This window comes from Mus musculus, chromosome 5 (assembly GCF_000001635.26).
Source record: "Mus musculus strain C57BL/6J chromosome 5, GRCm38.p6 C57BL/6J".
Lineage (NCBI taxonomy): Eukaryota > Metazoa > Chordata > Mammalia > Rodentia > Muridae > Mus > Mus musculus.
In genome coordinates this window covers 55,772,770-55,844,858 of record NC_000071.6, presented here as the reverse complement: position 1 = coordinate 55,844,858, position 72,089 = coordinate 55,772,770, and the positions used below count along the sequence as shown (strand labels likewise).

General features: G+C 36.8%; 1 long non-coding RNA gene across 2 annotated transcripts; it reads left to right on the top strand.

Moving 5' to 3' along the window:
- Window positions 1-23,765: 23,765 nt before the first annotated feature.
- Window positions 23,766-41,634, top strand: Gm30778. 2 transcript variants are annotated; one of them, XR_376964.2, is made up of 4 exons: window positions 23,766-23,845; window positions 35,853-36,122; window positions 40,583-40,688; window positions 40,783-41,634. It is a non-coding gene; the product is annotated as a predicted gene, 30778 (long non-coding RNA). The 2 variants fall into 2 exon arrangements; XR_868427.1 differs by lacking the exon at window positions 40,583-40,688.
- Window positions 41,635-72,089: the final 30,455 nt, after the last annotated feature.

Below are 72,089 nucleotides of genomic sequence, written 5' to 3'. Positions count from 1 at the left end.
ACACTAGTGTCAATGATGGGTATTTCTTTTTAATAAGGAGTTAATATGAGTAAGTTGCATCTATTATTTACCTTTATGTTAGAGACAGGCAGTGTGTTACACAAGGTTTAAATATGTTTTTCCATCTCCATTTGTGAACTAACAGTCTTTCTGCAGAAAGAAAGAGAATGAGAGGAATACAGGGAATCTAAAAAAGTAAAAGGTGATGATTCCTCTTTGTCTATGTGGTTAAGTCTGCTACTTTCTGCTGTAAGGTATTTTGTTGCTATTTTGCATTTAAGAACTACTTTTTTTTCAGTTTTTCTAGACAGGGTTTCTCTGTATAGCTCTGACTGTCCTGGAACTCACTTTGTAGACCAGACTGGCCTCAAACTCAGAAATACTCCTGCCTCTGACAATATTCCAAGTTGTATGTTTGTAACTGTAGCCAAGAAAAAAATGACAATGCTATATTTTTGTGACCTTACTGATGTTTTGTTTTGGCTTTCTATCCTGTTTTTATTATTTTCCTAAAGTGGACTTAGGTGCCAAAAATATAAGCCTTTAAATGAAGATGCTACATGGCATACATAGATAATGTAAATTCATTGCCCTTCTTTTTTTGTTCAGGGGCTAAAGGACTTACGTCAATAGTGTCAGAATTGTAGGGACAAGACAGCCGGCCACCTTCCTGGTGAGAGCACTGGGGTCTGCCTGGCCTGAGAGGTTTGTGGCACAGGCGCCGGCGGGAGCCTTCTTGGCTCCGGGACTCCGCGGAGGGCAGGCTGCACGGGTGACCTTGTGGAATACAGAGTGCCAGCTGTTTCTGGGACGGGCGAGAGAGTCGCAGAGCTTCTGGGCGGCGCCATCTTCAGCTCCAGACAGCCGGCCACCTTCCTGGTGAGAGCACGGGGGTCTGCCTGGCCTGAGAGGTTTGTGGCACAGGCGCCGGCGGGAGCCTTCTTGGCTCCGGGACTCCGCGGAGGGCAGGCTGCACGGGTGACCGTGTGGAATACAGAGTGCCAGCTGTTTCTGGGACGGGCGAGAGAGTCGCAGAGCTTCTGGGCGGCGCCATCTTTAGCTCCAGACAGCCGGCCACCTTCCTGGTGAGAGCACGGGGTCTGCCTGGCCTGAGAGGTTTGTGGCACAGGCGCCGGCGGGAGCCTTCTTGGCTCCGGGACTCCGCGGAGGGCAGGCTGCACGGGTGACCGTGTGGAATACAGAGTGCCAGCTGTTTCTGGGACGGGCGAGAGAGTCGCAGAGCTTCTGGGCGGCGCCATCTTCAGCTCCAGACAGCCGGCCACCTTCCTGGTGAGAGCACGGGGGTCTGCCTGGCCTGAGAGGTTTGTGGCACAGGCGCCGGCGGGAGCCTTCTTGGCTCCGGGACTCCGCGGAGGGCAGGCTGCACGGGTGACCTTGTGGAATACAGAGTGCCAGCCGTTTCTGGGACGGGCGAGAGAGTCGCAGAGATTCTGGGGCGGCACCATCCTCAGCTCCAGACAACCAGCCACCTTCCCGGCAAGAGCCACAGAGCTTCTGAGGCTGCGACATCTTCGACTCCAGACAACTGGCCACCTTCCTGGCCAAAGCAACACAGCTTCTGGGAAAGATCCTGTTTTGGGCCTTCACCTTCAGCCAGGAGGAGGTCCAAACACCAGATAACTGTACACCTTCCCTGAGAGAGGAGAGCTTGCCTACAGAGACTGCTCTGACCACTGAAACTCAGAGAAGAGAGCTTGTCTCCCACGCCTGCTGATAGAGGGTAACAAAATCAACAGAGGAACAATCTTTTAACAAAGACAACTATAACAACTAACTCCAGAGATTGCCAGATGGCGAAAGGTAAACGTAAGAATCCTACTAACAGAAGCCAGGACCACTCACCATCATCAGAACCCAGAACGCCCACTTCGCCCAATCCAGGACACCCTAACACACCTGAAAAGGTAGACCTGGATTTAAAAGCATATCTCATGATGATGGTAGAGGACATAAAGAAGGAATTCAACAACTCACTTAAAGAAATACAGGAGAACACTGCTAAAGAGTTACAAGTCCTTAAAGAAAAACAGGAAAACACTGCTAAAGAGTTACAAGTCCTTAAAGAAAAACAGGAAAACACAACCAAACAGGTAGAAGTCCTTATAGAAAAACAGGAAAACACATCCAAACAGGTGATGGAAATGAACAAAACCATACTAGACCTAAAAAGGGAAGTAGACACAATAAAGAAAACCCAAAGTGAGGCGACGCTGGAGATAGAAACCCTAGGAAAGAAATCTGGAACCATAGATGCCAGCATCAGCAACAGAATACAAGAGATGGAAGAGAGAATCTCAGGTGCAGAAGACTCCATAGAGAACATCGGCACAACAATCAAAGAAAATGGAAAATGCAAAAAGATCCTAACTCAAAACATCCAGGAAATCCAGGACACAATGAGAAGACCAAACCTACGGATAATAGGAGTGGATGAGAATGAAGATTTTCAACTCAAAGGACCAGCAAACATCTTCAACAAAATTATTGAAGAAAACTTCCCAAATCTAAAGAAAGAGATGCCCATGAACATACAAGAAGCCTACAGAACTCCAAATAGACTGGACCAGAAAAGAAATTCCTCCCGACACATAATAATCAGAACACCAAATGCACTAAATAAAGATAGAATACTAAAAGCAGTAAGGGAAAAAGGTCAAGTAACTTATAAAGGCAAGCCTATCAGAATTACACCAGATTTTTCACCAGAGACTATGAAAGCCAGAAGAGCCTGGTCAGATGTTATACAGACACTAAGAGAACATAAATGCCAGCCCAGGCTACTATACCCAGCCAAACTCTCAATTACCATAGATGGAGAAACCAAAGTATTCCACGACAAAACTAAATTCACCCATTATCTCTCCACGAATCCAGCCCTTCAAAGGATAATAACAGAAAAAAAACAATACAAGGACGGGAACCACGCCCTAGAAAAAACAAGAAGATAATCCATCAACAAACCTAAAATAAGACAACCACAAGAACAGAATGCCAACTTTAACAACAAAAATAACAGGAAGCAACAATTACCTTTCCTTAATATCTCTTAATATCAATGGACTCAATTCCCCAATAAAAAGACATAGACTAACAGACTGGCTACACAAACAGGACCCAACATTCTGCTGCTTACAGGAAACCCATCTCAGGGAAAAAGACAGACACTACCTCAGAGTGAAAGGCTGGAAAACAATTTTCCAAGCAAATGGTCTGAAGAAACAGGCTGGAGTAGCCATTCTAATATCGGATAAAATCGACTTCCAACCCAAAGTTATCAAAAAAGACAAGGAGGGACACTTCATACTCATCAAAGGTAAAATCCTCCAAGAGGAACTCTCAATTCTGAATATCTACGCTCCAAATGCAAGGGCAGCCACATTCATTAAAGACACTTTAGTAAAGCTCAAAGCACACATTGCACCTCACACAATAATAGTGGGAGACCTCAACACACCACTTTCATCAATGGACAGATCGTGGAAACAGAAACTAAACAGGGACACAGTGAAACTAACAGAAGTTATGAAACAAATGGACCTGACCGATATCTACAGAATATTTAATCCTAAAACAAAAGGATATACCTTCTTCTCAGCACCTCACGGGACCTGCTCCAAAATTGACCATATAATTGGTCACAAAATAAGCCTCAACAGATACAAAAATATTGAAATTGTCCCATGTATCCTATCAGACCACCATGGCCTAAGACTGATCTTCAATAACAACATTAAGAATGGAAAGCCAACATTCACGTGGAAACTGAACAACACTCTTCTCAATGATACCTTGGTCAATGAAGGAATAAAGAAAGAAATTAAAGACTTTTTAGAGTTTAATGAAAATGAAGCCACAACGTACCCAAACCTTTGGGACACAATGAAAGCATTTCTAAGAGGGAAACTCATAGCTCTGAGTACCTCCAAGAAGAAACGGGAGAGAGCACATACTAGCAGCTTGACAACACATCTAAAAGCTCTAGAAAAAAAGGAAGCAAATTCACCCAAGAGGAGTAGACGGCAGGAAATAATCAAACTCAGGGGTGAAATTAACCAAGTGGAAACAAGAAGAACTATTCAAAGAATTAACCAAACGAGGAGTTGGTTCTTTGAGAAAATCAACAAGATAGATAAACCCTTAGCTAGACTCACTAGAGGGCAAAGGGACAAAATCCTAATCAACAAAATCAGAAATGAAAAGGGAGACATAACAACAGATCCTGAAGAAATCCAAAACACCATCAGATCCTTCTACAAAAGCTTATACTCAACAAAACTGGAAAACCTGGACGAAATGGACAAATTTCTGGACAGATACCAGGTACCAAAGTTGAATCAGGATCAAGTTGACCTTCTAAACAGTCCCATATCCCCTAAAGAAATAGAAGCAGTTATTAATAGTCTCCCAACCAAAAAAAGCCCAGGACCAGATGGGTTTAGTGCAGAGTTCTATCAGACCTTCAAAGAAGATCTAATTCCAGTTCTGCACAAACTATTTCACAAGATAGAAGTAGAAGGTACTCTACCCAACTCATTTTATGAAGCCACTATTACTCTGATACCTAAACCACAGAAAGATCCAACAAAGATAGAGAACTTCAGACCAATTTCTCTTATGAATATCGATGCAAAAATCCTTAATAAAATTCTCGCTAACCGAATCCAAGAACACATTAAAGAAATCATCCATCCTGACCAAGTAGGTTTTATTCCAGGGATGCAGGGATGGTTTAATATACGAAAATCCATCAATGTAATCCATTATATAAACAAACTCAAAGACAAAAACCACATGATCATCTCGTTAGATGCAGAAAAAGCATTTGACAAGATCCAACACCCATTCATGATAAAAGTTTTGGAAAGATCAGGAATTCAAGGCCCATACCTAAACATAATAAAAGCAATCTACAGCAAACCAGTAGCCAACATCAAAGTAAATGGAGAGAAGCTGGAAGCAATCCCACTAAAATCAGGGACTAGACAAGGCTGCCCACTTTCTCCCTACCTTTTCAACATAGTACTTGAAGTATTAGCCAGAGCAATTCGACAACAAAAGGAGATCAAGGGGATACAAATTGGAAAAGAGGAAGTCAAAATATCACTTTTTGCAGATGATATGATAGTATATATAAGTGACCCTAAAAATTCCACCAGAGAACTCCTAAACCTGATAAACAGCTTTGGTGAAGTAGCTGGATATAAAATTAACTCAAACAAGTCAATGGCCTTTCTCTACACAAAGAATAAACAGGCTGAGAAAGAAATTAGGGAAACAACACCGTTCTCAATAGTCACAAATAATATAAAATATCTCGGCGTGACTCTAACTAAGGAAGTAAAAGATCTGTATGATAAAAACTTCAAGTCTCTGAAGAAAGAAATTAAAGAAGATCTCAGAAGATGGAAAGATCTCCCATGCTCATGGATTGGCAGGATCAACATTGTAAAAATGGCTATCTTGCCAAAAGCAATCTACAGATTCAATGCAATCCCCATCAAAATTCCAACTCAATTCTTCAACGAATTAGAAGGAGCAATTTGCAAATTCATCTGGAATAACAAAAAACCTAGGATAGCAAAAACTCTTCTCAAGGATAAAAGAACCTCTGGTGGAATCACCATGCCTGACCTAAAGCTTTACTACAGGGCAATTGTGATAAAAACTGCATGGTACTGGTATAGAGACAGACAAGTAGACCAATGGAATAGAATTGAAGACCCAGAAATGAACCCACACACCTATGGTCACTTGATCTTCGACAAGGGAGCTAAAACCATCCAGTGGAAGAAAGACAGCATTTTCAACAATTGGTGCTGGCACAACTGGTTGTTATCATGTAGAAGAATGCGAATCGATCCATACTTATCTCCTTGTACTAAGGTCAAATCTAAGTGGATCAAGGAACTTCACATAAAACCAGAGACACTGAAACTTATAGAGGAGAAAGTGGGGAAAAGCCTTGAAGATATGGGTACAGGGGAAAGATTCCTGAACAGAACAGCAATGGCTTGCTCTGTAAGATCGAGAATTGACAAATGGGACCTAATGAAACTCCAAAGTTTCTGCAAGGCAAAAGACACCGTCAATAGGACAAAAAGACCACCAACAGATTGGGAAAGGATCTTTACCTATCCTAAATCAGATAGGGGACTAATATCCAACATATATAAAGAACTCAAGAAGGTGGACTTCAGAAAATCAAATAACCCCATTAAAAAATGGGGCTCAGAACTGAACAAAGAATTCTCACCTGAGGAATACCGAATGGCAGAGAAGCACCTGAAAAAATGCTCAACATCCTTAATCATCAGGGAAATGCAAATCAAAACAACCCTGAGATTCCACCTCACACCAGTCAGAATGGCTAAGATCAAAAATTCAGGTGACAGCAGATGCTGGCGTGGATGTGGAGAAAGAGGAACACTCCTCCATTGTTGGTGGGATTGCAGGCTTGTACAACCACTCTGGAGATCAGTCTGGCGGTTCCTCAGAAAACTGGATATAGTACTACCGGAGGATCCAGCAATACCTCTCCTGGGCATATATCCAGAAGATGCCCCAACTGGTAAGAAGGACACATGCTCCACTATGTTCATAGCAGCCTTATTTATAATAGCCAGAAGCTGGAAGGAACCCAGATGCCCCTCAACAGAGGAATGGATACAGAAGATGTGGTACATCTACACAATGGAGTACTACTCAGCTATTAAAAAGAATGAATTTATGAAATTCCTGGCCAAATGGATGGACCTGGAGGGCATCATCCTGAGTGAGGTAACACATTCACAAAGGAACCCACACAATATGTACTCACTGATAAGTGGATATTAGCCCAAAACCTAAGATACCCAAGATATAAGATACAATTTCCTAAACACATGAAACTCAAGAAAAATGAAGACTGAAGTGTGAACACTATGCCCCTCCTTAGAAGTGGGAGCAAAACACCCTTGGAAGGAGTTACAGAGACAAAGTTTGGAGTTGAGATAAAAGTATGGACCATGTAGACACTACCATATCCGGGGATCCATCCCATAATCAGCTTCCAAATGCTGACACCATTGCATACACTAGCAAGATTATGCTGAAAGGACCCTGATATAGCTGTCTCTTGTCAGAGTATGCCTGGGCCTAGCAAACATAGAAGTGGATGCTCACAGTCGGCTATTGGATGGATCACATGGCCCCCAATGAAGGAGCTAGAGAAAGTACCAAAGAAGCTAAAGGGATCTGCAACCCTATAGGTGGAACAACATTATGAACTAACCAGTACCCCGGAGCTCTTGACTCTAGCTGCATATGCATCAAAAGATGGCCTAGTCGGCCATCACTGGAAAGAGAGGCCCATTGGACACGCAAACTTTATATGCCCCAGTACAGGGGAACGCCAGGGCCATAAAAGGGGAGTGGGTGGGTAGGGGAGAGGGGGTGGGTGGCTATGGGGGACTTTTGGTATAGCATTGCAAATGTAAATGAGCGAAATACCTAATAAAAAATGGAAAAAAAAAAAAAAAAAAAAAAAAAAAAAAAAAAAAAAAAAAAAAAAGAATTGTAGGGACAAATTTTAAATTGTTAATATTTTTCTAGGCTTTCTTTGTTTCCTTCTTTAAGATTTCTTTCTTTATTTTATGTATATGAATTCTCTATCTGCATGTGCACTGGCATTCCAGAAGAGGACCTCACAACTCTTTATAGATTATTGTAAGCCAATGTGTGGTCGCTGAGAACTCAAGATCTTTGGAAGAGCCGTGAGTGTTTTCAACCACAGGACCATCTCTCCTGACCCTGTCCAGACATTCTTTAAAGTAAAACCCCGTAATAAAAATTACTGAATAGAAATCCCCTTTGTCAGGTACTTTTTATTTTACCTGATCTGACAGACATTAATGACAAAGTTGAATTAGAAATGATATCTTGGGCTCCATTAGTCCATGAGGAGTAAGGTTTTACAAAATGCCAATATGTCATTAACAATCTAACAAAAATCTACTTAGTAGATTTATCATTCACATACCCTCCACTTTTTAACACCCATGTGCCAAGAATTAAATAATATATTATCTCCCACTTACTTAAAAACCTTAATGATCTTTCTAAAGGTTAGAAATCATTGGGAGGGACTGAAATGTATAAGTGCTTACTCAGCATATAGTAAACCCATATTAAATGTTATTTGCCTAGAATTACTCTGTTAATACAATAGATATTGTATAATATATAAATATTTATGATGTATTGTATTAGCATTAAAAATGCAAGTAGACTTGTTAATCCTCCCTGGCCAGTTTTATTTGGGGATCTTTTTATTCACGATGTGCCTTAATGCAACGAGGCATCTGAAATGTGATAATTAATTTCATCTCCCATCTCACCAATGGCCAGAGCACTTGTTCAAGGTTATAGATAGTTCTAAAAGGTGTTTAGAAAGAAATTGATATTTAATCTGATAGAATGACACAGATTAACTGCATTAATGTTGTGGACTTCATCAGTTAAATTCACGGACTAAATATAAAATTTTGATCCTTGACTGATTATAAAACATCTGACTGGGATATATGATTTTGCATACATATAAACACATATACAATATATGTACACACATATATGTATATACATGTACATGTGTGTGTGTGATTCCTGACCTCAAATTCAACCTTATTTTAGATAGAATGAACTTACCTGAATCTCCAGTTTTTTACTAGAGTCACAGATAGGAGAACATAACTTTTTGTGCTTTCACCTGAGCAGATTCTTTAGAATAACTTTACACACACAAACACACACACACACACACACACACACACACACACACACACACATCATTCCTTATTTCTCAGGAAAATTATATTACATATCTTTTATGGAATATAACACAAAGAGCTAAACAATGCATCTAGAAATGTGGAAGACACAGAGGCTTGCCACTGTCACATCGAAATCAGATTGAGTTATTTGCAACTGGAGTAGCCACCCAAGTTGGAGAAAGGCTACACAATAATTTCAAAAGCATGAAAGGCACCGCTCATCCTCAAAGTGTTCCATTCCTGTGTAGGTCCATTTCGGTGGGAAGCCTTAGAGCCAGGAAGGCAGTTGTGAGTCAGACTGAGTTAAAAGTGTCAAGGAAAGAAATCCACCATTCAGAGTTACAGAAACCACTAGCTAGGGAGGAAAGAAGGTATTTCTATTCAATTACTTGCTTTAAGAAACCAACTTGAAATCTGAAGCATAAAATAGAAAATAAAACCTCCCTCAGTCTAGGTGTCCGCCCATCCACCCACTCCCTCCATACAAAAGCTTATCTATCTTTGCAGGAAACGTTTGATGTTCCCTCCAAGCTGACCTTCGTTTATAGACCAGTATCTTTTAGCGATGAATCATTCCTGCAAGATCCCCTAGGGTTGTTTTCAAGAAGATATCAGCTTATTTTGTGAGAAGCAGAGAGCTTTACTTTCTAATGCCGCACTGGATTAAATGTATTCAAATACATTATCTGCTCTGAATTGTGTTTGTGAAATGCTTTGCAGCCATCCTGTGTTTATCTGTCCTGAAGTGGAAAGGATGTATGTTCCCTGTGCTTTCAGAATATCCCTCTCATAACTTCTTTGTATTAATATTATTTCAAAGACCATATCAGAGTTGCGTCACTGAGATATGCTAAAAGTGATTATTATTCTGTTGTGTTATTCAACCAGATGCCACTTTGTTACGAACTTTATATTACAGTTTTAAATGAACTTTATTTAAAAAAAAATGCTTTCCTTTATTTAAGATAATCCCTACTTATAATAGAAACCAGATAGCGGAAATGCCTTATTTCAAAATTCAGCTCCTTGCAAATAGATACGTTTTGTGCAGTTCTGTAGAAATTGTTGAACTTATTCATAAATCGACAATTTAATAAACATCCATTGAATATCCGTGTTGTGCCTGCACTAGAGTATTCTAATACTATACAATGCTTCTATTCTTGACTATCAGGTATATTCATCTCTGAGTCACACGTAAATAAATATATTATAATAGTTTCATTTATTATGAAATATTGAATTTTTCAAAATTACAATTTTACTTATTTCACTTCACTTTAATTCCATTTTTGAAGAGTTCTCTCTAATATGATCTAATACTCTTCCATGTAGTATTTAAAAATATGATTTTTCATTTTATTTTCTGTAAAGTTCAAACTTTAACCATGCCTAAAATTCACCTCATGATCTCATTATATGGGTAGATAATACCTCAAACTTTACTTTTATCTTGGTTGTGGAACAAAACATTTTTTAAAGCATCAAAAGTTCTATGTTGTGCTTGCAGATGGGAACCTAGAATGGCTGTGCTTTGAGAGGCACTACCAGCACCCGACAGAGACAGTTGATTACAGCCAAGCATTCAACAGAGATCGGTGGCCCATATAGAAGAGTTAGGAGGAGGATTGAAAGAAATCAAGCGGATGGGAATTTCATCAGAAGACCAACAGTGTCAACTAACCTGGGCCCCTGCGAGCTCCCAGAGACTAAGTCACCAAGCAATGGGCATATAGGAGCTGGTCCCAGGGCCCTGACACATATGTATCAGAAAAATGCCATCTCTAGCGTCAGTGAAAGAAGATGAGACTAATCCTGTAGAGACTTGCTCCCCCAAGGAGGGAGGCTGCCCAGGGATGACACCCTCTCAGAAGCAAAGGGAAGGAGGGAGAGGGGGAAGAACTCTGGAAGGGGGGACCAGGACGAGGGAACATTTGGGATATAAACACATAAAATAATTAATTAACCATTAAAAAGGAAACCAAACCAAACCAACAACAACAACAACAACAACAAGAAAACAATGAAAAAGTTCTTGCTGCATTTTGAATGGGACACAGTCTGCGAGGCCACCTCACCCTCTTGTCAGCATGTTTTTCCTGACAAGGTAAGATTATACTTTTCAACTATGAGCCATGGTAGGTAAGCCCTTCCTTCCATAAGGTGCCTTTGCTCTGCATTTTGTCACCCCAGTGTGAGAAATGATTGACATAAACAGCCAAAACAATATCATCGCACAAGCAGATATTGAGTATAACGTAGCCTACAGGGAAAGCAGAGTGAGGCAAATGGATAGAGTCTGGAGCTTCTTATGTTGTTTCCCGTCTCAGGCTAGATGAACTCTTGACATTCCTTGTATTAATTTCATGTCAACTGCGAGCATATGCTTTGGTATAGTTCGAAGGAAGCACTAAAGAAGAGTTTTGATTTCTGGCTGAGGACAGCATTTAAGGAAAGAATTCAAAATAACCGAGAACTGTTATAAGGAAGTTTGTGGTTGTCATAGATGTAATATGAGATCACATCTTACTTCTAAAAGTGAATCTTTGAAAGAAATCTGTTTCAGAAATTCTATCATCATGGCAAGTGATATGTTCTATCAATATCAAAGTGAAAGCTACCTTTAAATTTCAACTCAACTTTGCTAGCAGAATGGGAAAAAAAAAACTGTAACATAAAGAGGGAGCAAAACAGATACCACATATAAATTTATGCAGGTGAATTTAAATTATTTTGACTTCTGTAATCTCAAACTATATAACTGATAGGAATATTGGTGATGAAATAACTATCTTACAAATACCTATTGTGATAAGTTCAAATATTTAGCAATTTTATGAACTATTTACATGAAAATTTATCTGTGAGTTTTATTATATGGCCAAATAGAGTTTTCATTTCCATAAAACATTAAACTCAAGAGCTGAGGCTGCTAATTTTCTGACCTTGCAAAAAAAAAATGAGAGTAATGTTCTTAGTCAAATAAGCTCTTAGATAGTATTTTAAAAGTAAATAAAGGATTACTAAAGATCAGATATACACTTCGTTTTTAAGTCACATATTTATCCAAGGCAAGCTCCCAGTGATTTCGGAAGTTATTTTTGGACACGTAACTGCCATTTTTTCTGGGGTACCTATAATTTTTGCTATAAATATGTACCATGAGTCTGACTTTGAATTGTCTGTAATTCAGGACTTTTCTGCTGCCCTCCTCTCACTGTAGATACAAGGGCTGATGGAGCTTTAAATGTCATATGGCTTTGGTACTATCATACAGAAATTTTGTTAACTACTCCCTTTTCTCAAAGCAACTTATATAGTCTGAATTGTATATTAAGAACCACAAACTAGGCAAAATTACATTTAATAGGCAACATCATCATAGCTTTAAACTAAACCTAGGGGAAAATATGATATCTGTTTGTTACTACCCTAAATAAACAAGTTTATGTTTTAAATGTCTCTATCCATTAAGATTCAGATATTTATTAAATTTGAAATTATTCTGGTTGTTTTAGTAAGATCCTATTTTGCACCCTCAAGGCTGTAACTCCAGCCAATTCCACTTTCATGGAGCAAACTTTCAAAAATGCATTCAAGAACATCATCATGACTTGCATTATTTATATCTCTGAAAAGCATTTGCAAAGCCCCATTCTCTAATGTCCCAATTAGCACATATGCACTTTTACTAACTTCTTTAGAGTACATTTTGATAATGAATCAAGGAAACTCTTCCAAAACTGTGAAAGTTATTTAAATTTGTTATTTTCCCCTAAATCTATATGGCTTTGAAGAAGCTAATTAAATCAATTAAATATTAAAGTTTCAAGGACTAAAACATAACAAAAGTATTCTTTTAGAGTTTTTAATAAAATTGTGTGCTTTTTACAAATCTCAGGGGAAGTAATAATTAACACCTCCCACAGGAAGGACTCACTAAAATGTTTCTGCAAAGAATTATAATTTATTTTGGAAAAAATATGACTTTTTTACCATCCAATTATTAGTGTACATTTTTATGCATTACATCTTTCTCTCTTTTCATAATGCCCATTTTAGCAATGTATTTTGAGCTGGGCGTAATTGTGCACACCTTTAATCCCAACACTCGAGAGGCAGAGGCAAGCAGATTTCTGAGTTCGAGGCCATCCTGGTCTACAAAGTGAGTTCCAGGACAGCCAGGGCTATTTACAGAGAAACCCTGTCTTGAAAAACCAAAAAAAAAAAAAAAAATGCATCTGATTTTTTCCTGATTCCATAATACTTGGTGCTTCACTCCATATCCAGTATATTGGGTAGATTTTTATATTATTTTTATCACTTTTGAGTAATCACACCTGGTTACCATATTCATATTTTACTCTATCCTTCTTACCATGCAAATATTTCCAATCTGTCTTCTTAATTCAATCTCCCATCCTTATCCAGTGTATGTATGACCTCATTAATTATCATTGAATGTATATATATATATATATATATATATATATATATATATATATATACACACACACACATACATACATCTGCACACATGTACACTTACATATATAAGAGTAAATATAGTCTTCTGAGTCTTTTTAAAATTGGTCATATATCTGTTAGTTTAGGGCTGACCATTTTGGGTTATATGACTTGTCAGAAGATTGCTTTATGTAGCAGATTTATTTTCCCTGTCTCAAAAGCCATGAACTTCATGCAACACTTTACTTAGGGGTACCTAGGGATGGAGCTTTGTAAGATTTCTGTGATGAGATAGGCAATATCAACCTGTGTTTTCATTTTTTTATGCCATGTTTAGGATAGATAATATTTCATGGGTCCATCTGCTCTGTCATTGGGATTTTATGAGTTTTGTAAAATGAAACTTAAGAAAATGTACAGAATGCTACGAAAAATTGCCTGGGGTCTTTTCAAGTTTTGTGAATATCATTTCATTAAGGTTAGGCATCAAAGAATTCCAAATTATATTCTTAGGCTTCAACTCAATTAATTCTAAAGCTATTTCATTATGAAAAAAATATAAGTAAGTTTCTGGAGAAGGTTGTATTAATGCTACTTAATATTGTGGGTTACATGCTCCAGTGGGCTTATAATGATATACTTCTCATAAATATGTATGTGCTATTTTCTATACCAGTTGTATTTTATCATGGGAAATCACTGTGTTTGTTGTCTTTTTACAGAGTAGCTTTTAAATTTATTTTTAACAAAGGAGTTCTATTCAAATAACTGTAATTCAATGTAAGTATAACATGATAAAGAATTGTATCTAGAACCATGCATGCTAGGCCTCAGGAAAGAGATTTTCAAGCCAGATCAAGTTTGAATCATCTAAATATTTTTGCCCTAAGAATACGATGTCCTCAGCAGTAGGGGTTCATCCTTGATCCTTGAGAGACACTAAGGGCTATACCAATACTACATATTGTTTTGTGACTCAATTGTACTACCCTGTTAAATAATTTGAAAGGAAGTTTCTCATGCCTGATAGTGGCATTTTTTGTTAATCTATGATTTTTGTCAGCCCAAGCAGTTTTATTTCTTTTAAAGATAAATATATGTATATTCCTTCTTCTGTATCAACTGTCCTCTCTGCTTCTCAGTTGGAGACCTCTTCGAGTTATTATATTCCCACTTCATATTTCTCTTGCCCACTATTCCCATCCCAATAACTCCCACACGGTGCGTTTATACTTTCTGCCTTTTTAATGGTTACTCTGTGTTGTATACTAACATCTGAAGGTTTGGAGCTAGGAACTGCAAATGACACAGAACACGCAGTTTGCTTTTCTGGGTCTGAGGTTCCTCACTCATTGTGTTCTTTTTTAAGTCCATCCATTTCCTTGGTAATTTCATTTTTTACAAGTGAATATAGAAGCTCATTGTGTACATGAATTAAATTTTCACTAGCTTTTGTGGATAGAGTGGTAATAAATAAATTATTTAAAAAGTAAAACGAAAAGAAAAGAGACTTTTAAAAAGTATTTTCTAGCCAGTCATGGTGGCGCACACCTTTAATCCCAGCACTTGGGAGGCAGAAGCAGGTGGATTTCTGAGTTTGAGGCCAGCCTGGTCTACAAAGTGAGTTCCAGGACAGCCAGGGCTATACAGAGCAACCCTGTCTCAAAAAACCGAAAAAAAAATATTTTCTCGTTGTTTTTACAAAAGGAAAAATATATACTAACTAAACAAGCTGGCAAGGTTGAGTTTTGATTTATTTATTTCCTCCTCAAGACTGCTTATTTGATAAATAAGGAATATTGAATAATTGAAAGGAACATAACCACATTGTTTTACTCCACAAAATGAGACACTGATTCATCTTATCTCCCCAACTTCAGTGAGAGGCAAAAAGTATATAAGCAAAAATAACAACATAAGAATTAATAAAATCAATAAATAATGCCTAAAACATCATGAATTGTGACACTGATTTTCTGGGAAATGTTTAACTCTTAAAAGATATGGTTTATTCATGGTTATTATGTTTACTGTTAGTCCTTTTTTATAGCTTTTCTTTAGTTCATTTTTGTGAAAAAAAGTTTACATAGGGAAATAATGAAAATGGGGGAAATGTGCAACAGTTTGTGCTAAATACATATATAAAATATGAATAATATCTCGGAAACATTGGTTTGATATGAAGTTCAAATTGAAAGTCTCACAGAAGTCAAAAAAAAAAAAAACTAGCAGGAGACATCAAGGATCTATTAAAAGGGAAAAGGGATACAATACATATAGGCAATATGAAGTTAGAAAAAGAGACAAAATGAACAGGAGAGGATAACGTAGTCAGGGATGACAAGGCATCACAGATGATGGAACAAGTAATACTAAAGACCACTGAACATGTCCTATGGAAACATGCTACTATAGAAATTTCCTAAAATACAAACATACACATGCTTAAGTATTGTTTAAATGGGAATGTGTCATAATGGTTGTATATACATTTTCCAGACACTATCAAATAAAAATCTTCGTATCACATATTGGTTAACTCTTTTCAAATTGTTGATTGGCAGGATGCCATAAAACACTCCCACAAAGACTACAAGCTACTAGAATCATAAGTGGATATTGTCTAGAATGTGATAATAAAACTCTGAAGATGAAGACACACATACATGATTCAAAACACCTGGCGAAATCAATCTGCTACCAATATCAGTGTCATTTTTGCTGTTTTGCTTTCATGTAGAGGAAGGTGTTGCACACTCTAGCATGGGCTAAAAATAAAGCTGCAGTCTTATCCAACAGGAATCCTATGAGCCAAAAATTGACCAGCTTTGCTAGATATGCCTACTGTGCAATAGTATGATGAATATTTTGAAAATAATGAGTCACCTTTGGATTCAATTGAAAATCCACTCTACAAGACAGAATTTATGTGCAGAACCATTAGATGGGTCAAAACTTTATGATTTACAATTTATAGACCCCAAAGAAAAGTATTATCATGTAAAATTTCCATAGTAACAAACTTCTCCTAAGTTCTTATCTTTATCCCTACAGGCTAGTGCAACTTTCAAACATTATCATAGAAGTTTCTTTTCCAATAAATAATGATTAGTACAAAGAACCACTTCCTGCTCAAGGCAGGAAGTGGACTCAATAGGTTTCAAATAATAATCAATATAAATTTGATAGGAGAAAATAATGGGTGGTAAGAGATGAACTAAAGTGGTAAGAATTAGAAATTTATAGGCAATAGTATAAAACTAAAAAATAATTTAAAAAGTACAAAAATAGTACAACTAAAGTGGTAAGAATTAGAAATTTATAAGCAATAATATAAAATTGAAAAATAATAGTCTAAGCTAAAAGTATGTAAGATATGCCTAAAATACATATTATTTTAGTTCACTCTCTGTGTTACATAGTGATATGTATATATCACCAAAGGTTATCTGCATTTTCCTTCTCTCAGGAACATAGTGATGAATTTTAGAAAAGATAGCTTGAGTGTGAATTTCAGTGTATGGTATACAATTCTATACAGTCCTTAAAAGTACAAAGAAGGGCATAGGCTTTGTGCATTTGGTAAACAGTCATAGGTACTTGGCTCTAGCTTTCCTCATTGTGAGGTTGACCTGGCCTACTTACTTTTCTGGCTCTCTAAAACACTGGAGACCATCTCTTATGTAAAATCTTTGTTTCTTTTTATTATTATTAAGGCACTTTCTTATTAGATATTTTCTTCATTTACACTTCAAATGCTATCCCCAAAGCCCCCTATACCCTCTCTCTGCCCTGCTCCCTGACCCACACACTCCCACTTCCTGGCCCTGGCATTCCCCTGTACTGGGACATATGATCTTCGCAAGACCAAAGGCCTGTCCTCCCATTGATGGTTGACTAGGCCTTCCTCTGCTACATATGCAGCTAGAGACACAGCTCTGGGGGGATACTGGTTAGTTCATATTGTTGTTCCTCCTAAAGGGTTGCAGACCCGTTTAGCTTCTTGGGTACTTTTTCTAGCTCCTTCATTAGGGGTCCTGTGATCCATCCAATAGATGACTGTGAACATCCACTTCTGTATTTGCCAGGCATTGGCATAGCCTCACAAGAGACAGCTATGTCAGGGTCCTGTCAGCAAAATCTTGCTGGCATATGCAATTGTGTCTGCATTTGGAGGTTGATTATAGTATGGATCCGCGGAAGGAGCAGTCTCTGCATAGCTGTTCCTTCTGTCTCAGCTCCAAACTTTGTCTCTGTAACTCCTACATGGGTAATTTGTTCCCCATTCTAAGGACGGACGAAGTATCGACACCTTAGTATTCCTTCTTCTTGACTTTCATAGTTTGTTTGTTTGCTGTTTGTTTGTTTGTTTTTTGGTTTTTTGAGACAGGGTTTCTCTGTTAGCCCTGGCTGTCCTGGAACTCACTTTGTAGACCAGGCTGGCCTTGAACTCAGAAATCTGCCTGCCTCTGCCTCCCGAGTGTTGGGATTAAAGGTGTGTGCCATCATGCCCGGCTAGAGTTTCATGTGTTTTGCAAATTGTATCTTAGATATTCCTAAAGTTAGGCCTGAGAAACTTTTGTTAGAAAGTTAGACATTTAATTACTTGCAATACACATATTTTTTTATTTCTACCCAGGAAATTAGAGGTAAAAGTTAAGCACATTTGAACTACCATGCATTAAAAAGCAGCCTTCTAACTACTGTCCTTCCAGATGCAGAACACTATATAAAACCTTTATTTCTAATTGAAACGTATGGAATTAATGAATGAAAATAGTATTTTTTAGGTCACTCTTTCTTTTGATAGAGTGTCTTTATATTCAATAGATATTACTTTCTAAATGCTCTTACACATGTATTTATTTGAGTACATTTTTATCTATCATTTCAGGGCTATTATAATAGGCTAAAAGCTGGAGACACTCTCTTAAACAATATGTAAACTGTTCCTACTCTACATTTAAGTATATGTATATATTTCTATTTGTGAAAATAAGTTTAGATATCTGGTATGGAATAACAATGCATAGAATATGAATTTTAGCATGAAGTAGGAGAATACACAATACCTTGTTCATGTTATGATAATAAATAAACAAATAAAAATTAATGTCTGTCTAAATTAAAGTATCAACATTTTTTAGGTTAAAGGAATTGGTATGGGATTAGTTAGATAAGTCAAATGTTTGTTCATAATAAAACAGTTTAAATATGTGTAACATGTCATGCCTAACTTTATTCTTATTTCTTCAAATCAGTTCTAATGTTTATTATGAATGGAGATGTCTTTGGGAAATATGATGCTTTAAACATGCTAGTTTCGTTTACTCCAGAGGTTGTCTCCACACTCCATTTTTTTCCTTCTGTCACACATACACAACTAGCCAATGGAAGAAAATCATGGAAAAGACTAGTTGATGTCTCAAAGTGTTGATCCAGAAACTATCCCATTATGAGATGTGGTCTTATGGTTAACATTATTTGAACAAAAAAAAGTACCATGGTTTGTTTGCACGGGTGTGTTTGAATAGAAGGTCTGCATTAAAGCAAAGAGAGTGAGAGAGAGAGAGAGAGAGAGAGAGAGAGAGAGAGAGAAGTATAAGTGGACAATGTAGCATTCAGAGATATGATATGAAGACATAGTTTACCTGATAGAGTAAGAAAGCTTACATTTTATTCAAAATAAATCAATGAATATTGTACATGTATCATTTTTAGAGGAAGCATGGTGAAGAGAGAAGCAACATAAAATTAAAAATCGCATAAAACTTCTGTGACCTTGAGAGAGAAATATGGAAGAGTTAAAGGGAGAGTTAGTTCCCAGAGATATTTATGGAAATAAGCCATCAAGAATGCTTAACATATACTGAGTCTTCTACGACTTAAAACGACTTTGATTATTTGGACTTGAACAGGAACAACAGCAGAACACTGAAGCATTAGTAGATGAAGCATACGGTCATGTCAGAGTTTAGTTTTCAAATGCCAATTGCAATATTAATATTGATTATAATCAAGTGAGAATGCAACCTGGAATGAATAACTTAAAAGGCTCCATGGAATGTCTATGCTACAAGGTAATAGGAAATCAGATTTGAAAGAAGGTTGGTGATGATTAGGTGACTTACAAGTTCTAGAGATACAGTTAAGGTCCATACATCCAACTGAACACAGAGAAGACAGGAGTCAATTACAGTGAGTAGATTCAACAAAAAGCACAAAATTTAGCATAGCTAATGATTATGAATATATTAACAAACATTTGGATTCATTGGTATACATTATTGAATATTTGGATTTTTAATTTGGTAAAAATCTATTCAAACACTGAATCAAATAAAATTTAGGGAGTAGAAACCAATGACTTATTCAAGAACTTCAAAACTGAGATGAAGTAAAATTGAAAGCACAGATCATGTGACTTCTTGTGGATCACGTATATTTTTTTCTGGAAGACAAGGTAATCCTTTGTTCCATACTTTCTCCATAACAACGGCCATAATGTGGGGTGTTGCTCATGGGGAAGTAAAGGTGGTGGGAGAGATGACCCACGTCCTGCCAGAGTTCTGGGGCTATAGATGGGCAGACATGGGGGACTGCCCTGCGCTCTCCATGCCACACTAGTGGGTGTATGGCTGTGGGAAGCCACAGAACCCCAGTCAGCAGGGGAAGAGAGGGAGCAGGCAGGGGTCTCTGGGCATCATGGAGGCCAGAGCAACAGGTTCTGAGTCTCGGACATCTCAGAGGTTGTAGGTCGAGGAAGAGCTGAGAACAAAGTGAGGGCCCCAGGGACAGCTCAGTCAGCCAAAGCGAGAAGGGGACAAGGGGAGAAAGGGTGCTGGGCAGTTCCGATGTGGGAGAGAGTCTTTGGTCCTGCCAGGTGGCTGGAAATGATGAGAGGCCTTTCTTCAGGAGATTAGAGGAGTCTCTTTAGGGAAAGGCCTATTCCATTGTTCTAGCATAGAGGGTCTTGATGAGAAGAGACGATCCATGATTCAGAACTTTATTGTAGAAAGTTAGAGAGAGGTATTGCGGGATCCTCCGGTAGTACTATGTCCAATTTTCTGAGGAACCACCAGACTGATTTCCAGAGTGGTTGTACAAGCTTGCAATCCCACCAACAATGGAGGAGTGTTCCCCTTTCTCCACATCCTCACCAGCATCTGCTGTCACCTGAGTTTTTGATCTTAGCCATTCTGACTGGAGTGAAGTGGAATCTCAGGGTTATTTTGATTTGCATTTCCCTGATGATTAAGGATGTTGAACATTTTTTCAGGTGCTTCTCAGCCATTCGGTATTCCTCAGGTGAGAATTCTTTTTTCAGCTCTGAGCCCCATTTTTAATGGGGTTATTTGATTTTCTGGAGTCCACCTTCTTGAGTTCTTTATATATATATTGGATATTAGTCCCCTATCCGATTTGGGATGAGGTAACCCAATCACAAAGGAACTCGCACAATATGTACTCACTGATAAGTGGATATTAGCCCAGAAACTTAGGATACCCAAGATATAAGATACAACTTGCTAAACGCATGAAATTCAAGAAGAAGGAAGACCAAAGTGTGGGCACATTACCCCTTCCTAGAAATGGGAACAAAACACCCATGGAAGGAGTTACAGAGACAAAATTTGGAGCTGTGACAAAAAGATGGACCATCTAGTGATTGCCATATGCAGGGATCCATCCCATAATCAGCTTCCAAACACTGACACCATTACACACTCTAGCAAAATTTTGCTGAAAGGACCCAGATATAGCTCTCTCTTGTTAGACTATGCCGGGGCCTAGCAAATGCAGAAGTGGATGATCACAGTCAGCTATTGGATGGGTCACAAGGCCCCCAATGCAGGAGCTAGAGATATTACCCAAGGAGCTAAAGGGAACTGCAACCCTATAGGTGGAACAACAATATGAACTAACCAGTACCCTGGAGCTCTTGTCTCTAGCTGCATATGCATCAAAAGATGGCCTACTAGGCCATCACTGCAAAGAGAGGCCCATTGGACTTGCCAACTTTAGATGCCCCAGTACAGGGGAATGCCAGGGCCAAAAAGGGGGAGCGTGTGGGTAGGGGATTGGGGGGGTGGGTATGGGGGACCTTTGGGATAGCATTGAAAATGTAAACGAGGAAAATACCTAATTAAAAAAAAATTAAAAAAAAAAAAGAAAGTTAGAGAGAGAGAATGTAGAGGAGAGGCTAGCCATGGCCATGTGGAGAGAGAGGAGAAGGTAGGGGAGAAAGGGAGCAAGAGGGCTACAGAGGGAGAGGGGGGTGTGAGAGGAGACAAGAGAGACAAGAGCTTAAGAGAGGGGAGAAGTGCCTTTTACAGTGGGCTGGGCTACCTTACTGTTGCCAAGTAACTGTGGGGAGGAGCTTACCTGACTATAGCCAGAATACATGGTATTCTTTTCCATCTTCTTACCACTTTATTTGTGTGTTCCCTGGGCCTTCTTGGGGACAAAGTTAATAACATCTCCTTTTTGGGTCTGAGTATTCAGAGTCACTAATCCACAGCCTCTTGACCCAGGTCTTAGTACTTGATAAATCTTTTAATATGATAAGCTTTGGCTGTGTAGAGACTTACTTATGAGAAATTATGCTGACTAACTTTCATTAACATGACATAAACTAGAGTCATCTAAGAAGAGGTAACCTCAGCTGAGAAAATGTTTCCCCATCAAATTGGTGAGCTTGTTATTGTGGGACACATAACAGATGTGGAAATGTTTCTGATGCTTTTGCTTTGTCTTGGGACCCTTTGCCTACTACTAAGATCGCATCAGCAAGCCCTCACATAAGGATTTGTTCCTAGTCCTGTTATAGCGTGTTATGCTGTGTTCAGTTGATATCCCTGGAAGATTTGCTCTTTTCTGAATGAAAATTAAAAATTCCAATAGATCTGTGGGAGATTGGAGGTGAAGGAGAACTGGGAGGAGTAGAGGCAGGGGATGTTGTGGTTTAGATACATTACATAAGAGAAGAAAGAAAATGAAGTTAATTTGTAGGCAGACTTGTGGGCCATTTTCTTGACTGCAGACTGATGTGGACATACCTAGCTTGCTGTGTATGGTGGCATTCCTGGGAAGGTTGGACCTGGAATATATACAAATGCAAACTGTGCAAGCCAAAAACAATAAGTCAGTAAATAACGTTCTTCCATGACTTTAGTTTTAGTCTCCTGCTTTGTGATCACACCATGACTTTACTCAGTAAGTGTGGCCTGAGAACTGTAAGCTGAAAAAAATAAAATCTTTTCCCCTACAACTTGTTTTTATTCATGGTGTTTAATCACAGGAATCAAAATTCAAAGACAAGAAGTAAAACAATAGTTACCAAAATTCATGATGTCTTTATTAGAAAAATAGGTGGGAACAAATGAAAAACAAAAGAAGTGCAATATACATATTATATTAATTAATACATCATCAACTATTTTAGAAGTAAATCATAAAATTAGCTATATGGGAATTATTATATACTAATCACTGTTTCTTCAATTTCCAGGTTTCCTATACATGTTGACTGAATGAAGCCTTAAGCATACAAATATCTTGTTGTATATGAATTATCAGCAATTTTTAAAGTTAAGGCTAATATTCAAAATGCCTATCTAACATTGCTGCAACTCTCTCCATTATTCATTATTAATTATTCACTTATAACAGTTCAATATTAGCTCTTAGCATAAAGTCAGAGCCTTGCAAGTTCTAGGTTAGCTTCTGACCACTGTGTCCCTGAATGGTTTTTCAGCCTATGAAACTCAGACAGCATCAATTTAAAGGAGACACGTTGAACACATACTAGGTTTTCTTACCTGTCATAACAATATTATATCTGGCAATTGATGTTTTTATGGGATTGATGCTATGAAGACTATACTAGCAGAATAAAAAAAACAAAACAGAAAAGGTGAAAATATTGTAAAACAAACTTCTCTCTACATAAGAAAGGGGCCAAAGTGAATGATTTAGAACCATTATCATAATCATATTAATATTAGGCATCCTACATAAAATTATTATAGACCACTATTCTTCCTACCCATGAAATCTTAGCTGACTAATTCAAACACAAAATGTTTGTTGACATTTTTATTATGTTCATAACATTGTACTGATCTCGAAACTCTTAGGTGAGATAATCTTTCTCAAATTTATTCTTGAAATTTCTCTTTATCAATACAACCTAAAACTTTATTTTAGTCTTCTTTTGTGCAAAGATGATTTTTAGACAAAGACAGAGGGGAAAAAAGCTAGAGTTGAAATATTGCATACCTTATCTCTTCAGAAATTTAAGAGGAATAAAGAAACATTTAGTTGCGTCAATTTTGTTTAAGGTTTTCATGGAACCTGAGCATAAGAAATAAACAATACATAATCACAAAATTCAAGAGGTGCCCTTTAAGGGAGAAGTAGGACAGTGACTATAAAAATAATCACACTCTAGCCTGTTGAGGCTGGATTCCCCAGTATAGGGGGACGCTAGAGCAGTGAGGCAGGAGTGGGTGAGTGGTTGGGACAGCACCCTCATACTGGTAAAGGTGAGTGGGGAAATAGGGATGGCATGGGGGATTTGTGGAGTGGCAATTGGGAAGAGGGATATCATTTGAAATGTAAATGAATAAAATGATTGATAAGAAAGATACAAAAAAGCAATATTTTTGAGCACATCTAATCAGATAACAGGTGAAATTTGTTATTTCAATAATAGAATGAAATGGTATTATTGTTCACTGTATACATATAGATTATTTCTTGGCATATATATACCACAAAACAATATTAGTATCATTTTAATGATATTTTATTGATTACAGTTTCTTAATACACACAGAATTATAAATATTCTATTGTCATAAAATCTATATTTTCTAATAAAATATAGGCAGATAATATATAGTTATCATATGTATAGTAGAAATGTTCAAAAGAGATTTGAAGCCATAATGAAAATATTCAGAATGAATTTTCTTCCTTTATTGAAGTTTAACTTTCTGTGAAGAAAGGAATAATAATCTAGGCTTGATAAAAGACAGTTTGGTAAGCCTCCTTGTTCTCTCAGTTCTGAGTTCTGACCCTTGTTAATTACAGAGAGTTCTTCGAATAAAATAGCCTCTGGAAGTTTATTTTAGATACCATTTTTATCTAAAATTTCTCTCTCTCTCTCTCTCTCTCTCTCTCTCTCTCTCTCTCTCTCTCTCTCCTTCTCTCTCCCTCTCTCTCTCTCCTTCTCTCTCCCTCTCTCTCTCTCTCCTTCTCTCTCCCTCTCTCTCTCTCTCCTTCTCTCTCCCTCTCTCTCTCTCTCTCTCCTTCTCTCTCCCTCTCTCTCTCTCTCTCTCTCTCTCTCTCTCTCTCTCTCTGTGTCAGTGTGTGTCCGTGTGTATGTGCATGTATGTGTATGTTTTCCTTTTTGACATGATCTCTGAGAGCTTTTTCTCTAATGTCCAATACATTAACTTTCTAATTATGCTATAAAGATTCTTTTTCAAATATTCTAACTCCTCTTGTAGGTCCCAAAGCCAAGTTTTAATTATAAATGGATTTGCAAATTGCCTCCTATCTCTAAATTTCCTATTTGTATTTTATTTAAAAAGTTATAATTCATTTTCCTCATTGTTCACCTCCCTCCAACTTCTCTCTTTATGAGCTCCTTCACTCTCAAATTCATGACTATTTTCTTAAAAAATATTATTGTTACACATGTACATGCACATATACACTTGCAGACAGAAAGAGATAGAGAGACAGAGAGAGAGATAGACAGAGAGGGTGCAGAGAGAGGGACACAGAGAGAGAGAGAGACAGACATGGGGTCAGAAAGAGAGAGACAGACAGAGAGAGAGAGAGAGAGAGAGAGAGAGAGAGAGAGAGAACCTTCTAGGCCCATTTGGTCATAACTCCTATCCAGTGGTCTCATACATATGGTATTGTTATTGTGGTATTATTGTTTGGGAAGCTTTCTTAACATACATAGAGGATACTATTTTACAGCGTACATTGTAGTTCTCTGACACTGAACCACCATTTTTCCCATTTTTTTTTTTTTTTGTGATTTTCTTTGAGCCTCGATGTGGCCAGTGTGTTGTAGATGAATCGGATGCTGATCAGCTTCCCACAGGCAGTTGTGCTATTCTCTTGGACATTTGTAGATTACTGTAATGCTTTGAAACTGTAGCTGCTTTGATGAGGGGTGATAAATACTTAAAATTCAGTTAGAACTTGTACTCATTTAGAAATGTAGCAGTTAGTAGTTTCTTCTCTATGGTCCATGACATCTCCAGCCCCACTTAATTAGTTAGGTTTATAGTCCTAGACATTAACTTATTCCTATTGTTTGGACAGTAAGTCCAATTAGACAACGGCTGTTTTCCTCAAAAAGGAATGCCACTAGTGTATCGTTGTGGTTATCTTGCCAAAATGATCATTATTTTAATTATTTTAATTGATAGGCATTGCTGATTGGTAGGACTATTGATTGCTTTCATTTCTTGGAGAATGTCCAAGGGATTTCATGAGAGAAAATTCTTTTTATATCATGGCCAACAATTGCCTTGAACAAAAAGGTATATTAAGCTTTCATTTTCATGTACTTGTTATAATTTTTCTACTAGCAGAAACTACGAAATAATTTAATCAGTTATTTTTCTTCTCTGACCAACCTCTCTATTAACACTTTCTATAACAAAGTATTTGTCTTCTCAATATTATCTGCTAATTTCAGATACACAACTTTCATATACACAAAGTCTGTTTTGATTATTTTTATTTATTATTATGATGATGATGATGAATGTTGTTGTTTTTATCAGACATGATTACAAAATCAGCTATCATTAAACCATTTTAGTAGATCTCACTTGATGGTATTTAAGTATGCCAAAAGATAGTATCAAAAGAATGTAGGAGCTGTCTTTTCCTTTCTTTTCTTTTCTTTTCTTTTCTTTTCTTTTCTTTTCTTTTCTTTTCTTTTCTTTTCTTTTCTTTTCTTTTCTCTTCTCTTCTCTCTTCTCCTCTCCTCTCCTCTCCTCTCCTCTCCTCTCCTCTCCTCTCCTCTCCTCTCCTCTCCTCTCCTCTCCTCTCCTCTCCTCTCCTCTCCTCTCCTTTCTTTCTTTCTTTCTTTCTTTCTTTCTTTCTTTCTTTCTTTTTTCGAGACAGGGTTTCTCTGTATAGACCTGGCACAGGTATCATTGCCCAAACTTTTGTAGCTATGAAGAATTATGCTCCAATTTTAATGATTTCTATTGCTTAAGATTTTTTTCATTCTACACTATATTCTCAATGTACTGTGATTCTTCACGGATCTTCATTGTTTTTGGAGCCCCTCTGAACTAGTAAGTATAATAACTGGAAGATTACATTTCTAGTCCCTTTTGGTTTAAATGAGGTGACAGCAGTAGTCCCTATATTCCTGGGAACAAATAAAAACTACATTTTTGAAGTATTTGATTATCCCAAAAAAGTTTGTCTGGCTTTGCTTCATAAGTACAGTTTTCTTGTGGGGGGAAAAAAAAAAGGTTGGACAAAAAATGTTTGAAACCATCTCAATGTTCAACAGCCACAAAAGAAAGAAGGCCTGATTTGGAAGAATGAAAAGGAAGAGGAGGAAGAAGAAGAGGAAGAGGAGGAGGAGCAGGAGGGGGAGGCATGAATAGGTAGGGGGAGGGGAAAAAGAAGGTGTGAGGAGGAAGAGAAGAAAAGAAAGAGGGAGAAGAAGAGGAGGAGAAGGAGAATAAGGAGGAGGACAACATGAAATTGGGTGGGGATATGTTGCATCAAGTATGGAATAGAGAAGAGGGAGATGGCAGAGGGATACAACCAGATTTTATTGAATCAATGGATGAAATTCTCAAGAATGAAGAAGCACTATAAAAAAGCAAACTTGAGAAATTTATCAGAAACATTTCCATATGAGTTTTTATATAATTATTTTTTATTAAAAAAGACTTGATTTGCTAGGGTGGGAAGATACCTGGGCGGGCTCCAACACCTTAGAGGAGAAGGGGATGGGGTATGTGTGGAGGGTCCCTTTGAGTGGAGGAGCATGATGCAAATGAATTCATTGATTAAAAAATACACTTGAAAAACTCAGTGTTTAATAATCCTTGTGACATCATGAGGAAACTAAAGAAACACAATCTAATTGATGGCAGGCTAACTTTTCTGATTTGCTGCAAAGCCTTCGTCCATATTTATGTCACTCTCATCTCTGTGCCTGGTTTATTTATTTAGCATTGATATATGTGAGATATAAATCAATATTAAAAGTGTTATGGCTGTGCATATCTGCTTTCACTATGATTAATTTTTCGAAGGGAAAAAAAATTAGCAGAAGCTAAAATACTTCAAAAAGTGCAGTCAGAATGCAAAACTAGCTTTTACATGATTAACCAACTACAGGGAAATAGCATTTTTGAACTATAGATATTTTTGCTTAATGTGACACCTAACTAAGCTTTCTTTAAGTAAAATTTTCTAAAAGATGGAACAGGTATTCCAATTCATTTGTAAATTGGAGAGCTTTGTACATTCAAAGGAAAGATGATACCTACTTCATTACAGCTTCAATTTTAGATGCTTTTGCTCTTAAATAAAATAGATTTTATTCAGGTTAATGGCCTTTAGCCAGAAATATGAACACTTTCTTAACTGCTCTTGCTCCAGAGCTTAATCTGCTCTTTAGATGTCTCCTTTCATAATTAAAATATAACCTTGCCTTAATATCTCCTGCTAAATGAGGGCTGGCTTTTGTCAAGTTACTACGACTTTAGAATGTAACCTAATTAATATCACTATACTTTTAATTTTACTGGAAATGTAAGATAACTTATGTTCATCTGAGTGTCCTTACCAATTACAAATTGAAAACTCCTGTAGGGCTTACTAGGTTTGCTCTTTCCTTAGGACTCTTACTTCAGATTTCCCATATACAAGCTTATTCTCTATCCAATCAATTTAAATTCATCAAGAACTGGCCACTAATTCTTTTGAGCTTCATATTGTTGACATGTTTATAAGAGGAAAGGACATTGGATGTATTTATGCATGTGAATCTTCTCAGTTAATTTATTTGCTTTGGCAACAAATTAAAGGGTTTGAGGATTGTACTGTTTCATACAGGCACAGAATACTAATGAACAATTTTAAGTTATGATTTTCATAACAAAATATTTATCCCTTGCATTTGTGCTTGTACACATGTACTAGAAATTATCCTATTACCAATTATAATGTCCTTGATTCATAATGAGTTGTACACTGAGTTCTAAAAGATTATCTATGGCTTCAGATCATTAATTTTGATTCATAGAGGTATATACATATGAAGTTATTTTAAAACGGAATTCAGCATAGCCTTTATGATACTATTTGTTACTACTCTAGATTATCTAAAAGTTGTAGAGAATTATGCAATTTTGACACTACATAAGTATAATTATGAGTGAAGTAAGTATGTAATTCCAAAAATAAACAAACTAAATGAAGTAAAAAATGAAATAAAAGAATGTAATGCTTCTGGCTATCCTCTAAGCTGACTTTGTCACGATTCAGAGTTTTGATTATTTTGGTAACATTTTACATTTTTCTTTAGTTTATTCTGATTGGATCATTATAGTGTGCCTTTAGAAAGTGTACATGTGTATTTAAGTGAATTTTCAATAAAGAAGTAATACTACAAGCCTGTTTAAGGTACAGAGCACAACTCTGTGCCATCACGTTGAGAAGGTACCTCAGCAAACTGCCTTTCCTTTTTTTACTCACTGTTATAAGTTATGAGAAAATAACTCACAAACCAATGCTGGAGTTGTTATTATTACTTATTTTGAATATATTGCAGCTCCTTTTGTTTTTTCTCTAAGGAGTTGCATAATACTGGTTGTGAAGATCAAATCTAACAAGGAAACTGCTCATACAACAATAATTAAAACAGTCTCATGGAGCCAAATACAGCAGAAACCACTGTTACAGCCGAGCTCTTGGAAAGCTGAAAGAATCAAAGACAGAAAATACTTAGACACAGTTGACTGATGGACACTCCTGGGTCAGTGCCTCATGCTAGAGTGATGACGTCGTAGCCTACAACCTAGTTACAATAAGGAGTCATTTGCCAATAAGGAGAAACTGAAATTAAGACAACTTTTGAGAAACCTCTCAAATTAAGTTAAAATGTTGATGCTGTGCACAGCTGGGTCCACATTCACTCTTTCCAAGGCACTAAGGCTATGCCAGGGAGAGGAACACAGCTCCAGTCGAAAGACTGCGGATATGAACTCCACAGAAAGGGAAAGGGTCAGAATAGAAACAGCTCAGAGAATGAACCACTTATTCTAGAAAGGAGACTCTCCAGAGCACAGTGTCTACATGGCAGTGTGTATAACATGATTATCTTAAAGTAAATATAAAGTACATTTTTTGAACACAGCACGTAATTGACTTCTAGAAAAATTTACAGCTATACAAATCCCAAACTGGGATGGAATTGTGTAGTCATTTTCAATTTGTTTATATTTCCCATGGTTTGGGTCTCTCCTTAGTGATATTTATGTTTTGGGTTTTTTTTTTTTTCCTGAGAGAAGCCCATAATTCTCATAGTCTGTTTCTGAAATAATAATCTCTAGTAGTTCATATCTTTAAATATATTATCCTCACTGTTTTCTCAGTGTACTGTTTACAACCTTCAGCCTTAAAGAAAAAAAACAACATTGTTCTCAAATAATGTGTACAATATTAAGTGTACTATGGGTAGTTCAATATTCTAAACAATACCAATTGCAAAAATAATCCAAACTATTTTACTGCAAAATACAGGCGATTGAGGTGTTGTTCCTTGTCACTGATACCCTTAAGATAGCTGGCCATGGTGCAGTTGATACATAGATTATTAAAAAAGAAAGAAAGAAAGAAAGAAAGAAAGAAAGAAAGAAAGAAAGAAACCACCAAATATTTAATTTTTCTAAATGCATTCATCTGATAACCTCTTGTACAGATAAATGAGATAAATCAATTTTAGTCGTTTCCCCAAGACAACAGACCTAGTTAATATACGTTTCCATGTGCTTAAGCTAGCTAGTATCTCTATAGTCATGACAGTCCCTGAACCCCAGGAAAGTTTTGAGAAATATTTATTGTTACAAGTTAGTTATACAGAGAGACAAAATCAAGAATGAAAATAGCATTGATAAGAGACTGAGGAAGTTAAACCATAACTAAAAATATAAGTAATTTTATGCTTAAAACGTTGAAATACATATTTTATCTAATATTCTATGTGTAAAAAATATACATAAAGAGTTATTAAAAGGGCAGATACTTAGGGTTACAGATTATGTTTCCACTGTGAAATTGCAAGTAAGTTAACTAGACTCTTGATCTTTACTAAATGAAGAATACATTAAATTCAACACAAAACAATAATGGCAAAATCAGAGAGGAAGTCTGAACTATGTAATAATCTTTCCTTTCCCTTTGCAGGTGTTTATCAAAAAGTAAGACAGAGAGCATGCCCCTGATCTTGTAAGCAAGACTGAGTGATTTAAATGGTGACTCTAGTGAACGCAACTGTATGAGAGCAGTTCTGCAATAATCCTGAGTTATTTTCTTCCAGCTAAAAATAATCAAGTGTGAGTGCTGTGGTCTGAAAGCTGCTACCATTCTCTAAATTCATAAATGACCTTTGCTCATTTCACTCCACCTCATTTCTTCTCAACTCCCTATCCTAAGTCTTCAGCTTTCATGATGCCTTTTTTTTAGCCATATAGGCAATGACATTATCGTATTGCAACTTTACACACAAATACATCCTATTGCCTTCCTGTAATCAAAACATGAAGCTAAACATTCCTAGCTCTTTAACACCTCCAGCTCTAAGGAGTGCATGTCAGTAAAGTGGCCCTAAATGTCTTTTTTTTTTACAGAGTGTATAAAGAGATTACAGCCCTCATGCCATAGATATGGTCCTTTAATTTGAGCGGCTTTTACTGCTTTCCCCAGGCTTGCCAGTCCACGGCTTTCAATGAAGAAGGATTTTATTGCTTCATTGATGGAAGCATTACTTTTATAATCTCCCGTTATTTATTGTCCCAATGCTTTTCCAGTTAATCAGATGCCCCAGTCTCTCCCTCGTCATCTCCATAGTGTTAAACAATATTTATCTTCCACATGCACTGTATAGGATGTACTGATTTCTTGATTTTAAAGGTAAGCACAAGGATGGATAGAGTTGGTTAAGTTTTTCTACTATCTCCAGTCAGCTAACAGGCTCTTAGTTTGTGGATCATTCCCTTGTTCAAATGCTTCAGAAATATTTCCAAGGCCAGGTCCAGTGAATATCCTAATCTGAGTGTTGGCATTAATTTTCTGAGCCCATCTCCTCTGAGTTTGGAACAATCAGTTAATACTGAAAACAATGACTTATACTATGGAAACATTGCCATCCATACATTTTTTTTTCCTGGCTGGAAACCTCCATCTTATAGAAAACATAAACTGACATAATTTGTTGTATTAATTCTGTTGTATTTTTTCTGACTATCCTGTGGCAATTTTTTTTGTTTTTTGAGACAGGGTTTCTCTGTATAGCCCTGGCTGTCCTGGAACTCACTTTGTAGACCAGGCTGGCCTCAAACTCAGAAATCGACCTGCCTCTGCCTCCCGAGTGCTGGAATCAAAGGTGTGTGCCACCACCACCCGGCTGGTAAATATTTTAAAATTATCTTCTCCAAAAGTAGCCCATGGAGAGAAACATAGCATACACCTAGATGTTCTGCCAAGGGTGATTTAAAATATTTGGAATGTAGTTGAAAATCGAGTTTCATTGGGAGAGTCTTGGTTAATTGTGCAGATTGTTGCTATAATTATTCCGTCTCCCTCACTTTATCCAAAGTCAAACCTATAAAATAGTACAATGTAGCCTAAGACGGTTTTGCTTTTGGAAGCTCCAAATATTTCTTATATATATTTCTTATATTTTGGTATACGGTGGCAGGGAATGCCTTGGTTCCCATTGGTTTCCACAAACTTAAATTTTTCAAAAACTGCATTATATTAAAATAAATATCACTTTCTCCCTGGACAACTGAAAAGAATATAGTTTTTTAATGAAGCTTGGTATTTCTTACCATATGTTGACTTCTTCTCTTAATTTTCTGACTTTCTTTTCATGAATTCTTAGAGAAAATAATAACATATTGTGTGAATATTAGCATCAGATGTTTTCTCATGTGTATAGAAGAGGATAATATAGAAATTTCTTGGGAGACTACAGGTCAGAGAGTACTAGGTATCCATTTCGACACCCAGACTGGTATTTCATTGGCCCAGTATAACTAATGTAACTATTTGAAACTCTGGAGATCTTTTAGAATCCTCTAACTTCCACAGCAATGACTAGACAGCAAATGGCTGCTCATCTTAGCCAATTCAAGATGTTAGCAGAGCCACTAGGCCTAGCTCTGTGGCTCTGTGGCTCAGTGGCTCAGTGGCACAGAGGCACAGTGGCCCAAGGGCAGGGAAATTTGTGAATATTCCCATCTCAGACCACAAAGAGCTTTTATAAAACAGAGTGAGTAAAAAGACATGAGTTTTCAAAGTGAATGACTTCTGTGCTTTGATCCTTATATGTAGCATGTTTTGTTTGTTTTATCTCAGTGATGCAGAGAGAGACAGAGAGAATGTGGTCCTTTCTATTGTTTTCCCTTAGGAACCCTTTTCCTCTGACTAAAATAAGCTTTAAAGAACTAACACAGTTTTTTTTTCACTGCTTCCATTTTCTTTCACATCTTTCTGTTTAGGATCTGAACACTCAACACTGGAACAGTCTATGGCAATTGCACATATATGGAGAATTGCTGAGAGAACTCATTAATTTTGTATCTCAGATTATGCAATCAGATATAGGTCACCTAGATATATATATAACGAGTAAATTAAATTAATGGCTAAAATCAGGGAAAGGAAGAAGTCAGAATTCCAAAGTTGCATAGTAACACTAAATTCATATATCCAATATTCTACCAAAATTTAAAGAATGTACAGTGACTAGAACTACATAAGATGTTTAATGGAAAAAGATCCAAATCATCACTAATAAAGTCTTCAAGAATCTACTAGACACACATCTTAAACTACTCTCACAAAGAAGTAAAATAAGCTAAAAGATACTGTGAAAATTTTTCAAAAATAGATGAACAAATTGATGATATGTTCAAAATAGAGACGGGAGACTTTAGAGTGCTGAATGCCAAAGGAAAATATTTGATTAAAAAAAGAACATTTGAAGAAATCAAAAAGAATTTATAGAACTAAAAAAGATGATTGAAATAAAAAATTTACTACTGAGGTGCTGTAGAAGCTTTAAGAAAGCATGAGAAAGAATCAACACACTTTAAAAAAAAGAACAAAGGAAACTTTTGAGAAGGTAATACAGAAAGGGAAGATAAAGATAGAACACTAGACACTAGAGCCTAAGGGTCAGACAGAGCCCAGTTAAATCAACCAGCCCTAACATTTTGAGAATATCATAAGAAGAGAGAAAGGGTTGAAAGAATGTTTAAAATTACAGTGCTTGGAGAGTTTCGTGATTTGTTAAACATTAAAACTAGATGCACTCACAATGACCTCAATAGGGTTCAGTGAAACAAATTCCAGTTGAGTTTTGGATGGAGGAAAAATTATTGAAAATTTCAAAATAGAAATGACTCACTATTAATAAAGAAGTCACAGTATGATTTTAGATATATTCCGTGAATAGACACTTTGTATGTAAGCCAAGACAGTGAAAGTGTTAAGTGAGAAAGAATTAATAAGGACCCCTTATCTGAAAATATTAACTATTGAAAACTTCAAAAGGAATTAAAATGTTCACAACAAAATCAGTAATGTTTGTTACTCTGCCTGCTCCATAAGTGTCCAAGCTTTGACGTCTGGTGGGCTGAAGCCAAAGGGCACTACATAGAAAGTGGAAGTCGTAGGAGAAATAAAAAATATTAAAATTAAATACAGTCTAATTGTAAATTGTATCAATGAAACAATATTTTGCAAACTTACTTGGCTTTTCCCCACATGATTTAAAATACTAATACATTTAAAAGTATATATCTAAAACTAAATATTAATTTGATTTTAGTTTTTAACTTTGTACTTTCTGCTATAGATAATAAGTATGCCCAAATAATTTTATAGTTCATTTATTTGGGGAAAGTAATGTATATAGATGTAATTTTATCATATCAGCAATCCAATGGGATTAAAATGAAGACAAAAACAAGCAGGTATTTGAGTATTACTCAGTACATAGTCTTTGCTTTGTGGCACACCTGGGATAATCACAAAATGTAGCTATGCAAGGTCTATGATCAGGAACTTTAAAAGAAGCTAATCAATTTGTTACAGAAAAGTTAAATATTTAAAAAATTAGGAGAGTGTGGAACAGGCAAAAAAAGTTCTAAAATTGTAAAAAGCAAATAAAATAATAGTGTAAAATATAGCTAAATAGTATAAAATCATACAAAAATAGTATAAAAAATCATAGGTGGTACCTCCTTATGAGTTATTAGAAGAAATGCAAGCAGCCTAAATGCTTTAATAGAGAAGAGAGTTTGGACAGAAACATAGGATGTAATTCCATGAAACCTATATTCATTTTTTATTCAAAGATACAAGTATATTTAAAAAGAAAGCATGGAAAAGATTACCCATGCAAATAATATTAAAAATTAATGTGCTATTAACTTTATACTGCTATATACTATTAAGTTGACTATATTAATATCAGACAGAATCTAAATGTAAAAAGAAATTATTAAATTCAAAAAGTATAATACACTTTATGTTAATTTTATTAAATATGTGGTTATGATAAATAGCATAATTTAATAAATTGACATCAAAATAGGTAAAAGAAGACAGAATTAAGAGAGACAAATGTTGTAATTTTGTAGTTGGAGTTTAACATCTTAATTTCAGTATTTACACCAGTAACAATGTAACAATGATTGATTTTCATTTCAAGACACAAATGGGACACAGGACCATTTTATTGAGGGGAGTCGGTATCCGATTAAATTTCAGACTCTCACAAAGACAGACCTTTATATTGGAGAGCTTTTTAGTCAGGCTTTCATTACTCTGTCTTTTTTTTTTTTTTTTTTTTTTTTTTTTTTAGTCTTTATGTTGTCAAAGAATAACAACTCGTTAGAATGGAATTTTTATTTTTTATTTTTTATTTTTGGTAGTTACATCGTCTTTGGTCTTTGTCCATTAGCAACAGTGGCTTAGAACTGACAGCAAGCCAGAATATCAAGGAAGCCAATCAACTTATAATAGAAGAAAGTAAAGAGGGAACTGGAAAGATTTGATCCCAACTAGTACAAAGCCAATGTATTCAGTGACTTAACTTTCTTTCTCTTGTTTCCAAATCCCAAAAGTTTCACAACCTCTTACTAATTTCATAGGTAGGTGGAAATGTTTTGAGTACATGGCATTTGGATAAGGATTTAAAATTCAAGCCATATGCTAATCTTGTCAACTTGATGAGTCTCTGTGTTATCTTAGACAGCAACATCCACGCAAGTGCTTAACACTCTACAGTTTGGATCCTGGTTTGAATATAACGGACAAAGGAACTAAGTGGCAGCACTCATCTCTCTACTTCCTGACTCTGGACACAATACGATGAGCCTCAACATCTCCAGTTGTCATGACTTCCCTGCCCTGATGGACTGAGCTCTCGAATTATACTCAAAATAAACCCTTCTTCACACATGTATTCAATATAAAGAAGTTAATGCATAATACACTTACCGACAGTAAAAATCTGCCAAGGTCAGTACAGACTGCTACTTAAAAATATAAACACTTCAGAACTTCTTTAAAATATTGTTATATATTGATTTATTGTGATCTAACATTAATAGAAATGACACATTTGCTTGGTGAACTATAGAAAACATTTTTGTAACTTTCACTAACATGATAATAAATAGAAATAATAGTTAAGATATGTTTTTAAATTGTTTAACAGTAGTAGTAAACATTTATTGAATATTTGCTACACTCCCAGTGGTAACAAGTCAGAGAAAATAAAATATTTTTCAAGTATGTTAAGGCTTATTAGGAAAGTTATCTTAAACAAACAAGTTCCTATGAGTTTTAATGTACTAACTAAATTCAATATATTAAAGTCAATATTACCTTGTAGGATCATAGCCTCACACTGTAGATTTATTAATATTGATATGTATCTTGAAAATCCTCATATCAAACAATATGAGATACTACCTCCTGGTAATTACATTTTTCCATTTTTACTCATATTGATCACAAATATTCAGATTTACTATAAACAATCAATAGCTATATCCCAATTGACCAAAAGAACAAAGATTTTATATATATATAAACATATATATGTATATATTATTCACTCTTATAATATTTTTTCTTTGAAATTTAAACTCTACTGTATCAATTAAGATGCAAGTTTGAAAATCCATATTATCAACTTAATCTTTTCCTATGAACAGCATAATCCATTTACTTCAATTGCTACATTTTCTTTAACTACTGATTAAAATATTCATGATTCCATTTCTTGATGTGTTATTCTAGGCTAGTGTGTATTTCATTCTCTGCTTATTTTACTTTAAAATATGAATTAAATAAGTTATAGTAGTATCCCCTTCTTCCTTCCAAAATAAAAATAACCCCAATTTCACTTATAAATTATATTATCAGTGGTCTTTCTCAGCTCATGTCTGTGTTGATGCCTTTGTTCTGTGATACCACTGAAGACCATAAAAATATTCATAATCTACGCTGCAGCCCAATTCCGTGTTGATGACCTGAGGCCATGCTGCTACTGCGAGCCATACTAATGTCCTTGGCCAATGCTGACAATGAGGACTGTGATGTTGTCCATGGCTTGTGCAGCAGCAGCAGCAGCAGCAGAAAGCCATGCTGATGCCCATGGTCTGTATTACCACCGGTCACCATGATGGTGTTAGTGGTACATGCTGATGCCACAGACCATGTGGATGTCCCTGGTCTGCACTATCACAAGAAACCTTTTGTAATTCCATAACCTGTGCTTTCACTGACTTTAAAAGGCAAGGAAGCTACTTTTTGCCATGGTATTGATGACTGCAGACTCTCAGTTGAGAAAGCCCCAGGACTTCAATAATGTTCCAGTGAATATGTGGCAACACAAATTAGACCTTTCCTCCTCCTCCTTCTCCTCTAGCTTCTTCTTATACATGCTCAGTGGTCCCTAAGGAATGAGGGACAGACTGGGGAAGAATGGAAAGTGAGGGGGCTTGGGTTGATGGTGTGAAATTCCAAAATTATCAATAAATACATTCTATAAAGTATGTTATGTTATATAATTTTTAAAGATTATTTTATTTAGATGCATATATGTTTGCCTAAATGTGTTGATGTATACTATGTGTGCGCATGTACCCTTGAGGTCTAAAGAGGGATATATCTCCTATGGCTGCAGTTACTAAGTATTGTGAGCTACCTGATGTGGTTCTTGTGAATGAAACCTGGGTCCTCTAAAAGTGCCTTAAACATCTAAGCTATCTCGCAAGCACACCATCGTACATAGTTTTGATCATTAGCTTTAAGTGGATATCTTGGTGGTTATTTTTAAATACAATGATGGATATAAAAATACTTGTATTTGTAGAATCAAAAATTCCTCTTTAATGTCCACTTAATATCAAAGTAATTATTTTTTTGTGTCAGTCCAAAATACATTTATTTCAGTGACTCTGTTCATTTCTTGTGGCCTTCTTTTTTTCTTTCCAAAGTAATTATTTATTACTTATGTCATCTGCCAATATTTAATTTCCAATTCTATCCAGTTATTTACATTTTCCTTTTGTTCTGCTGTTTTTTTTCACTTTTGTTATCTGTTATTCTCATATTTTAATATCAACTGATTCTTTGCTGAGTTTATTGCCAAATTCACACCTGAATATCTCCTTCCTTGTTCCTAAAGTAGAAATTAAGCCTTTTTTCTAGATCCTTTTGTTTGATTGGTTGTTTTGTTTTTGTTGTTGTTGTTTGGTTGGTTTTTTTGTTCTTTTGGTTTTTTTTTTCTTTTTTTTTTTTTTTTTTTTTTTTTTTTTTGAGACAGGGTTTCCCTTTATAGCCCTGGCTGTCCTGGAACTCACTCTGTAGACCAGGCTGGCCTCAAACTCAGAAATCTGCCTGCGTCTGCCTCCCAAGTGCTGGGATTAAAGGCGTGCGCCACCACGCCTGGCTCTTTTTTCTAGATCTTGTTTCCAAGTTTTGTTTTATGAAAGTACATGCACTTAAACTATTTGATTTAAATATTAAATTTAAATATTTAAAACTGCTTACTTCCAAGCGGGGCGTGGTGGCGCATGCCTTTAATCCCAGCACTTGAGCGGCAGACGCAGGAAGCTTTCTGAGTTCCAGGCCAGCCTGGTCTACAGAGTGAGTTCCAGGAGAGCCAGGGCTATACAGAGAAACCCTGTCTCGAAAACAAAAAACAAAAGACAAAAGACAAAAAACAAAAAACAAAAAACAAACAAACAAACAGAAAACCCACAAAACTGCTTACCTCCTTTCTAACTCAAAGTGTAGCTTGATGTAAATTGTGTGCTTGCTTTTTTAAAAAGTGTCTAATCGCATCCAGATTCATTGTTGCTGTTAAATCCTTCCCACATTTGCTCTCTAAGTCTTTAAGTATGACTCATCCTTTTATCTTTTCAAAGGTGTTTCTCAACTTCTATTTATAACCTGTCATAAAATTTTACAATCAAAGAAATAGATTTTGCTTTGATAGTCTGTCATTTTCTCTAATTCCATGAAAGAGAAAATTATATTAGTTAACTAACATTAGATTCTCTGGTGATAAGTAAATTGTCTTTGTGAACAATTTAAGATAAATTTCAAGTTCAGAACTTTGCTCAAGTAATAGCATTTTCTATACTTGGTCTTATTGGGTACTCCTTTGAAAGTTTTGTGTACCATCTTCCCTAGCTATAATTTTATGTATAAAACTTTGCAGTTTTTAAAATATCAGTCATATAAATGCTGCACAAAAATATATAGTGTGAAGAACTAGTTGGAAGTAGATATGTAGAAAATAACAATATTGTACATAGACTTGGCAAAATGTACAAATAACTATGGAACTTATTCAAAGTGAAGAAAGAGGGAAGCATTCCACAGGGCTGCCCTTATTTTGTTAACAGAGCCAATGTTAGAGTGTTAAAGGTTATAGGATTTACAAACACTCTTTTCCTGCTTTGTATAATAGTTGCACAATGACTGAGAGTCCATATTTCCATCCTTTAGCTTCATACCTGATGAATGTATGAAAAATTGAGGCAACATTGTTTTCCTGCAATGACACTAGACTGGAGAATGACCTTCTCCTCCTTCTCCTCTTCCTCCTCCACCACCTTTTTTTTTCTGATTTGTATCAATTACCTTGCTAAATGGGCCCCAAATAGTGACTTCTATTTTAAGTCAGTTGATCAAATATTTATAAAGTAGTTATAAAGAACCAAGTGTTGCACTATTATGTGCCTTATAATCCTGTTCTCAGGGTATACATTTTTGACATTATCATTTAATCAAGACATTATGCTTTGTAGAAAACAGAGAAAGTGAGAGAAAGAGAGAGAGTGTGTGTGAGCGAGAGACAGAGAGAGAGAGAGACAGAGACAGAGAAAGAACATAATAAATTATCTCTCATCTAGCTTTTGATGGGATTCTCAATTACTTCTCTATTCAGGTCCAAGATTAATCTTATCTGAGGGCAAGTGTTCTTGCAAAGCATTATATTTTCCATGCCTGTGAAGTTTTAAGAGAAAAATTGTGGCAGACATTTACATACCAATTTTTTATCTTGTAGAATGTCCTCCAGAGTCTAACAAATCAATGAAATGATTAACAAATTGATACATTCCTAAGATAAAGTCAAGCATAGAACTTTCTCTCACTGATATATATAACCTGTAGTATGAATCTGGTCTATAAAGACCAAAATTTTTTAAGCTCTCAATGAATGATATAATAAAAACTGATATACGCAATGCAAAACTTAATGTGTTAAGACATAATAATTTTTTTTAAATATGCAGTTTTCTTTTTCTTTATTTTTATTATGGTAAACAATTTTGAATGCTGCCATTTCCTGTACATCTTCATTCTATGTTTTTGTTGTTATAATTTCTATCACAATTCAGGATTTTAGAGTTAGATATATCTATAACTCCTATTGAAATATCTTTATTCTGATTTAGAAGAAAGGTATCAAGTAACGCCCTGCGTGACTGGTCTGATTAATTGTACTCAAGTCTAGCGTACATACAAATGACATGTAGAATGTGATAAAGCAAAGCTTGCAAGGTAAATCTCCAGGGTTGTTTCGTTTTTAATGTTTTTGCCTTAAATATTTGTATATGTATCAATTTCACATGTGATATCAATGCTTGTCTTCTAGGAACTTCACTTTTGGTGTCTGAATCTATATGTTCTAACCACTGGTTACATCAGTACCACATCTGACCCCAACCCTTTATCAACAACCAAAATTCAACTGAGACGTCACCTCCCATTGGACCATTCCTTTGGAAGTCTCAGCTTATATTTGGTTTCTGTAACTCTAAGACAGCTTGAAAGACAGAATGTACATGATAGGTTGGACAGAGAAGTTAAATAAAAACATATTTTTGACTAGAGATTGGAAGAATGAGGGTGTAAAGGTTAGAGTTAAACAGCGATCTATGGAAAGCATCAACTAACACAAAGTCTAACACAGCTGTGGATCCAGAACTGTTACCAGACATTGGCTGACATGATGTGAATCTCAGCAGGCATCAGAGACGTTCCTCTAGTACTGTACTGTTGTCCTTCCGCGGGACGGAGAGCATACTTCACCAGAGACAGTTTCCCTACCCACCACTCCCCCTTTTTGGCCCTGGCGTTCCCCTGTACTGGGGCATATAATGGACACAGAGTGTGTATCTGAATGTAATTTTGTCAAAGTGAGCATAAGACTTTTATATTACAGAAACAAAGAAATTAAGTGATAATATATTAAGGCCATTCAAGGTACATTGAAGTTATCTGATGCAAAATTACTTTTACACACAACAGAGGAATGCGTACTTAAAAGCTAACAGTAACCAACTGGTATAAAATCAATGTTAACAATTGGGGTCAAAAACAGCCCCACCTAAGGTCAGCTTAATCTTAGAAGTCAGGGGCCAGGGCTTCATGCCATTTCCATAGTTCCAATTCTAGCCTATTGTATAGTCCACCTTCCCCCTAGGCCATTGTAAATTCCTGTATATAAGTGTAACTCAGCTATTTATAGTTCTAAGTATTTACTCTAGTTCCTTCTTTTTTTTTCCATTTTTTATTAGATATTTAGCTCATTTACATTTCCAATGCTATACCAAATGTCCCCCATACCCACCCACCCCCACTCCCCTACCCACCCACTCCCCCTTTTTGGCCCTGGCGTTCCCCTGTACTGGGGCATATAAAGTTTGCATGTCCAATGGGCCTCTCTTTGCAGTGATGGCCAACTAGGCCATCTTTTGATACATATGCAGCTTGAGTCAAGAGCTCCGGGGTACTGGTTAGTTCATAATGTTGTTCCACCTATAGGGTTGCAGATCCCTTTAGCTCCTTGGGTACTTTCTCTAGCTCCTCCATTGGGAGCCCTGTGATCCATCTAATAGCTGAATTGTGAACATCCACTTCTGTGTTTGCTAGGCCCCGGCATAGTCTCACAAGAGACAGCTACATCTGGGTCCTTTCGATAAAATCTTGCTAGTATATGCAATGGTGTCAGCGTTTGGAAGCTGATTATGGGGTGGATCCCTGGATATGGCAGTCTCTACATGGTCCATCCTTTCGTCTCAGCTCCAAACTTTGTCTCTGTAACTCCTTCCATGGGTGTTTTGTTCCCACTTCTAAGGAGGGGCATAGTGTCCACACTTCAGTCTTCATTTTTCTTGAGTTTCATGTGTTTAGGAAATTGTATCTTATATCTTGGGTATCCTAGGTTTGGGGCTAATATCCACTTATCAGTGAGTACATATTATATTGTGTGAGTTCCTTTGTGAATGTGTTACCTCACTCAGGATGATGCCCTCCAGATCCATCCATTTGTTCCTTCTTAAACCACAACCTTCCTTCTTCTTAGGTCATTGTAAATTTCTGTGTAGGGCAGTGACTCAGCTATCCATGCCCAGGGTCAGCTCAAGGACTGCCTAGGACTGGTGAAGAGTCTGACTTAGCTATATGTCAAAATCAATCCTTAAAGAATCTTATAAAAAAGCAATATTAAGGGAAAGCACACAGATCCGTTTACCAACTAAAGCAAGGACAGATTTGGAGCATTCGTTTTACAGGATGCCATGCTTCCAGGAGACTAAGTTTCCATGAACTTTTCACCTAGGGACTACGCCCAGGTTTCTAGGCCTGTCACTCAAGTCATTCCTGGAGTGGATGTAGCAATTAATAAAAAGGAAAATTAGAGGAAAAGGAACCTATTTTAACCATTTCATAAATAGACAAAAAAAAATAGTTTTGGGTGACAAGCCCTTGCTAATGGTAGATAACTGCTACGTTGTTCCTTGTTATATGTTGTATGCTCTAAAGGGACGAAGATCTGAATTACCAAGGTACTTGTAAATATTTTCTTGAGACATTTAACGATAAGTTTGATAGGTATCACTTAATATAAAATGTTACTTTAAAAATTGTATTCTTATTTTATCGCCTGTACTCACTAAATACCTTAGAAGATTTTAAATGCCAAAAAGTTATTTATATAACTTCTTACCATCACAATATAGCATTCAAAATGTCAAGGCAAGATTTGCAAAATATTTATTGTCATTGATATTTGCAGTTTGAATCTGCAAACAAGTACTGCATAAAAATGCAATATATGCTTATACATATGTAACTCGTAGTTGTTCTCAAGATTTCTTGGCTAAATATTGCAATGCTTTGTTTAAAGTAACTTACATAATGTAAAACTCAATTCTTCAATTTACTTATACATCAGTCCCCAAATGGTTTCAGAAGGCTGCATGTTAACTATTGTCGACTGTGTATGGTATGGATTCATTTTCAGTAATACAGCCATTCCTCCGGTTGAATGAGATCCTACACTAAAACTTACAAACTGTGTGGTTTCCCATATTAACATCTGACTAGTCACAGTTTTGTTTTCTGCCTCATAAAGGCAAACCAAACTCGCTGCTTAACAGGAAGATATAGACTTTTTTTTTTAATCTTTTAATTTTTTGTTAGCCAGTTGAATAGATTTGTTTACTTTTTAGGTTTTGCTAATTTATTCTTTGATATATTCCATCCTGACCAGTTCCCTCCCTCCTCCCAGTACCTAACCCTCTACCTCTGCATCCACTCCTCTTTTGTTTCCCTTCAGAAACGGACAGGTTTCCCAGGGATATTTACCAAACAGCATATCAAGTTACAATAAGACTAGACATCTCCCTGCTTAGGGCTGACCAGGCAACCCAGTAAAAGGGGTCCCAAAAGCCAAAAAAAAAAAAAAAAAAAAAACTTATATTTTTAATAAAATTAACTTTATTGTAAAGAACTTTCAAGTTAAAACAAAAAAGAAAAACACTACTTAGCTAGATTAATCAAGCAATGGTTTTCTTGGTGTAAATTAATGTATAAATATAATTGATAAAAAATGTATAAAAATCAAAGTAAAAATTGTTGGCTTCAGAATAGCTATGCTAACTATGTACAAAGTTATTGTTGTATAGTATCTTGGAGTGTGGAAAAAGTGTTTGTTGGAGGACTTAGTTTCCTTATTCACTACTGTTCTACTTTGATAAATGTAGCCAGGACTTCGAAGTGGATTGTATCTCTTAGCCCTGAGATAAGTGCCTTTAAATTGTACCTATAAGACTTGTTCTGGGGACACTCTAACTCAAGAGAGCAGTATTCATAAGTTGAAACATGTATAGTTCAATCTGAATAATAGCAAAAACTGTACTATGAGATGGTATGAAAAGATATTCTTTTAACTTTTTAAGTATTGCTTCTGAGTCTTGTGTGCCTGTGGCCCATGTGACTCATATGTTCCCCTGCATATGTTCTAATATGCACTCCTCTGAAGAGGCTTTTGGAGATGACAATGACAAAGCCCCTCACTACTTAATGTGGACCTATGCTTGTAATGAGCTTGCTTGTGGAGACAACTCTCCCATCTCTTCCTCTCAAAGAGTTGTGGACAGTGTTGAAAGACCGGTCCCCAACTGAGATCCTGTTCTGCTAGGTTTTATAGATAATATTCATAACAATGAGAAACCTTCCAAATAAAATGTTAGCGATAAAAAGATAACATTTTCTCTTTTTGGGTGTGTTCGTGTTACAGGTAAAATAAGAGATGTAATATTGTGAAGCTTGTAGCAAAACCCTTCAAAAGAATAAAATAACTGAAGAGGCAAAGTAATAACATTTGTAGTATACGTCTATCACTGTCAGCATGCTACAGAGAGAACAAATGAGAAAGAACAAGATTAACCACTAGTATTTCTTTTGCTTGGAAACTATAATGCTTGAAACATAAATAAAAACAGAGGCCATTTAAATTCAGAGTCTATTATATTAACATGTCACATTCATGTAGCAGAAAACACAAAATAAAAATGGTAAAACCCTTTCTGAGTAAAGATTATCTCCACTAAAACAGACATGAATTTAGAGCATCAGTGGACTGTGTATACTATAGAGACCCATAGATTATATTGTCTCCTAATGTTTAGCTGTTATACTTTAAATACTCTCTATGATTATTATGTAATGTAGGAATCGCCTAATGATATATTTCTCACAACATTTCTCGGTTGTTATGAGACTAATAGTCAACTCATGCCTTTCACTCTTCTCTCCATAAACATCACTAAACTCTATACTATATCTTTACTGCAGAAAGTGTGTGTCTCCTTTCTTAGTGTATTATTGATGTTAGACCTTTATGTAAACTGTTTTTCTCCAAACTATATCTCTCAACATTCATCTTCTCTCTCAGCACATAGTCACCTCTAATTAGCTTGAAAATATAAAACAAATATACTAGAGCCAGTCAATATTGTCTTATAAGTGACTAATAGATTAATTTTAAATTAATTAATAATTTAAAATTATAAATGCAAATTATTAGAAATGTTCCTATCATTATCACTCACAACATCCACCCCAATAATTCACATATATACTCACTCATATACTGTATACATATACTCATATACTGTATACAAAAATCTTCCTCCACACTTTCCTGGCCAGAGGATAGGGGTCCGCTCGGCCCGGGAGCCCATTGCCTGAGCATCAGCAGCAGACATCTTGGTTCCGGGAACCCGCTGAGTGTATTCTGCACAGGTGAGAGTGCAGAATACAGAAGCTAACAGCTTCTGGGACAGGAGGGAGACACAGAACTTCTAAAGCAGCCCCCTTTTCAGGCCCCAGACATCTGGCCACTATCCTGGCCAGAGGATAGGGGTCCGCCCGGGCCAGGAGCACTTGGCCTGAGCATCAGCTGCAGACATCTTGGTTCCAGGACTCCTCCGAGAGTATTCTGCACAGGTGAGAGTGTAGAATACAGAAGCTAACAGCTTCTGGGACAGGCCAAAGCAACTCGACCTCAGGACAGGTCCTGTTTTGGGCCTTCATCTTCGGCCAGGAGGGAGGTCCTAATGCCAGATATCTGTGCACCTTCCTTGTAAGAGGAGAGTTTGCCTGCAGAGAGTGCTCTGACCACTGAAACTCAGAGGAGAGAACTAGTCACGGAGTAGCCAGGAATGCCAGGGCCAAAAAGTGGGAGTGGGTGGGTAGGGGGGTGGTGGGGAGGGTATGGGGGACTTTTGGGATAGCATTGGAAATGTAAATGAGAAAATACCTAATTAAACAAAAAAGAAAATGTTGAAACACTATATCTTTCTCTCTTTATTTGACTTCCCAATGTAAAGGAAATATTCTTATCTACCATCTTTTCCTGTCTCATCACGGGACTAATAGTTATAGGGTCAATACATTATGGAACCAAACCTTAAAATCTTTAATCATGGACAAACAATACCTGACCCAATTTGAGACCTATCCCCTGGCCAGACACCAATCCCTGACACTATTAATTATGCTCTGTTTTGCTATCAGAATGGAGTCTAGCAAGGTTTTCCTCTTAGAGACTTCACCCAGCAGCTAACTCAAACTAATGCAGACCCCCACAGCAAAACAGTGGTTGGAACTTGGGGACTCTCCTGGAATAATAGGGGAATGGATTGCAGGTCCCAAAGAGGATATGAAGACAAGTGTCAACTAACCTGGACCCTTGGGGCTCTCAAATACTGAACCATCAACCAAAGACCATACACAGGCTAGACCTAGGCCTTTCCCGAACATATGAAGCAAATTTGCAGATTGGTGTTCATGTGGGTCCCAAACAGAAAGTGGGGGCTATCCTAAAATCTCTCTCTACTAGCTGGGCTGCTTTGTCTGGTCTGATTGGGAGAGGATATGCCTAGCCTAGCAGAGAATTGATGTTCCAGAGTGAGGTGATACCTAGGGGGATCTCCACCCTCTAAGAGGAGAAGGGGAGGAGGAAGGGAGAAATAATTGTGAGTGAGGGTGACCAGGAGTGTGCAGTTAAGTGGGATGTAAAGAGAATAATTAAAGTCACATTTCAAACAAACAAAGAACAAAATAAAACCTTGAGTCACAAGAAACCATTTTTAGTAAAGGAAATATGTGCATGAATAAATTTATTCACTATTGAACTGTCACAAATGGAGTTCTATCACATTTAAAGTGAGAAACATGGAGTAATAAGAACTGCACTTGCCAAAGTTACATCACTAGTAAGTAAGAAAAAATGGCTACACCTGAAATGCTGATTATAGGATTTAATTCTTAATACTCATCTTGCATCTGAAAACAGAGGAGAGAGTTCATAATTCAGTACATTAAAGTTACTTGTACAAATTCTGAAGGCATCCTTTGGAGAATGGATTGGTTTGATCTGAACAATATTTATACAATAGATGTTTTATGTTCCTCACTTCTCTTTTTGTCTCTCTTATCCATTCTAGTGATAAGGTGAAAGAGATTTCTGTTTGTTTTGATTGGATTTCCATGGAAATTTTTCTAAAATTTTATGTGAAATTTATTATTTAATTTTACTAAGAAGTCATATGACATGAGTGATCAAAAGGAAACAAACAAACAAGCAAAACAAAACAAAACAGAAGTAGTCAATATCCATTCATTAGGGACTTCAGTCAATGTAGACTTGGGCAGATGGTAATATTACTTTCCTCAGTGGACTTGAGCACAATTCTTTCTAACTGAAAATGCATTTCAAAATTTTGTCACTTAACTTACAGAAATTACTTTCATACTATTTGATCCTCTTATGGAATATTTTTGGAAAAATTGAAATGGAAATGAGGATCTATTTTCCTTACTTCTGCTAAGGGCACAATGATGACTTTTAAACTAGGTCAACAAAGAAACTACTATACATAAGAATTAAAAATTCTCTCAACCACTTAACCCGTTGTTTGAAGAATAGAGAGAGCTGAGGGATACTTCTTTATATGATGTTTACGCTTAAAATGTTTCATCTCATTTGATATTTATATAGTATATAACCATCAAAACCAATCTGAACTGTTGTACAAAATGGGTTGTCTATAATACAATTAATTAATTTAACTTATAAATAAAATAACTCTGAAGAAAGTTTCAGTAACACTACAAGAAACTTGCAAATTCATCTTTAATCCATCCTAAAGAGGTTTAGTTTTGATTATTTATGTCGTTAAAGAATATTTTAGCCCACTCTTGCTACCAGAAATCAAAACAAAGTAAGTTTTCAGATATGAAAGAAATCAATGACATTTAACTAAGTCATACTATTTAAGTTTGTTCATCAATCTAACAAATTAAAACTAAAAACAAGCTTCATGGCTGACTAAAATTTTACATAAGATAATTAAAAATGCTATTTAACATTATTGATCTTCTATTGCTTCCACTTTTCTTTCTAGATTAAGTAAAAACATTCAGTCTAAATAAACCACAGAGACATAAGTCAATCATTTCAAAAATTCCAATAAAACTTTCTTTTTCTCTTTAACATGAGACAGGACCTCATGAAAAAGATCACCTCTGAAGCAATACTATAAGACTTCAATCATGTGTTATTTACATTGGTTATTTCCTGTAAGAGTAACCCATTTTCATCCTGGTGTCTTTATGTTCATAGTACCTTATCCAATGTCTTACAAAACATGAGTTACGAAATATTATAATTACAAATGACATACAGATTAGTGCCTAGTAAGACAATAAAGAGTCTAATTTTAATTCATAGAACTTAGTGTCTACTACAGTCTGTGCAAATACTTAGTTGTATAGTTTATTTATTTTGCTGGATAATTGGTGATAAAACATCAAGTAAAACAAAAACAGATGAGACATTTTCAGGAGGTCTTTGGTTTGGAAGTGGTCAAAGGCACATTTTGGTGAGTAGTAGAAAAATGTTAAGCACTTAACAAAGGAAATAAAGTTGTGTGAAGAGAAAGAAAGCATTGATTTTTCCTAATGAATGTTGTTCAGCTTTCTGTAATCGAGAGTCTTAATAGTGGAGATGTTTTCTTTGTAACAACAAATGGATCTAGTGTCGCCTTGATGCTGTCTTCGCATTCTATTCTGTTGCCCGCATTTGTTAATATGGCCTGGTGTCTGCTCTTGCCAATGTGTGTTCTATACTTCAAATTAGAATCCATGCCCCAGAGTGGTGTAGTCGAAGCATGACTGACAGTGAGCGGCTGAAGAGGTGGGCTGGTAGAGGTGATGAGATTAATACCAATCTCATAGATCAATACTGGGTGAGGGCTGAATTTCAGATTCTTTTCCTTAACCTATTTTGGTAAAAGAGCTACTAAGCAGTGAAGGAGGGAAAACAACAACAACAACAACAAAAACAAACAAACAAACAAACAAAAAACCCATGGTCTAAAGTAGGAAGAAAAAGCATTGCTTGTTGCCCTATTTGTTTCTGAGTTCCAAAGTAGCCAAGAAGCCTAGTTCTTACAAAATGCTTTTATGGTATTTGTTGTTACAACTACATGAATAAAGATAAATGGGATATGAGTATACCTTTCTCACTAAACTAATCTTATGATAACTGCTTTATATTCATACCACATTCTCTACTTTTAAACAGTATGATAATGTCCTGATAATTCTTTTATCTGGCTGTTGTAGATGATTAGAAAATATATGATGTCTATTGCTTGTAGTTCCTAAATCTTTGACAAAAAATTTACTTATTCATTTGCATATACTTTTATCTCTAAAATATATAATTGTATATTCATTATTTCCTTACAATATTTGAAACAGTGACTTTTCTGTATAATTTTAATATACTGATAAAAACAGAAAATATTACTATGATAGCTTTTCTAGGCTAGTGACTCATAACTGGAACTTCAAATTTTTAACACAGAACAGAAAGTGATTCCTCAATTTGATAGTCCAAAATGATTCAGACATGGCATTTATTTTTTAGAGAGTTGATTGTCTTGAGCAGGTGCCACCTATGCTTCCAATGTTTTTTCACATAACCAAATGAACACACACACACAAACACACACACAGAAAGAGAGAGAGAGAGAGAGAGAGAGAGAGAGAGAGAGAGAGAGAGAGAGAGAGAGAACACAAGACCATTTCCAGAAAAAAAGTAGCAATTGGTGTGGAAAATGATTAAGCAAGGAGGGTTGGAAAGAGGTGACCCGTCCAGCAGGTCCAGTTATTGGAGGGTCTCCAGGGGACCTTCTCCTAAGAACCAAATGGGGAAAGGGAGAGACGAGAACCAAGTGCAATGAACAACACATGGAAGCAGTCTGATTAGCATCAAGGTCTCACTGTATTCAGCAAGGCTCAAGGCTTAAATGCACAAGCAAAGGAGGAAGTACTTCTCAGCAGGAGGGATAGGGCAGTGGAAATTTTTCTTTTGGCAACTACACGGGGAAGCAGGAACTTGGTGGTATCAGGGTACATCTTGAGGTCAGGACAATTGGCACTGACTTAGGGCTGGAATAATCTGTTGTTGTTCTCAGAGCAGTGCGTCGGTGGCCCACTTTTGACCCCCTTTTCTTCTTGCGGAAGAAGCCCAATTCAGAGATCAGGACAATTGTGTTGTCTTAATAGCTCCCAACAAAGAGGTAACTTGAATTCTACTCAATTTTAGGAACTGCATTGTGTTTACATCTAAGAAACACATAAAAGGAAAATTGTCATCTACCTCTTTGTCCAGAAAGAAATTAAGGGAAATTGGAATGTTTGTTCCATTTCTGGCCCTAATGATAAATAATGGGATAGAGAGTGGAATGCTATGGAAGGCAGCCTGTTTCAATGTTACAGTTCACCAGGCTATATTTTATGATAGACTTAGCCATTTTGTTATTACGGTTAATGGAATGTCTCTCATGCAAAAGGGCCTAGTTCTGCTTGTCTCTCTTATAAAGAATTTTGTAAAGTTGAATAATTAGGTACAAATTAGGAAGTACAGTTGTACGTGCAAACATCGTAGTGGTTGAATGTAAGTTAAATTGCACAATGTGTTTTTAATTGTATATTCTTTACCAATTCAATTTATCACAATTTAAAAATATTATATCAATAAACCAAGTTTTCTTGTATTACCAGTGACTTTGGAAATCTAGAAAGCAGCCATTAGTAGTTTGGCCAATTAAAATACAGTTTCTTGGTTTCTCTGGCATTGCTTTTTGTCCATTGGTACCTCAGAGATATAGAAACTACTTTTTTGCATGTAATTGCAATTTTATGAAAAATGTACCAAGGAAAGTTGTTATAGACAGAAAAGTACTTGAGAGACTATTTACAAATCTAGCAGGAAGCATGTAGATTTCATGCATGAAAAAGCATGAATGAATTTCACTTTAATCATGTAATCATACTGTCGCTGGCTTTCATATAATTGGTGAGGAATTACAGTCCTTCTCATAGACTAGGTCCATTTTAGGAATGAGACAAATGAAGTGTGAAAAAGTCACTTATTTGTTTAGAACTAGTACTTCTTAGTTCTTGGAACTTTTTTATTTGATCATAAAAAGGAATAGCTGATAGAAAAATATTGATGCGCAATTGGTAAGGCAAGGCTCATAACACAAAAATACCAACGTGTTATAAATTTACTTCAGTGAAGTCCTGATTTTTGAACTCTGGTATTTTCATTCTATTTTGCTTGCTTCACTTTTTCCCATTGTGAGCATAAAGGCTTGTGTTTATGCATGTGAGGAAAGCTGGGAGAAGAGTCAATGTGTGATGAAGAAGTCAATGTGTGATGTGTGAGGGTTTTTTATTGGAGAGGTTAGAGAATTCATCTAGGCTGGCAAGACTTCTAATTTATATCCCAATTAGGGGACTCTTTTGTAGCTACAAATTCCCTAATGCTCAAGAGATGAGAGATAGAATATATAGGTCACAAGTTTGAGAGTGATCCAGTTATGAGAAGGAAGATAAGGACAGCAGGAAGCCAGCTGCTAACATATGCAGCATCCTGCCCTTTTCTTGCCACACAGGTCAGACCCAGTAGAGACTGAGCCAGGTTTTATACATGGATGGGTTAATAGCTGGATTGCAATAATTTTGTTTGCTGGCAAACAGATGTAATTTGTAGAATATCAAAACAAATTGGTATGTTGGATTCCAGAGTTTCTTTGATGTGACCCTTTCCAAAACGAAATCCTGCAACTGCTACCAAAAACTAAAGTGAAAGAAATGAAAATCAAGCAACAACTGTGCAAACAAACAGAGCCAAATGAGAAAAATCAAAAAAAGAAAAAGAAAGAAAAAAATGAGGGATGGCTGTAAAAACATTGTTTTCCTGTCAAAAGGAAAGGAGCAACATTCCACACATAATAAAAATAATCTCTGTGTTGCTTAAAAGGGCATCAATGCAGGGCTTGGCATTTGCAAGGAAAGTGTCTCATTTCCATCAACAAGGCAAGCTCCTAATTCACAAATGTACACAGTGGGTGACGCGAGTTAATAGCACTCTTAGCATCCGATAATGTGGTGCAGTTAATGTATCTCAGCTTGAATTAACTTTACCACAAGCCATTGTTTCCTTTTTATACAGCACAAGGTCCTGTGGAAAAATCTCTTCCAATCTCACACGGGGAATTCAATTAACATTACTTGCTACTGTACTGCAATACAGAAATGGAGGCGATTTTAACCTTTCTTGAGTTTCCCGCTGATCAATTCAATGCTTTCCATTAGTTTAACTCCGGTTACCATAAACTCAGATTCATTGTTCAGAAAACACTTCTTTTCTCTTGCACAGCAGAATGTCCCCACCATTGAGAAGCTCTGCAGAGTAGACTGAACTGGTTAATGGGTATTTGAATCCAGGACTGACTTTTGTCCTTTGTAGCCTCCTCCAGCCTGAAGCAAGTTGAGCCAGACCTTGACTTTGCTGCCTTTAAGGAGATTACCTAGGGTGGAGCCTTTCTCCCTAGATCACTCTATTGTTCAGCCATTGCTGCTGTTCCCCTTCAAGACACTGCTACCTGCTGGGAGGCCGCTGATCTATTCTGGAGATTACACACTATCCTGCACATCATCACCTGCAGCTGGGCTCTAAGAATGAATTGGCAGTAATGCCCCCCTCCCACTTTATAAGCACATTTGCCATTAAACATTTGAGCTTTGATCAGGAAACTTGACTTAGCTCCATTTTTCTCTCGACTGCCTAATTTCCCCATCTTTTTTCAGCCCTGGCTTGCCTCCCAGGTGTACCCCATTTCTTGTGAGCCGCAGGCCGGCTTCCAATAATCCTTGTCCTAATACTTCCTAGTATGCAAATTTAAAAAGGTGCAGCTTCTAGTCCACTGGCTTTCCTAGCTTCACAACCATCTCTCTGCATAGTTACTATCATTGGAGCACTTGTCACTTATTCAAATCTTAAGTTTTGTCATAAAAACATATTAAGATCTTTAGTCAGCAGAAATTTCTTATAGATTCCACAAACCTAAATATTACAGAAATTTTACAAGTGAAAATATTCAATAGTGTCATTGTTTTGAACTTACTGTTTACCTCGGTGCCCAGACCAATGGTTTGCTATTACTTTTATGTTTCTAAGTAGTGTTTTCCTGTGCTTTGTCGCTTTCTAATAGCAGAAGAACAGACCTCCAAACAGCCTCCCAGCATCCACTGCAGGCCTTTCCAGATCTTTGTGACTGTATATAAGAGTTTCCATTGAGACCTGAATGTCTTCTGCTAGCCATAGCTTACACACTTGTTTACAGAAGTGAATACCTGGATACAAAAAAATCTTTACATATTAATTATTCTTTCACAGTGAGTTAGATCCAAGCAAATGATAGAGCTCTAGCACATTTTGAAAGTCAAGTACAGCTTATTTTGAAGAGCTACATTCTATAGGAATTGGAATTAGTAGGCACTACCTGGAGGAAATAGTGATTAGTCGAGCTGAATTGTTAGGAAACACCTTTTAGAGGTTTCTAACCACTCCTTAAGACAAGCTTTTACAGAGTGTTACTGATTATATTAATCTCCCCAAACAATCAATCTCATTGTTCACACAGTATTGACTGGGAAAAGGACTATTTATGCTTGATTGTGGGCCTGAAACATAACTGTCCACGGCCACCATAGCAGAATGCAAGATGAATGGCTACAACAGGTGCCGCAGGGTTTCTTGCAAATTATAACTTTTCTTTTTTTATTGGATATTTTCTTTATTTACATTTCAAATGTCATCCCCTTTCCTGGTTTCCCCTCTGAAAACCCCCTATCACATCTCCCCCCACACATTGCTTTTATGAGGGTGCTCCGCCACCCACCCACCCACTCCCACCTCACTGCTCTGAAATTCCCCTACACTGGGACATCAAACCTCCACAGGACCAAGTGCCTCTCCTCCCATTGATGCCAAATAAGTCTATCCTCTGTTACATATCCTGCTGGAGCCATGGGTCTCTCTATGTGTACTTTTTGGTTTAGTCCCTGCGAGTTCGCGAGGTTGATATTGTTGCTCTCCCTATGGTGTTGCAGCTCCTTTAGTTCTTTCTATAACTCCTCCATTGGGAACCCCATGCTCAGTCCAATGGTTGGCTGAGAGCATCCACCCTGTATTTGTCAAGCTCTGGCAGAGCCTCTGAGGAGACAACTACATCAGGCTCCTGTCAGCAAGCACTTTCTTGCCATCTGCAATAGTGTCTGAGTTTGGCGTCTGTATATGGGATGGATCCCCAGGTGGAACAGTCTCTGGATGGCCTTTCTTTCAGTCTCGGCTCTACACTTTGTCCCTGTATTTCCTTAGACAGAAGCAGTTCTGGGTTAAACATTTGGAGATGAGTGGGTGGCCACATCCCGAAACTGGAGGGCTTGCTTAACCTCTGGATATGCTCTCTACAGGTTCTCCCTCCTCGTGGTTGTGCATTTCAGCGAATCTTACTTGTTTCATTTTTTGACTCTTTAAGAGCTGTAATTCTTCAACGTTCTCTGTGTTCTTCCTATGTCTGTTTTCACTATATCAAACTGCCTCAGGAACGCAAGAACACAGCATTGATAAGTAATTATCTGTAAGTTGTTTGACAGTAATAAGCTGGTATTATGATAATCAAGCTACTGTAATGGCATGGCATACAGATTGACAGATTACAATCCCCTTTTATTTTACATTTTATTTTTATTTTATTTTTGCGTAATTATTTACTTTCCCCTTTGAAGAAAAATCTACCAGTATCTCTTTTTCCAAGTAGGAGGCAAATATAGCATGCCTTTCTTCAGTGCAATGTGAGAGAGCATTCCAGGCAAAAGAGAAGAGAGAAATAAATAAATAAATAAGCAATAAATAAATAAATAAATAAATAAATAAACAAACAAATAAGCAAGCAAGAGGACACATAGGTCAGAAAGCGCTTCAGGGATAAGCATTCAAACCAAAAATATTCCCAAGATTAGCAGCAAGTGAAGCAGATAATCGGCACTTTGCTGAGTGCTAGGCGGAGAACAGTACAAGCCCCGGTGGTAAAAAGACATGTTTCCTCGGCAAGCAAAATCTCTCCAGTCCTGGCATTCTACTTGCTGGTCTTTGACCTTGCATAAATTATTTAACCACTATGAATTCTTTTCAAAAATGTGTGGGAGGAAAGGAAAAAATTAAGAAAACTGTATTGCCTCATAGGATTAAAGTAAGAATCAAACGAAGTTGCCCATATATAATCTTGAAAGCCATGGCATTGATTACAAAGGGCTCAGTAAGTATTTTCTTGTACTACCATCATTATAAAAAAAATAGAATTAGACACTTTTTTAAAACAATGTATTGCTTGTTTTCTCTACCTTTGTCTGTACCTCTCCCTTCCTCTTCCCTTCCTGCCTCTCTCCCTCTGTTCCTACTTCCTTCCATCTCCCTCATGTGTGTGAGTGAGTGTGTGTGTGTGTATGTGTGTGTGTGAGTGAGTGTGTGTGTATGTGTGTGTGTGTGCATGAGAGAGAGAGAGAGAGAGAGAGAGAGAGAGAGAGAGAGAGAGAGAGAGAGAGAGAGAAAGAAAGAGAAAATAGACAAGGATCACTGGTGACCCTCTCTCCCAGAAACTTGCATAGTAGTTCCTTCTACCACTCTGAAAACTGTCACTGGGGAGGAAGCTTTGATTTCAGAGACACGTTGCATTTCCAATGTCTTGCAACTCAAATCTCAAATATGTTTTAATTTCAGCGATAGGATTTTATTATTTACTTCTGGTAGGTAACCAGATATATTATCAATCACCTCTAATGTTTGGCTAGGTATCCCACATCTGGAACTGAGATTTTTTTACTTAATAAAATTAAAACTACACATCTGGAGAATATATATATATATAGTTTACTGTTTTTTGATTGATTTTGATCAGGCTTTCTAACTTGCCCAGTGATAATGCCCTTATTTAAACTTGATCCCTTGTGTTCTTCCTTGGAGATTAGGAACTGCTAGCCCACAGAGGAACAAAAGATATAGATCTGACACTAAATCTCATACCTAGGATTCAGAGAAGTAGCGTGGTCTGTGTAAAAATGTGAAAATATATATTTAGTGGAAAAAGTGTAAAGCTAATCATTTGCTGAGGTTTACAGACCAACATCTAAACTTCTATCTTTATTTTTGTCACCAGACAGAAAATGTAAACTCCAAATAGGAAATGAATCATAAGTTTTTGATAGACCTACACAATAGGTTATCTTAGGGCTTTTTTTTTCCTATATCTGTAAGTTGCACTGACCTTTTCTTCCACTCTCTTCTCCTTTAACCTCTTCCACTATCTTTGGTTAAAAATATCCACCTCTAAATTCCCTATCTCCTCATCAAAATTTTTAAAAGAAATCACTTTTATTTCTAGTAGTCCCAAACTTATCATGGTTCAAATAAATTTCTACACGTAAACTAATGAGAACACATGGCAACCTAGTAGGGGGAGGAGAAATTCAAGAGCAGGCAAAAGTCAGACTGTTGAACTTCAAGGTTAACTGAGGCAGGAGGACATAGAGTTGGTGAAAAGGGCTGAGCACTGATGGCATACCATGTTGGCTTCCAGTGATAGCAACAGGTGATTAAAAGGACAAAAGGAAGAGGGAGAAACCAATGCTAATGGCACTTGGTATAGGCTGCCACTGATGGTGGTCAGATGGTAGAGAAAGACACACACACGTACACATACACACACACACACACACACACACACACACACACACACACACACACACACACAGGGTTGTTGACAGAATAGTAGACCTGAATCCTCTTCATTTTTTATTTGCCCTTTTAAACCTCCTAGGGGAAATCTCTCTACATGAGAAGAAGAATTACCTCATTAAAAAACAGGTAAGATTAAAAAAAAAAAGGATTACTATAACATGTTTTTCTATTAAAACTTGTACCTAATTAGACATTTCTTATCTACCTTTCATTTCTCTAGATCATTATATGTTTACAGCAATAGTTTTTATGCCATAGTTTACCAAGGTTTACCAAGAAACAGTCAACACTTTGATGTTTTATTGTTAAAGTCTTGTATAGTCAAACTAGCTAATCATCTATTCTTCTTTCTCTCTCTCATACTGGAATTACTCACTTCTTATTCTTGTCTTTAAATCTCATAGTGCACATTGAGTCCTGTGTCCTCCTCTGTGGACCTAGAATGAATGTTTTTCTTGATCATTAATTTGTTCCAAGACTAGTTTTCTTTCTAGTGCAATTGATGTAATTGTATCACAAGAAAGTTCATTGAACTCCTTCTCCAAACTAAATAGCTTTATTATTTTTCAGGAAAAGGCACATTCTACTTTTGATCCTAACTTTAAATTTCTAACAAATATTTTAATGTTTTAATTTCTTAAAATTACTTGAATCAAGTCAAGAATTCTATAGAATAATTATGAGAAATAAGAAAAGCATCAATTCAACTAAACAGCATTATTCCATGAAAGTATATCTTCATGTTGATCTGCAGGAAATTTGCCCAACAAAGTGGGTTAGTACCCCGGAAGCAATCACACCAGACTATAGGCAGTAAGGGTCTCCCCATGCACAATACTGTCCCTGTAGATATATGATGAATGCAGAAATGGTAAACATTAGAAGGCACAGCAGCAGCAAGAACAAATCCTGGTATGAAGCATCTGAGCCCATGTCTCTCCAATGTACACCCATGGCAGCCATGCAATAATGGTGGTCTCCAAGAAGCTAACTGGCCACTGAAACTCTGCCAACATGGCCACCTCCATTAGAGAATCTCCTAATTCCAATTTTAGGAGTCCCATAAGAACTTCAAGCTACACAACCACTACATATATGAAAAGGATCTATGTCAGACCCACAAGGCCATATAGGCTCTCTCTGAGCCTCAATGAGCCCTGCTTTATTAATTCTAAGAGCCACGATTAGGTGGTGTCTTCAACATGTCTGGTTCCTACAATCTCCCCTCCCCCTTTTCTGTGGGGTTCCTGAGCTCCTTTCAATATATGAGTGTAGGTCTCTTCATCAGCTCCCATCAGTTGATGGTTGAAGCCTCTCTGATAACAGTTGGGCTGTTCACTAATCTATGAGTATTACAGAATATCATTATAAATCATTTTTCCCTTTTTCTTTTCTTTTGTCCCTCTTGCCCCTCTCTTTCTTTTCTTTTTTCTTTTTTTCTTCTCTTTGAATGGTCAGTCATTTTGGTTCTATCCCAGGCCTCTAAGCTATCTGATAAGTCACTGGTTCCTGGCTAGGGAGGCAATGTCTGACATGGGCTCTATTGTCTCGTATAAGCCTCAAGTTGGAGCAATCATTGGTTGGCCACTCCTATTAGTTCTTCCCCTCCATTACCCCTCACACCTTGTAGGCAGGAAAAATTGTTGCTCAAAGGTTTGGGGGCTGGTTCACTGTCCGACAACTGGAAGCCTCACCTGGATATAGAAGATGGCCAGTTCAGGTTCCATATCCTGCCTTATTAGTTTTTCCTAGGATCACCTTTGTAGATTCTTGGCCATTTCACTGCACAAGCTTTCCACATTGCCAATCAAATGCCTCCCAGTTCCAGTTAGCTCTCCCAGAACACACACTACCTCCATCATTTCTGCTCCCTGAGTTTGATACATCCCATTCCTATCCCGGATTACCAGCAACATCTATTTCCATTTCCCTGGTAGATCCATGCATTATCTACCCCCATCAATTTTCCTTGTTCCTTAGACTTTCTGAGTCTGTGCATTATAGCTTGATTGTCTTTTACTTTACAGGCAATATCTATACATGCCATGTTTGTTTTTATGCATCTGTGTTTGACTCAGTCAGGATGATCTTTTTTCTATTTCCTTCTATTGGCCTGCATATTTCATGATGTCATTTTTTTCTAACGTCTGAGTGATACTCTTTTTTGGGAAATATACCACATTTTTTATCCATTATTTGGATGTTCTCATTAGGGACATTTAGCTTCTTTCCACTTTATGCCTATTATGAATGAATCTACTAGGACATAGCTGATCACGTGTCTTGTGGTAGGATAGAGAGCATCCTTTGGGTATATGTCCAGTAGTGGTATAGCTGGATCTTGAAGTAAGTCAATTCCCAATTTTCTGAGGAACTGCCATAATGATTTCCATTGTGGCTGTAAAAGTTTACACTCCCACAAGCAATGGAGAAGTGTTGCCCCTGCTTAATATCCTTGTTAGCATAAACTATAACTTGTCTTTTTATCTTAGCCATTCCTATATGTGTAAAATAGAATCTGAATGTAGTTTTGATTAGCATTTCTCTGATGGCTAAGGGTGTTGAATATTTCCTTAAGTGTTTTTCAGCCAATTGGGATTCTCTGTTTAATTCTTTATCTCACATTTCTATTGTATTATTTGGTTTTAAATGTCTAGTTTTTTGGTGTTCTTTATGTATTTTAGATATCAGCCCTCTGTTGAAAGTGGGGTTGGTGAAAATCTTTTAACATTGTGCAAGCTGACAATTTTTTTCTACTCTCAGTGTTCTTTTCCTCACAGAAGCATTTTAGTTTCATGAGATCCCATTTATTGATTGTGTCTGAGCTGTTGCTCTTCAGAAAGTTTTCTCCAGTGCCAATGCATTCAAGGCCGTTTCCCACTTTCTCTTCTATCAGCTTCAGTGTGTCTTGTTTCATGTTGAGGTCTTTAATCCACTTGGATTTGAGGTTTTTTTGCAGTGTGATAGATATGCTCTCTTTAAAATGTTCTACATTTAGACCCTCACTATTTTCATGTCACATTTTTTCTGATATATTCATCTTTTAGGCTCTCCCATCAGTTCCCCTCTAATGGCCCCTTTTCATTTTCTTAGTTTTTATGTTATACCCCCATTATGGGAATTTGAGCAGTAAATGAATGCTAGGAGACAGAATGCCATTTTGTCAGTTGTGTAGCCATTAATAAGTTGACTGTGTCTTGAAAATAATTTCCTACCCATGCTTATGAAAGCAACCATGAAAAATAAAATAAAATAAAAACATGAAAGAAGGAGAGACATGTTCTGAAAAGATATTTGAGCAGGAGACAGAGGCTAATATTTTATATAAATAAGCCAGAAAACAAAGTCAGAACATACAATATTGAGATTTTCAAAGATTAAAATAAATACATATCAGCCATTAAGTAAATAAATAGAATGCACTGTAGGGAAGTGAAAAATATCTTTTGACCAATCTCATTCTCTTTGCTTACTCTGTTTGCTTTTCTCCTTAGGAGAGCAGCATTCTCTAGTACAATTTCTGTCATAATATCCAGTCTCAAGACTATGCATAGCAATGAGACCAAATACACTTATATTGAAACTGGTGAGATTATGAATCAAAATAAAGATTTTTCTCTACATGTTTATTTTTCCCAGACATTTTTTGCAGCAATGAGAGTATGATGATACATCATTATTATCAGTGACTTCCAAATTTGTAACCAATAAGACATTGTGAAAAGAAAAAGGTGAAATATATATGTAATATTGCTTTTTAGAACCTATTTAGAGACAATACACACACATTTAATATATATATATATATATATATATATATATATATATGTATGTATGTATGTATGTATGTATGTATGTATATATATATATACCTTCTGAACTGGAAGTTGGATGCACATTAATAAAAATGGAACCTCTCATAAGGGATAGACAGGGCAGGGCATATTTAATGTTTATGAAGATCAGAGACAACCTACCTAGTTTGCTGATATTATTGAAACTCTGAGATTGATTTAGTTACTAGAGAAAACAATAAGGATGTTCAAGAAAATTAAATGTTATCTTCTTTTGCAAAATGAGAAATGGCAAAAATCCCTTCTCCAATGCAATTTTATTTTCAGATTTCAGGAGTAAAGAATCTCAGCAATGAACATTGAAAGATGAGAAGAAATCTCTGGTCAGGACATTATATCACTTAAGGATTTTAAATAATATTTTTGGTATAACTTAATGACAGTGACAGATGATTCTAGCGGAAAGAATGTAGCATTGGAACATTATTAGAAAACTAAATAATGATAATATAGACCATAATGCACAGTGGAGGGAAAGGGAAAAAGATAAACCATTACACTACAAGGTTAGCTCATAATAAATGCAGTAATTGTGATATTGCTCCTCATATTTCTATAGAATAGTTTTAAAGATCAAGAAAGAGGAAGGTTTTTTTTATACTTTTAATTAGGTATTTTCCTCATTTACAGTTCCAATGCTATCCCAAAAGTTCCCCATACCCTCCCACCCACTCCCCTACCCACCCATTCCCACTTTTTGGCCCTGCTGTTCCCCTGTACTGGGTGGGGCATATAAAGTTTGCAAGTCCAATGGGCCTCTCTTTCCAGTGATGGCCAACTAGGCCATCTTCTGATACGTATGCAGCTAGAGACAAGAGCTCCAGGGTACTGGTTAGTTCATAATGTTGTTTCACCTATAGGGTTGTAGATCCCTGTAGCAACTTGGGTATTTTCTCTAGCTCCTCCATTGGGGGCCCTGTGATCCATCCAATAGCTGACTGTGAGCAGCCACTTATGTGTTTGCTAGGCCCTGGCATAGTCTCACTAGAGACAGTTATATCAGGGCCCTATCAGCACAATCTTACTTATGTATACAATGGTGTAAGCGTTTGGAGGCTGATTATGGGATGGATCCCCAGATATGGCAGTTTCTAGATGATCCATCCTTTGGTCTCAGCTCCAAACATTGTCTCTGTAACTACTTCCATGGGTGTTTTGTTCCCAATTCTAAGAAGGGGCAAAGTGTCTACACTTTGGACTTTGTTCTTCTTTAGTTTCATGTATTTTTGCAAATTGTAGCTTATATCTTGGGTATTCTAAGTTTCTAGGCTAATGTCCAATTATAAGTGAGTACATACCATTTGAGTTCTTTTGTGATTGGGTTACCTCACTCAGGATAATGCCCTCCAGGCCAACCATTTGCCTAGGAATTTCATAAATTCATTCTTTTTAATAGCTGAGTACTACTCCATTGTGTAAATGTACCATATTTTTTTGTATCCATTCCTCTGTTGAGGGGCATCTAGGTTCTGTCTAGCTTCTGGCTATTATAAATAAGGCTGCTATGAACATAGTGGAGCATGTTTCTTTCTTACTAGTTGGAACATGTTCTGGATATATGCCCAGGAGAGGTATTGCAGGATCCTCCAGTAGTACCATGTCCAATTTTCTCAGAAACTGCCAGCCTGATTTCCAGAGTGGTTGTACAAGCTTGCAATCCCACCAACAATGGAGGAGTGTTCCTCTTTCTCCACATCCTTGCCAGCATCTGCTGTCACCTGAATTTTTGATCTTAGCAATTCTGACTGGTGTGAGATGGAATCTCAGGGTTGTTTTGATTTGCATTTCCCTGATGATTAAGGGTGCTGAACATTTTTTCTGGTGTTTCTCAGCCATTCAGTATATCCTCAGGTGAGAATTCTTTGTTTAGTTCTGAGCCCCATTTTTTAAGGGGGCTATTTGATTTTCTGGAGTCCACCTTCTTGAGTTCTTTATAAAAATTGTATATTAGTCCTCTATCTGATTTAGGTTAGATAAAGATCCTTTCCCAATCTGTTCGTGGCCTTTTTGTCTTGTTGACGGTGTCTTTTGCTTTACAGAAGCTTTACAGTTCCATGAAGTCCCATTTGTCAATACTCGATCTTACAGCATGAGCAATTGCTGTTTTATTCAGGAATTTTTCCCCTGTGCCAATATCTTCGAGGCTTTTCCCCACTTCCTCCTCTATAATTTTCAGTGTCTCTGGTGTTATGTGGAGCTCCTTGATCCACTTAGATTTGACCTTAGTATAAGGAGATAGGAATGGATCAATTCACATTCTTCTACATGATAACCACCAGTTGTGCCAGCACCATTTGTTGAAAATGCTGTCTTTTTTTCCACTGGATGGTTATAGCTCCATTGTCAAAGATCAAGTGACCATAGGTGTGTGGGTTCATTTCTGGGTCTTCAATTCTATTCCATTGGTCTACTTGTCTGTCTCTATACCAGTACCATGCAGTTTTATTATCACAATTGCTCTGTAGTAAAGCTTCAGGTCAGGCATGGTGATTGCACCAGAGGTTCTTTTATACTTGAGAAGAGTTTTTGCTATCCTAGGTTTTTTGTTATTCCAGATGAATTTGCAGATTGCTCTTTCTAATTCGTTGAAGAATTGAGTTAGAATTTTGATGGGGATTGCATTGAATCTGTAGATTGCTTTTGGCAAGATAGCCATTTTTACAATGTTGATCCTGCCAATCCATGAGCATGGGAGATCTTTCCATCTTCTGAGATCTTCTTTAATTTCTTTCTTCAGAGACGTGAACTTCTTATCATATAGATCTTTCACTTCCTTAGTTAGAGTCACACCGAGGTATTTTATAATATTTGTGACTATTGAGAAGGGTGTTGTTCCCCTAATTTCTTTCTCAGCCTGTTTATTCTTTGTGTAGAGAAAGGCCATTGACTTGTTTGAGTTAATTTTATAACTAGCTACTTCACTGAAGCTGTTTATCAGGTTTAGGAGTTCTCTGGTGGAATTTTTAGGGTCACTTATATATACTAACATATCATCTGCAAAAAGTGATATTTTGACTTCATCTTTTCCAATTTGTATGCCCTTGATCTCATTTTGTTGTCGAATTGCTCTGGCTAGGACTTCAAGTACTAAGTTGAATAGGTAGGGAGAAAGTGGGCAGCCTTGTCTAGTCCCTGATTTTAGTGGGATTACTTCCAGCTTCTCACCATTTACTTGGATGTTGGCTAATGGTTTGCTGTAGATTGCTTTTATCATGTTTAGGTTAGGCCTTGAATTCCTGATCTTTCCAAGACTTATGAATGGGTGTTGGATTTTGTCAAATGCTTTCTAGGCATCTAACAAGATGATCATGTGGTTTTTGTCTTTGAGTTTGTTTATATACTGGATTACGTTGATGTATTTCCCTATATTGAACCATCCCTGCATCCCTTGGATGAAACCTACTTGATCACGGTGGATGATTGTTTTGACGGGTTCTTGGACTCGGTTAGCAAGAACTTTATTGAGGATTTTTTGCATCGATATTCATGAGAGAAATTGGTCTGAAGTTCTCTATCTTTGTTGGGTCTTTTTGTGGTTTAGGTATCAGAGTAATTGTGGCTTCATAGAATGAGTTGGGTAGAGTACCTTCTACTTCTATTTTGTGAAATAGTTTGTGAAGAACCGGGATTAGATCTTCTTTGAAGGTCTGATAGAACTCTGCACTAAACCCATCTGGTCCTGGGCTTTTTTTTAGTTGGGAGACTATTAATGACTGCTTCTATTTCTTTAGGGGATATAGGACTGTTTAGATCATTAATCTCATCTTGATTTAAATTTGGTACCTGGTATCTGTCTAGAAATTTGTCCAGTTCATCCAGGTTCTCCAGTTTTGTTGAGTATAGCCTTTTGTAGAAGGATCTGATGGTGTTTTGGATTCCTTCAGGATCTGTTGTTATGCCTTCCTTTTCATTTCTGATTTTGTTAATTAGAATGTGCCCTCTAGTGAGTCTGGCTAAGGGTTTGTCTATTTTGTTGATTTTCTCAAAGAACCAGCTCCTTGTTTGGTTGATTCTTTGAATAGTTCTTCTTGTTTCCACTTGGTTGATTTTGCCCCTGAGTTTGATTATTTCCTGCCATCCATTCCTCTTGGGTGAGTTTGCTTCCTTTTGTTCTAGAGCTTTTAGGTGTGTTGTCAAGCTGCTAGTGTGTGCTCTCTCTAGTTTCTTTTTGGAGGCACTTAGAGCTATGAGTTTTCCTCTTAGAAATGCTTTCATTGTGTCCCATAAGTTTGGGTATATTGTGGTTTCCTTTTCATTAAACTCCAAAAAGTCATTAATTTCTTTCTTTATTCCTTCCTTGACCGAGGTATCATTGAGGAGAGTGTTGTTCATTTTCCATGTAAATGTTGGCTTTCTATTATTTATTTTGTTATTGAAGATTAGCCTTAGTCCATGGTATTCTGATAGGATGCATGGAGCGATTTCAATATTTTTGTATATGTTGAGGCTTGTTTTGTGACCAATTATATGGTCAGTTTTGGAGGAAGTACCATGAGGTGCTGAGAATGAGGTATATCCTTTGTTTTAGAATAATATGTTCATTAGATATCTGTTAAGTCCATTTGTTTCATCACTTCTTTTAGTTTCACTGTGTCCCTGTTTAGTTTCTGTTTCCATGATCTGTCCATTCATGAAAGTGGTGTGTTGAAGTCTCCCACTATTATTGTGTGAGGTTCAATATGAGCTTTGAGCTTTACCAAAGTTTCTTTAATGAATGTGGGTGTCCTTGCATTTGGAGCACACATATTCAGAATTGAGAGTTCCTCTTGGAGGATCTTACCTTTGGTGAGTATGAAGTGTCCCTCCTTGTCTTTTTTGATAACGTTGGGTTGGAAGTCAATTTTATTCAATATTAGAAACGCTACTCCAGCTTGCTTCTACAGAACATTTGCTTGGAAAACTGTTTTCCAGCCTTTCACTCTGAGGTAGTGTCTGTCTTTTCCCCTGAGATGGGTTTCCTGTAAGCAGCAGAATGTTTGGTCCTGTTTGTGTAGCCATTCTGTTAGTCTATGTCTTTTCATCGGGAATTGAGTCCATTGATATTAAGAGAGATTAAGGAAAAGTAATTGTTGTTTCCTATTTTTTTGTTTGTTTGTTTTTAGAGTTGGCATTCTTTTTTGTGGCTGTCTTCTTTTTGGTTTGTCGAGGGATTACTTTTTTGCTTTTTCTAGGGCATGGTTTCCGTCCTTGTATTGGTTTTTTTTTTTTTTTTTTTTTTTTTTCTGTTATTATCCTTTGAAGGGCTGGATTCTTGGAAAGATAATGTATGAATTTGGTTTTGTCGTGGAAAACTTTGGATTATCCATCTAGGAGTTTGGCTGGGTATAGTAGCCTGGGCTGGCATTTGTGTTCTCTTAGTGTCTGTATAACATCCCTCCAAGCTCTTCTTGCTTTCATAGTCTCTGGTGAAAAATCTGGTGTAATTCTGATAGGCATGCCTTTATATGTTACTTGACCCTTTTCCCTTACTGCTTTTAATATTCTATCTTTATTTACTGCATTTGTTGTTCTGATTATTATGTTTCGGGATGAATTTCTTTTCTGGTCCAGTCTATTTGGAGTTCTGTAGGCTTCTTGTATGTTCATGGGCATCTCTTTCTTTATGTTTGGGAAGTTTTCTTCAATTATTTTGTTGAAGATATTATCTGGCCCTTTAAGTTGAAAATCTTCAGTCTCATCTATTCCTATTATCCGTAGGTTTGGTCTTCTCATTGTGTCCTGGATTTCCTGGATGTTTTGAGTTAGGATCTTTTTGCATTTTGTATTTTCTTTGGTTGTTGTGCAGATAGATGTTCTCTGGAATCTTCTGCGCCTGAGATTCTTTCTTCCATCTCTTGTATTCTGTTGCTGATGCTTGCATCTATAGTTCTAGATTTCTTTCCTAGGTTTTCTATCTCTAGTGTTGCCTCACTTTGGGTTTTCTTTATAGTGTCTACTTCCCTTTTTAGGTCGTGGATTGTTTTATTCAAGTCCATCACCTGTTTGGCCGTGTTTTCTTGCAATACTTTAAGGGATTTTTGTGCTTCCTCTTTAATGTCTTCGACCTGTTTAGAAGTGTTCTCCTGTATTTCTTTAAGTGAGTTATTAAAGTCCTTCTCGATGTCCTCTACCATCATCATGAGATATGCTTTTAAATCCACGTCTAGTTTTTCGGATGTGTTGGGGGTTCCCAGGACTGGGTGGTGTGGGAGTGCTGCGTTCTGATGGTTGTGAGTGGTCTTGGTTTCTGTTAGTAAGATTCTTATGTTTGCCTTTCGCCATCTGGTAATCTTTGGAGTTAGTTGTTGTAGTTGTCTCTGGTGAAATCTTGTTCCTCAAGTGTTTATGTTAGCCTCTATCAGCAGACCTGGGAGACTAGCTCTCTCCTGAGTTTCAGTGTTCAGAGTACTCTCTGCATGTAGGCTCTCCTCTTGCAGGGAAGGTGCCCAGATATCTGGTGTTCGAACCTGCCTCCTGGCAGAAGTTATGATCCACTCACAGAGGTCTAAAGATCCTGTGGAGGGTCTGTGTATACATTATGGGTGTCAGCAGACTCCATGCCCAAGGTACCCCTGTGCTGCTGTGGACCGGAAGGGACTTGTGCCCCTGATCAGCCTGGGTTTTCTGCTTCCCTAATTAATGCAGTCTCAGGTCCCGCGCATTGGATTGGAGCAGCAGCTGTGTTCCACTCACCAGAGGTCTTAATATCCCATGGTGGTTCTTGTTGGTAGCTTGCGGGTGTCAGCCTATTCTGTGCCCTAGCTTCCCTGGTGCTGGCGGGACCGGAAGGGACTTGTGCCCCTCATCAGGCTGGGTTTTCTGATTCTGTAATTAATGCAGTCTCAGGTCCTGTGCGATTGGATTGGAGCAGCAGCTGTGTTCCACTCACCAGAGGTCTTAAGATACCATGGAGGATCTTGTGGGTAGCTTGTGGGTGTCAACCGACTCCGTGACCTAGCTACCCAGGTGCTGGTGGGACTGGAAGGGTTTCATCATTTTCTTAAATGATAAGTTCCACAATGACTTGAAGAACTTCTATTGCTTTATTAACCCTATTTTTGACCTTCTACAGCCTGCTAGAATACATATTATGTAAGAAAATGATTTTTTCTGGGCTTTCATATCATCTGTGTTTAGAAGTATTACTTAACCTTTGGATTTACTTTACATATCAGAATTGTGTAATAATAGTGTTAGTATGGCCATTGATGGGTCCCCCAATATTAACAATCAATCATATTCCATAGAATTTAACTTAGCCCCAGACCTATAAGAACTGAGATGGTAGTGTGTCTAAAATTGTTATGATGGATATGGGACACTTGTAAGCCAAAGTGAAGGATGAGGTGCTGTGAAACTTTAATGATAAAATCACATTGCAGAGCAAATGTTTTATTTAACTGAAAAGAAAAAAGAAAAACCCAATAATTTCATATTTTATACAAGTATTAATAGTGTTATTAAGCAGAATTTATAAATCAACAATTATAATTTCAAAGTATACAGTTAAATTTCTTCAGAAAGACATTTTCACTTATACCTAAAATATATATATAAGAGAGACTCAAGATATCTGAGAAATCAGATAAAATTTACATCTAAAGACATTAAGTTTTATTGTTTTTGTTTTTTTAAGTCATGGTTGAAAGCCATTTAAAATAACTAAGTCTGTAGATAATAATACATACAATAAAACAATAAAAATATTAAGTTGAAATTATCCAAAAAATATTTTAACAAAGGAAAAAAAGAGTATAACCTGTCATCCAGTACAGCATAACAATTATGCTGTGCCTTATCAGGAAAAGATTGCATAATATCCGTATGCATATTTACACATTTGATGATAATACATTGAAATTGGAAGCAAAAAATAAAGCAATTCCCCAAAATATATACAATCAGAATTTAACATAAAAATAGATGTGACATTCTAGAAGCAAATTTTAATTTTATCAGAAGATTATATTCAATGTATGTCATACCAAAAGCTAATTAAAAAAGAAAATAAAAAGAGAAAATCCTCAAGACTCCAAAGACAAATGATAACTTGGGTGAGATGCACCTGCATAAATTGATTGTTGACTCATACATTATATCAAACCTTATTGCATCAAACTTTACAATTGCAAGCACTTATCTAAAGAACACACTAGGAAGAAAAAAGCTGTTACAAAAACAATTTGAAATGTCAGAGACAAAAGTGAGGGTGTGACTGAGTGGTAGAATCCTCTCCTAGACTCTGTACCATTTTATATTTCATAATCTAATTAAGGTTAGCTAAATTTGCAAGATGCCCTTGACAAGAGAAGTAGTTACAGGGCAGTAGGCAGAGGATTCCAATTTTAAGAGTAATTTTCTGTTTATACGTCTTGCATCTTCCATTTTCTATGTGATTACAGATAGCACAGGAAGATATAGAGAATCTGAGGATCATGAAAAAGGTGATGAGTTAGAGTCCTTCTTGCAAAAACTATAAATGTCAACAAGCAGTCAGGCTGAAAAAAAGCTTTTATCTTAGAACAGCATCTATGACATTGTCTCCATGAATTAAAAGCACATCTAGTCAAGTAAGTTTAAAGTTCTGTTTAAGCAATTAATCAACTTGATAAAAGAACTGGTAGTGTAGTACATTCCATATATTTCAACAAATAAATAATGGCAGTGAATTCTTGGACCCGAGGGCCCAAGGGAAGATGTTTGAATCTCAATCAGAAGAAGGAATAAAATAGTCATTGCAGGCAGATGAAAGGTGGGGGAACTGAGTGGAAGAGGGGATGGATAGGGAGGTGAATGAAGGAATGCTGGGATAAGGAATGGAAAGCATTTGCTGGAATCCATTTGGGGGAGCATCTCTAGGAAATGCTAGCTGAAACCCCTAGCAGTGAGAGATATGGAGCCTAAAGTGGCCACCTCCTGTAGCCAGGCAAGAATTCCAGTGTAGGGATAAGGCCACTAACCAACCCATAAAACCTTCCACCCAGAATTTGTCCTGCCTACAAGTGTGGGAACGAAGATGAGGCAGAGACTGATGAAACGGCCAACCAAAGCCTGGTCCATTTTGAAGACCCATCCCATGGGCAAAAACCAATCCCTGACACTATTAATGATACTTTATTATGCTTGCAGCCAGGATCCTAAATAAATGTCTTCTGAGGGCCTCCATTAAGCAGCTGACTGAAACATGCAGATACCCACAGACAAACATTTGATATAGCTCTGGCGTCTTGTGGCAGACTTGGGGGAAGGATCCTCAGAAGGATTTGGGACTACACAGGAAGACGAACAGAATCAAACAGCTTAGACCCTTGGAACCTCCCAGAGGCTGAGCCACAAACCAAAGAGCATTCATGTGCAGCTTGGTCTCCACGAGGGTCCCCAAACAACTGGAACTCTTGCTTGTTTGTAGATCCTGTTCCCTGACTGGACTGCCTTGCCTAGCCTTGCAAAGACTTGATGTGCGATAGTGGGTTGTTTCACAATGGGAGAAAGGGGCCTAATGGAGAAGGGCTGTACGTGTGGTGTCTGCAAGGGACGTAGGGGCTGTGACTGTGATGTATATTGAGTATATAAATAAAATAAATGTATAAAAATATATTGATCATTTCTTTTTCTCACGGCTTTCTAAGGTATACTTACACTTATATACCTTTTCTTCATTTCCCCTTCCCTGCCCACTCACTCTTCCTCTCCTCTATGAATCTCTTTCTCACATCTCTGTCTCATTTGTTTTATTTTGTGGTTGGCTGATTTTAACCAGGGCCATCTATACGAACATCGTATTTGAGCAATCAACATTTGGTCCTCTAAGCATTGGGTATAAAACTGGAGATAATAACTGCACTTCTCCAAGCATCTGTCACCTGTCAATGGTTATACTTCAGCAGCAAGGGACAGTGCATGGTGAACCTTTACCCCTACTCATGAGTTGTTGACGACAGGCACACTCTTGTTCAGACACAGAAAAGGTAACTCTAGGTGCTGTGAGTTCAGATGTGAGTGATTGTACTGTCTGTGCTTAGTGGATGGCATTTGAGAGTTCTACTCCCTTCTCATATTCTTCCCCTCCACTACTCCTTACTCAAAGTCCCTGAACTATAGAGTTCATGTTATAATTATCTTGTTTAGCTCTGGAATTTCAATTATTCTCAGCATGTTGGACAACAATTGAATCATTGCCATCCACTCAAGAGTCCTCACTGTAGAATGCTAATGGTAAGTTTTGTTTCTGGGAACATATTTATATACATGTAAGGTTGTGGTACATGAATTCAGTTAAACAATACTTGTAACTCTCCCCCTGGGTCTATGATTGCTTGGGAAGGCATTGTTAATTTGGATTTTAGTACCAGGCATGGATTCTCTCCAGTGAGGGATATCTTAAATCTAACAAGACTTAAATCTAATAGTAACTGGTCACCTCTTAACATTTGTGCCATTATTATAAATATGAGCACATTTTGCCTCTCTGGTGCATTTGTAATTCTGAGTATCCACCTTTGGTTAAGCTACTGATACCCTTTCCTCTAAAGCTACCTCAATCATAATAATTAGAACTCTGAAAACTATTCAGGAGTGAGAAAAGCTTGTGTAGCTCATAAACTCTCCATTTCTGAATGGCACTGGTATTTGGTTTAAGGATAACCAACATATGTACAGCAAATATTACATATTAGGTTTGCATTGACCTTCCTGCCTTTTTATAACACAGAAATAAAGTACTCTGTAGCAGTTAGTGGAAGCAGCACGATAAAGAAAAAGAGTCAAGTTTTGAAGCTCTGTTAAGATGTTTACTTCTTTGTAATTGTCTTTAAAGGGTGTGTACTTTGTTTTGGAGTTTAAAAATATTACATATGTCATTAATTGTCAATTATGAACAACTTTAGTTTCTTTGCTAATCATAAAATAAAATAAAATCTTATGATGTTTCCAAATGTGGCACATTTTAATAATTTTTTAAATTTTTATAGAATATGTTTGTTTTTTGGCATGAACATACTCACAAGAGCAAGCACATTTATGCACAACCTTTAAAATGATGAAGCCCATGAAACTTCCATCTCCCAGGAGCTCTTACTTGCAATTTGTAATAATTATAAACAAAATAAGTAATATTAT